The 71060-nt window shown below is 35.6% G+C and overlaps 8 protein-coding genes across 10 annotated transcripts in view; 5 read left to right on the forward strand and 3 right to left on the reverse strand.

Moving 5' to 3' along the window:
• Positions 1–3083: 3083 nt before the first annotated feature.
• On the reverse strand, positions 3084–5060 carry LOC111780519 (isoleucine N-monooxygenase 2-like). The gene is made up of 2 exons (XM_023660944.1): positions 4119–5060; positions 3084–3728 (listed from the first exon to the last, which is right to left on the reverse strand). The coding sequence occupies exons 1-2, from the start codon at positions 5058–5060 to the stop codon at positions 3084–3086; spliced, it is 1587 nt and encodes a 528-aa protein (XP_023516712.1).
• Positions 5061–11314: 6254 nt separating this feature from the next.
• Positions 11315–14120, forward strand: LOC111779650 (mitochondrial fission 1 protein A-like). Its single transcript, XM_023659745.1, has 5 exons — positions 11315–11476; positions 13013–13151; positions 13316–13437; positions 13645–13708; positions 13813–14120. Exons 1-5 carry the CDS (start codon positions 11384–11386, stop codon positions 13896–13898), a joined length of 504 nt encoding a protein of 167 aa, XP_023515513.1. The 5' UTR covers positions 11315–11383; the 3' UTR covers positions 13899–14120.
• Positions 14121–14637: 517 nt separating this feature from the next.
• On the reverse strand, positions 14638–25023 carry LOC111779991 (PH, RCC1 and FYVE domains-containing protein 1-like). Its single transcript, XM_023660219.1, has 9 exons — positions 24337–25023; positions 21562–21648; positions 19899–19988; positions 19231–19311; positions 18910–19104; positions 16693–18831; positions 16110–16256; positions 15366–15745; positions 14638–15119 (listed from the first exon to the last, which is right to left on the reverse strand). Exons 1-9 carry the CDS (start codon positions 24394–24396, stop codon positions 14987–14989), a joined length of 3312 nt encoding a protein of 1103 aa, XP_023515987.1. The 5' UTR covers positions 24397–25023; the 3' UTR covers positions 14638–14986.
• A 7812-nt stretch (positions 25024–32835) lies between these two features.
• LOC111780520 lies at positions 32836–33459 on the forward strand. The gene has a single exon (XM_023660945.1). The coding sequence runs from the start codon at positions 32836–32838 to the stop codon at positions 33457–33459; it is 624 nt and encodes a 207-aa protein (XP_023516713.1).
• A 3534-nt stretch (positions 33460–36993) lies between these two features.
• LOC111780348 (signal recognition particle subunit SRP68-like) lies at positions 36994–46132 on the forward strand. Of its 2 annotated transcripts, none has more exons than XM_023660721.1 (14): positions 36994–37168; positions 37333–37429; positions 37638–37704; positions 37871–37981; positions 38379–38574; positions 38720–38805; positions 39364–39559; positions 41233–41344; positions 43150–43274; positions 43380–43586; positions 43737–43846; positions 44607–44736; positions 45085–45231; positions 45551–46132. In XM_023660721.1, exons 2-14 carry the CDS (start codon positions 37357–37359, stop codon positions 45770–45772), a joined length of 1782 nt encoding a protein of 593 aa, XP_023516489.1. In that variant the 5' UTR covers positions 36994–37168; positions 37333–37356; the 3' UTR covers positions 45773–46132. The 2 variants fall into 2 exon arrangements, with proteins under 2 accessions (XP_023516489.1, XP_023516487.1); XM_023660719.1 differs by having other exon boundaries at positions 36995–37168; positions 45082–45231.
• Positions 46133–49825: 3693 nt separating this feature from the next.
• Positions 49826–51864, forward strand: LOC111780571. Of its 2 annotated transcripts, none has more exons than XM_023661000.1 (2): positions 49826–50106; positions 50268–51864. In XM_023661000.1, the coding sequence occupies exon 2, from the start codon at positions 50295–50297 to the stop codon at positions 51594–51596; it is 1302 nt and encodes a 433-aa protein (XP_023516768.1). In that variant the 5' UTR covers positions 49826–50106; positions 50268–50294; the 3' UTR covers positions 51597–51864. The 2 variants fall into 2 exon arrangements, with proteins under 2 accessions (XP_023516768.1, XP_023516769.1); XM_023661001.1 differs by having other exon boundaries at positions 50473–51864.
• Positions 51865–54378: 2514 nt separating this feature from the next.
• LOC111780622 (AT-hook motif nuclear-localized protein 28-like) lies at positions 54379–55399 on the forward strand. The gene is made up of 2 exons (XM_023661066.1): positions 54379–54887; positions 54998–55399. Exons 1-2 carry the CDS (start codon positions 54381–54383, stop codon positions 55271–55273), a joined length of 783 nt encoding a protein of 260 aa, XP_023516834.1. The 5' UTR covers positions 54379–54380; the 3' UTR covers positions 55274–55399.
• A 14524-nt stretch (positions 55400–69923) lies between these two features.
• LOC111780425 (non-specific phospholipase C2-like) overlaps positions 69924–71060 on the reverse strand; it is a 2207-nt gene continuing 1070 nt past the window's right edge. The window contains exons 2-4 of the mRNA XM_023660825.1: positions 70938–71060; positions 70515–70694; positions 69924–70402 (exon numbers count right to left, since the gene is read on the reverse strand). The exon at positions 70938–71060 is cut by the window's right edge and continues 479 nt beyond it. Coding sequence (XP_023516593.1) covers positions 70092–70402; positions 70515–70694; positions 70938–71060 — 614 coding nt within the window. The 3' untranslated portion in view covers positions 69924–70091. The remainder of the gene's footprint in view (positions 70403–70514; positions 70695–70937) is intronic.

Genomic DNA, 71060 nt, shown 5'->3' on the forward strand with positions numbered 1-71060 from the left:
GAAGTTAGCGATGTGCTGGTCATGCAAGACCTCGATGTTTCTCTCCAAGAGGAGATGCCTGAAGACATGACAGAAGCAGAATGGACGAAATTAAATCGGCAAGCCTGTGGAATTATTCGATCCTGTCTTGGCAAGGATCAGAAATATCCATTTATGAAGGTTACCATGGCGAAAGAATTATGGGACAAGCTTGAAGCGAAATATATGAAGAAGAGTGTGGAAAATAAACTCTATTTGAAGAAGAAACTCTTCCGTTTTGACTACAAGGAAGGTATCTCAATGGCTGAGCATTTGGATGATTTTAACAAAATCATCACTGATTTGCTCAATCTTGATGTTAAGATTGATGACGAGGACAAGGCGTTGTTGTTATTAAACTCTTTGCCGGAATCCTACGAGTTTTTAGTAACAACCCTACTACATGGAATCACTAATATTGATTTTGAAGATGTTTCAAATGCATGAGATGGGAAAGAAGGAAAATGAGACATATCAAGGCTCTAGCTCAAATGTTCTCACTACTCATGGAAGTACTTCTACTTGGAAAAGGAACGAATGTGGAGAGTCCCGATTAAAGTCGAGAGGTAGATATGATAATTGGAGAAAACTTGATAAAAATGAGTGTGCATATTGTCGACAGAAAGACCATTGGAAGAAAGATTGTCCGATCTTAAAAGAGAAGGGGTCGAAGTCCAATGTGGTTAGAGATGACGACACGGATACAGATGATGCCTAGAAAATCTCCCTATCAGTCAGCCAAACCAGTGAATGGATTCTTGATTCTTGGTGCTCCTATCATATGTGTCCCAAGAGAAATGTTTTTGGACTTCAAAAAGTTCAATGGTGGAGTTGTCTATATGGGCAATGATAGTACTTGCAAGATGATGAGAATCGGGGCAGTACAAATCAAGCTATTTGATGGGGTTATACGAAAACTCAATGATGTGAGGTATGTCCTAGAAACTCCTTATGTAGAATAAACCATGCTTGCTTTAATGTGGTTGTTGCTGCAATTGGTGAAAAAAATAGTCTCATGAACGGCTTGCTGAATAATGAATAGAGCCTTGGCATCATTTTTCCTGGTTTCTCTTAGTCTCTCCTTTTCTTATATTGTGGGTTCTAATACATCAATAAACTCGTGCTCCACCAAGTCCCATAGCTCCTGCGATCTGAACAAGGTCTTCATCTTGTGAAAAAAAAATAATCACTCACCCTCATGTTGACATGAACTTGGCTCTGATACCAAATTTTTTCGGGAAAAAGATATTAAAAGAATTTTTCGGGAAAAAGATATTAAAAGAAATAGGAATAGATCGAAGCTGCAGTGCTTTATTATTATTTTCTCACCCAATGATTAAAGAGTTACACAATTCCAATATCTATAGGCTTATACACTAATCCAAAAGAGTAAATTATGAAAATCTAGATAAATTCAAATCTACTAACAATCTTCTAAAACCTCGGTAGTTGGAATACTTTGAATCATATCTCAACTTCTTTAAATCATATCTGAATTTTGAATACTTTGAATCATATCTCAACAAGGAGGAAAGGGTGCCTGGTAACTCACTCGGCACTTAATGATGCTATTTGCAATACTTCTACAAGGGTTTTCATGGACCTTACTACCAGGAATCACAAACATAGACTTCTCTGAAACTGATGAATTCTCTCTCCCAAATCTATTGCATCTGCATGCAAAGCCACGCTTATCTCACATTATGTACCCTAGGCGTATTCATCACCAAGGGTAAGCTCCTTAAAATAATAATGTCCAAACAATAACAATAGCTACTTATATTCCTTCTACAAACATAATACATATGCTTTGTGTGTTTAATGTTTATGTACTTTTGTTTATTGAAAAAATAATTTATCTTATAAAAAGATAATTACTTAGTTTGAAAAATGACCAAATATGGAGAAATATTACTTTTAAAGAAATAGGTCGAAACGAATAAATAACAATGGTTTTGAAGAATTGACAACTACTCACATCCCCTATAGTATATTTTAGTGCATTTTAGTCCTATTGGGTGTAGACATGATTTTGATGACCAGTCATACACTACTATATTGACACAACAAAGATGGTAAATGTCTATCTAACATGAAAGCAAGTAAAAGAGGTTTGGAACTGGCATGTGGCCATGAATGTCTTAGACAAGCATGACTGGAACATCTGACATGCGGCCACAAGCAAAACGCCTTGGACAAGCATGACCATGACACGAGGCAGACGTGCATGACATCTATGTGTGGGTGGTGTGTGAAGCAAGTGTAAGCTCTTTGGCCCGTTTCAACTCCCAATTTTCAATTTTTCGCTCCAATTTCAATATTAACCATAGTCTTGTTGAATTAAGACCTACTAAAAAAAATCATAATTTTGGAGTTCCTAACACGTAAAAAAGCTAGCTTGAAAAGGCGCGTGTCATCCATGTAAGTAACCACATGAACTTTAGCAAGTAATACTTGTACTGATCGCTATGACGTTCTAGCATACGAGTATTTCTTACCATAGGTTGTTAGAAAATGCATGTTAAGGACTTCAGAAAGGCATTTTTAGATGAGTATGCACTCTATGTAAGTTATGGTAAAATTATTATTCTGCCTCTAAGTTGAGATACTCAACTAGTACGGTTTAGGGCATGGCTCTAATACCATGTTAGGAATCACAGATCTCCATAATGGTATAATATTGTCTACTTCGAGCATAAGCTCTCGTGGCTTTGCTTTGGGCTTCTCAAAAGGTCTCATGCCAATAGAAAGAGTATTCCTTAATTATAAATTCAGAATCATTTCCTAAATTAAATGACGCACACATATAACCTAGGCAAAGTTCATTGGGTTATTAATCTCCTCTTTTTGTGATCTCTCTCCAAGATTTCTTTTTAAAAAACAAATCGTTCAAACCGATATTCGTTAAAATATTTTGTTATATTGCTCAAACAATATCTAATTTATATCTACAAATAAGTGGATGAGTACATAGAAATCAAACACACAAGCAAATTTATTATGCAGCAAGCACAAGGAATAGAAGTAGTTGTTTTTATTCGGTACACAATGTCGTCTTAGCTAGGCTATGCATCATGATGAATAAGCCTTGGGTACATGATATGAGATAGACGTGGTTGTGCATGCAGATGCAATGGCTTCGGGAGAGAGAGTTCATGAGCTTGAGATAAGTCTATCTTTGTGATTCCTGGCACTAAGCTCCATGAAAACCCTTGTAGAAGTCTTGCAAATAGCATCATGGTAATGTTTGTGCCGAGTGAGCTACCAGGGCACCCTCTTCTCCCTCTACTGAAGCTCATGAATCGCAGGTTGGGTTCTAATAATCCCAATTTCATTGTCCTATCATTTAGGTGACGCTCTGGATTAAACCTCATTGGATCCTCCCAAATTCTTGGGTTTTGGCCTAGACCTGTACGGCTGAGCAACACTTCACTACCTTTTGGGATGAAGTAACCAGCCACTATGATGTCAGTGTTTGAGACATGAGGAACGTTGAAAGGTGAAAATGGATGAAGTCGAAATGATTCTCTAATACAAGCGGTGAGGTACTTGAGATTTGGGATATCATATTCTTCAACTAACCTTTCTCTTCCAACTACTTTGTCCAATTCTTCAATGGCTTTTTCGAGAAATTTTGGTTGGTTTAGTAACTCCGCCATTGCCCATTCCACTGCGTTTGAAGGATTATCTATCGTTGCAATTTGTAGCTCCTATTATTGGGAACACTTCACTGTCAGTATTAATAATATGATTGATTTCATCGACATTAGATTAAAAGTTTAAGTATGTCTAAAACATGCATAAATTTTAAGTTTTGTGTCTAATGAGAATATTTATAACCATAAACAAATTATAATTGATATGGAAACAACAATTAATAGAAAGAGTAATAAATGATGGGATACTCAGGTAAGCTGTATTGGAAGGTAAATAATTAGATATTTGACTAAAGGGTCAGATATGATATGTATGGTAAACAAGAATCGAACGCTAAATATTCTCAAGCATACAAGATATTTGTCTTTAATAAAGAGTCAAATATGATATATATGATAAACTATAATTCGTCCTGAAATTTAATGTTTAAGAACATTACTTACTGTGATTTGAGCTTTAATCTCAGCGACAGATAGCAATGGTTTTGCATTTTCATCTTTGAGTGAAATGAGGATATCAAGAATGTCGTCTTTCACTCCTTCCAATTTTTCATCTTTCCATTTTTGAACTCTCTCGTCTATAATAGGTTCATCATACTTTTGAACGATATTCAAAGCCTTCTTCATAATTTTCTCGTGTCCATCTAAATCAAATGGCTTCAACCAAGGCATGAAATCCGATATAGAAAATGCGTGAACATGCCTAATAATTGTGAACAATGCTTGATCATGCTCTTCTTCTTCAAAAGTTGGCCCTCCATCTTCTCTCCCTTTGCCATAGTATCTTTGATTGAATAACATTCTTCTCATTATGTTACCACAATAATGTTGCGTTATGCTTCTAACATTAACCACACCTCCACCTCTAGTACTTGTTTGGCTGAAAATATAGCGTAAAAGAGTATCAACCTCGGCGTTTCTATGGCCAAGCATTCGATGGAGAGTTGATGGATTGAGTACTTCTAATGCAAGAATTCTTCTCATCTTCCTCCATTGTTGTCCCAAGGGTGCAAATATGGTGGTGACACATCTACGGTTTAGGATATCGACCGTGTTCGAAACGGAGGAACGTGATGCAAAGATAGAATCATATGTTTTAAGAAACTCAAGAGCGAGCTGTGGAGAAGTCACAGGGATTATGTAAGTACTTCCAAGACGTATGCATGCAATTTCAGTGTTGAATTGCTTCATCACTGCATGGATCCATTTGTAGGTTGGCATGTTGGTGGCTAACATTGTTGGGAGGCAGCCCACGAGAGGCCATGGCTTAGGGCCTGGTGGGAGCTCAGCTGCTTCCCCATTTGAATGCTTTCTTTTGTGGTAATAACAATGAGAGAACATAACAAAAATGAAAGGCATACATAGAAGCACTAAGAAGGCATCCATGGCTCTCTTTCTCTTGCTGCTCTCTCCGTGGATGAATGCATCCAATTTATAGCAAAGTTGCACTTAAATTGACACACAACTTTGGCTATGGTTGCTTTATTAAATACTGAATATATTTTCAACTAAAATGGTCAAATTTTTTAACTCTCCGACCATCTATTATTGTAGAACTATAAAATAAATCCATAGTACATGAATAATAGAGTCCTCATTAAAAACGAATAAAAAAATAGAACCGACAAAAACAACGAAATGATTCAAAATTAAGAGTGAAATATACAAATACAATATACTCTTTCAAAAAAACTTAGGAACGGTACTATCTTTCAATGAAACATACACAAAATACAGACAAATATTACTAGGCTTAAAACTTAGATTATGATCTATTTTTACCTATAACCTTATAACCTTGATGCACTGAACCGAAAACTTGAAAACATATTCATTAATAACGTTTTGAATGAAATTCTATTAGATGGTAAAAATTAAAAATTGCAACATTTTATTTAAATTTAAATTTATGAATGCAACTATTTATCCACGTTTAAAATGTAATATGTAATGTACATTTGAATTTGAGCCAAAATAAATGAAAGAGATAAAAGAATATATATATATATATATATATATATATATATATATGAGTGGCTACCATTGAACTGATATTGTGTGTTAGGGAGCTGTGTACCTTGTGACTGTATTTGTGTGTCCTTTTTTTATTTATTTATTGGTACAGCATTTAATAAAGCACATTTTCTAAATGGAGGGATTTTTTTTGTTTTTTTTTTTTTTTTTCTAACCATCCATGTCTAAGATTCAAAAAGTGATAGTGTCGGGGTCGGGGACAGGTATTGTTGTCTTTTCATAGTTGAGTTAGTAGCTTCTATCTCGTCTTTGACCTTTAATTTGGGTTCTTTTCTTTTAAAATATTTTTAACATTTTATTGGTTCAGCATATTTTTTAAATGGATGGATTTTTTTTTTTTAAGTCACACGTAAAATTCAAAATCTAAATAGAGTATTTCCCTAGGACATAATCACGTTACTCATTTTCCTTTCAGTTTCTTTGATTAAATTAAATTTGATAATATTTGTGTTGAGGACTAAATTAGAAATTAAAATATAATTTAAGAGTTTAAACTATATTTTAAAAAAAGAAATATGAGGAGAGATACATTTAATAATGACCATGTTAGAAAATTACAAATTAAATCAAGACATGTTTTAGTTAGGTTCTGATTTGAATCATACAATATACTTCAATAAATGATAAGATAAGGAATTACTACAAGAGGAATAAGATTCGGATTATCTTGTTGATCGAATATTTCAAGAAATACAACATACATGGCTTTATATATCCTCAAAATGAAACTGTTAGAAGCATTACAAGAGTTATTATTTAGTATGCATTACAAAAATTTCCTATTATAGAGCAAGAATGAATAATTAGACGAAAAACACTATTTAATTTTGGTATCAATCATAAAAGCCAGTTTACAAGTGGATCCGGTAAAATAAGATTCTTTGTATTAAATTCGTTTATTAGGAATCATTAAACATTTTTTTTTTTTTTTTGTTTTTTTTATAGCTATATTAGGAGTATAGTATAATTTATAGAAAAAATGGATAATAAATAGTAAAAAACAATTCCTTTTGAACACTAGACGTCTTTCACATCCAATTATAGTAATGAATAATCAATTCTAATTTTTTAATGGCTTCCAAGAAAGTGAAGTTCTATATCAAAAAAAGTAACATTCATACTTAGTGACCATAATTAACTATTATGTAATTGTAACCGTAAATAAAAAGTCTTAACAAAATACAATAACTCTAAATTACTCTAAATTGTAATCCACCCAAATTTATACCATGAAACTTCATTCTTCTTCAATGTGGCATGAATTGAAATATCTTTTGATAATTTCAACAATATTTTCTTCACATCTTCATTGAAGTATATTGTACGATTGATATCTCTTAGTTCATATCTGTCTTTTGAAAAAATTGAGAAGAAAGAAAAACGAAAAAACAAGAATTGTTAAGACATATGATTACCTTTTTAATTTGATATTTAAATTTTTAGTAGTTAAATGTTCATAAACTTTATGAGAAAAAAAAAAATCTCAGATAAGGAATCACTTCAAGAGAAAGTAAGATTCAGATTATCTTGTTCATATGAACATTTGTTTGAGATTCGAATCACTCAACAAATAAGATCGATACTGTAATAATAGTAATGATAATATGTATTTTTGTATTTATTTCGGGTTGTATTTGTTAGTAATAATAAGAATAATAATAATAATAAAATTTGTAAATAAGGAAATTAAAAAAAAAAAAAAAACAAAAACACGTCAAGCAGCTGTAATGGAGGAAAAAGGGGATTGGACGCGTGGGCTGTAGGTGTTGGGATGATGAAGGGTTTGCTAGTTGGTGTTGGAAGCAAGATAGGGAGTTGATTTGGATTTAAAACGAAGAGCAGCAGAGAAATGAAACCCAGAAAACATAGGAGGAAAAAAATTCTGAGATTTCGAGTTTGGTTTGCTTAAATTTGGTTGTCAATTCGAGCTGTAGAACCGTAATAAGGAGATTTATAAAGTTGTAGAAGAAGTCGGAATGAAATCCGAGCTATAAAGATGGAATATGGCTTCGGGACATAACGGGCATTAATAGGAAAGTTGAAAAATCACCGGAAATCAAAGGAAGAAGAAGAAGAAGCGCGTATGGTACACGCAAGGCGCGTGGGAGGCCGCGAGTGAGGGCACGACTGTGCACGGACCAAACGCGTGAAAAAACCACCCCGAACTTGTGCTGACGCGTGAGGGCGCGCGTGTGAAGCTATTTTGATTCCCGATTTGTCTCGTTCGACTTCTTTTGACCTGTTCTATCAAAATTGGTCTATACTTATCTTGAAAATGGTGAAAAATAGGTCCAATTTGAAGGAATTTAGTTGAAATAACCTATTAAACGTACATCCGAGGAAAAAAGGGATTCGAAACCAAGTAAGTAGCATATCGATCTTTGAATTAGTTCTTAACTTGTTTTACAACATGTGAGTATGATGTTTACCTGATTAAGAGCTTAGTATGTTAATACGTGCTGTGATGAAATTGATTGTCTAATTGTATATTGTGACTGCTTGCCTATGATGTAAGCATGTAATAAATGATTACTAAAATGTTCTATGTGTCGAACGTTATAAACGTATGAAAACATGCATCAGATGTGAGTATGCTAAGCATGTTAATGGAAAGGTTATGACTCAAAGATATGCGTATAGATTGTTGAGCCATGGCTTATTTATACGAGTATGATAGTCTACTAATTTCCGCGGAGTTCCAGACCAACGCACTGTGTGTTAAGTCAGAGAGAATGAGTACTCCTGACTGTTGGTATATGAGATATACAGACCGCCAGAGAAATTAGTAGACGAATCGTATTTGACCGAGAGCGAGTCTTACATACGAGTCCGAAAATTCTAGATAAGCATATTAAGAGAGAGTCAGTAACCTAAGCTGGAGGTAGCTGAGATACCTGATTAATTAACAGATGACTATGATACCTGATTAATGAACAAATGACCCTAGTAGTAAGAGAAACTAGGAGTGAATGGCGAATAAAACTTAAAAACATCTGGAAAGATTAGTTATGAACTCATGAAAGATAAGTTAGCTACTTATTCGGTAATCTAATTACTCATCAAAATTATTATAATTTTTCTTTCCAGATTTAGATGATGCAGGCCAACCGAGGACGAGACCAGCGAGCTAGAGACTATTGGGAATCCATGTTTGGGTCTGTTTATGTAATTATGTTTTCGTTGTTTAAGATTTATGTTGGTTAATAATGTTTTAAACAGAGCTGGTTTTTAAATATTTTACTTAATGTTATGAAAATATTTTAAAATTTATGATTGGTTGTCGGAATGTTATCGATGTCGATGGTAACTCCTGTTAATCGCGTTGTCGAGGAGCGGGTGTTATAGATACTGTCAAGCTTGAATGGTTCTAAACATGCAAACCGCAAATCAAATTAGTCTTTGGCTAAAAAAACACAAATGCTCTTTTTTCTACATTTTCCAATTCTACTTTACGAAAACAACATACATAGCATTGCCTCGAAATGAGAACTCTTATACTCTTTGACCATAATTAAATCACCATAAATCTAATTTTCGATTATCTATCATAAATCTGTAACCATCTAAGAATAAATGAAATCTCACTCGAAGTATTTGAAACCTTTGTTGCATAAATGAAGCTTGATTCTTTTTAATGTAGCATTAATATTATATGATTGAGTGTGATCCCACATTGGTTGGGGAGTAGAACAAACCACCGTTTATAAGAGTGTGAAAACCTTCCCCTAATAGACGCGTTTTAAAACCTTGAGGGGAAGCTCGAAAAGAAAAGCCCAAAAAGGACAATATCTCCTAGCGGTAGATCTGGGGTGGGTCGTTACATTGAGATTTCCCGATTCATATCATCCTCTGTCAAGCTCAAAGATGAAAATGCTACTAATCGACCTAACAATAAAATTATTCGTACATGGGCCCTTGCCTTTATTTAGTGGAACCTACTTTTGTAACTATTCATTGGGGTTTACTTTCTTTTATGAGTAAAATTGGATGCATGGCACTTATTCACACACGATTCACGCATACGAGTATGAACCCATTATGTGGGCTCGTATAGGTACTCCTAGGTCTAACTATGAGGTAGTGGAGCATGTATAATATCATACTTTACACGTTTATTGCAACATATCGGAGAAGTAATTTATGCTTGTGTGACATACAACATACATGAGGTCTCACATTAAAAATTTGGTTCAGTGTAATGATGCATATAGTATTTCCATACTTATCCTGTTTATGGATACCCTATAAGATGTGCTTAAATATTCGTGGTTTTTCATGCATGCTCATCATACCTGATATATTCTAGTATCTAAGAGTTACACATATAATCGTAACAATATAGCAAACATGAATTATTAGTACATGTATCACGAAAATTCACTAGAATATCAGAGTAGCAAATAGTACCGCACGGAGGGCGACATTTACCTGATATTTATGCTTCATTTGATTCATCCAACCTAGTCCACAACTATTCTAATTATAATGACCCTATTTTTCTATTAAAAATAATGCCTTAAAACATGCATGACATGCCTGTTCCGTGCGAAAACATACATTTAGAATATTTCATAAACGATGTCATAGACTTGAACGTTCATAATATAATCTTTAAAACAACTTAAAATAAAGTAAGAATAAAACAATGTATTGATTTAACCTAAGGACTAGAGACGATATGAATGCATCTATCCTAATTTCAGTCTTATAGTCGTCACCGCAATGTCATCATCCGTACAAATGTGTTTTACCTTTACCTGAAAAATGAGAGTAGCACGTAGCTTGCTTGAGTATTTTAAGAAATACTAAGTACCCCACTAAGTTATAACATCATGACATGGTTTTGGTCCCCACTTCTAGTCTCGGGAGAATAAACCATTTTAGTATTGATGCATCATGACTGTCGATTATTGAATTCATCCAAGCCGTTTCATAGAAACCTGACAGGAAACAAAGCAAAAAGATGTTCGATCACACAAATCTTTTCAATATTGTCGGCTTACCTTTGGTTAGTGGAGATGCCAATGATATGCCTCAATGCTAAAATGGTTTATTCTCGGCCAAGTTTTCCTCTCACAATGCTCCCCTCGTAATGATGTCATGACACTCGCAATTAAAACAGTAAACTACCGGGCGATACGTATCCTTTAAAGAGCTAATGATGATGTTAAATTCAATCGGTTTCTCCTCATCCCTCTCCATCTGAAGATCGTTAGCATGCAGCATCTTTGATCCGTGATTAAATTCAAATTTTAAATCTTTTTAGTAAGTGATTTTAAGTCCAAATAAAGTCGAATCTAAGACAACTACTAACATCACCTCAACCTCTCTCGAAAAATGTCAGAGCCGAACCTGAAGAGTTTTTTTTAGTTCAAGAACAAGTAAACTTGAAGGGACTCAAACTCGAACAATGTTCATCAAATTTGAGTAGTCAAAAGTGAAACGGATCCCTCCAAATTTCTAAATATTCTCTTGTATCTCGACTCTTTTCATGATCGTATCGATATTCTTCACCAAAAGATCAAAGGCGGGGTATTACTTAATCTTGAAGCTATAGAAAAAAAAAAAAAAAACCCTCATTTAAGTCTTTTCCTTGTGGCTACCATAAAAGATGAACACAGGGAATCCGTATCACTTGAAATACCCAAAACGCAGAAGAAGATTAGAAGAAAAAGATGGAAGCGAAGGTCAGCAAATTCTTCGGGTCGGTCTCCAATTTCTTTTCCGGCGGCGATCACATACCGTGGTGCGATCGCGATGTCATTGCCGTATGTTCATTTACTTTCTTCTTCTTTCTCTACTCATCTTTTAGTTGCTTGATTTATTTTCTTGTTTAGATTACGAGTTGTTTCTGAAATCAGGTTGCTGGGTTCTTAATGAACCATATTTGTAGTGTTTAAGTGAATTTTTGGTATGAATTCTTCGCGTTTGTACTACAAAACTGTGTTCTAATCGTTAGTGAAATTCTGTTAATTCTTCCAGCTTCCGTATAATCCGACGAATAATTTATGAAGTTATTCAATTTCGTTTTGTGGCTGTGCGGACTTTAAACTTGAAATTTCCCCCTTTCGAATCGTTTATCTGTGCCCTAATATTTCAAATTTTAACGAAAACTGATTCCTCCTTGTGTTTAGGGCTTGTGTTCTTGTTCTTAATCCGCAAGATTGAACATCGTTTACTGGATTTTAATCGTGGGATCCAATGATTCCCGCAGTTCTTTGCGGGTATTACTTAAATTATTGCTTTCACTAATCTTTGCCTTCATTTTCAGCATGTCATCCTTAATGGAACAATCAGTTTTACTTGGTTCTTTAGCTAAGACTATTGGAGACTCATTTGATCTTGTCCATGCGGGGGTAGTTTTAAGGCTAGATTTTTCTATCCCTGCATTTTTCTTCCTTCTTGATAGCTATCTCTTTTCTCTACAAGATGGCAGATGCAGGCATAATATTTGTTATAGTATGAGCAGTCTAACTCATATATCCATAGTCATTAAAGAAGGAAAGAAGAACAAAAAAGTTATCCTGAAAATTCTATGCCCGTTCGTAATCAGATTATAGAATTGTTTTGTGTTTTTGAGTTACAAAAACAGTTCTTTTTATGTAAAATACTTGTTTCTGGCAGAAAACAGGAAGTTGTTTTCACTTTTTGTCATGTTTTCTCTATTAGTTATTATATATTTATCAAGTTTAGCATGATTTGAATGTATATCATTGGAGCCGTAGTTTCTTGTGTTTCTCTATGGCTTTATCATATCTTGTGAGATCTCGTATCGGTTGGAGAAGGGAACAAAGCATTCCTTATATGGGTGTGGAAACCTCTTCCCAACAGACGTGTTTTAAAACTATGAGGCTGACGGCGATATGTAACGGGTCAAAGCGGACAATATGTGCTAGCGGTGGGCTTTGGCTGTTACAAATGGTATCAGAGCCAGATACCGGCGGTGTGCCAGCGACGACGTTGGGCCCCCAAGAGGGGTGGATTGTGAGATCTCACATCAGTTGGAGAGGGAAACGAAACATTCCTTATAAGGGCGTGGAAACCTCTCCCTATCAGACGTGTTTTATAACCGTAAGACTTACGGCGATACGTAACGGGCCAAAGCGGACAATATCTACTAGCGCGGTGGGCTCCGGCTTGGGCTGTTACATATCTTTCCCTCCATTGTATAGTTATGAAGTATAGATGTTCAAACTTTTTGTTGTGACTGCTTTATTTTGTTAATCTTTATTTGAATAATGCCATCTCTCTTATTATTCTTTGAATGACACCCCTTTTTAAGTTGATATGGTGATGCATTGCAGGGTTGCGAAAGAGAGGTTGCTGACGCCGAAAAGGGCTCATCTGATGAGCTGTTGAAGGAAAGCATCATGCGTTTATCTTGGTCACTTGTTCATTCGAGGCAACCCGAAGATGTACAACGCGGGATAGCAATGCTTGAAGGTGAAGTATTTCGAGGAATTGAACATCTTTGTTTCTTTTTATAAGCTTCGAGTTTCCAAAATGTGAGCCTTCAAAGTGCAAACGTTAACGTACAGTTAGCTAGTTACTCGTCTGATACTGTTCGTAAAACTTTCTCCCTTTTCTGTCATTTTTTTACTATGCAGCTGCGCTATCTGGTGATGATAGCCCATTGAAGATGAGAGAGAAGCTTTATCTTCTTTCTGTTGGGTATTTCAGAAGTGGTGACTACTCTAGGAGTAGGGATCTTGTAGAACAATGTCTAACGGTACGATCTCATCCGTGGCATGGATTTCTATGCATAATAATACCTGAGCTTAATACTCGAGCCTATAACTGTAATGCAAAAAGGCGTAAATTCGGTCTTTATACGAATCTGACCCCCTAGCAACTGCCCTTCTTTTCTGTATGAACCATGGATGATTGATTCTTAAAACTTTTGGAGTTCAACCATTTTGGTGTGTTTGATTCTCAGATTGCACCTGACTGGAGACAGGCAAGGACACTGAAGAAGTCGATCGAGGACAAGATCACCAAAGGTATCGATTTCTCCCACACTTCTCATCTTTCCTTATCCAAACGTAACCATAATTCCTCGAAAACTGAACATTTTCATTCGTTATGACTATTGCTTGGAATGTAGATGGTGTGATCGGCATCGGCATTGCAGCAACTGCTGTTGGACTGATTGCTGGTGGCATTGCTGCTGCTGTTTCCAGGAAGAAGTGAGCCAATTACTTGCTTTGAACATTAGAGATCACAGTCTGATTAAATCCTGTTTTAGAATTACTATACTTGAAAGAACTTTGATGTATGATGCTGTTTAGCTATTACTAAGATTTGTTCTGTGATTCTGTTGTATTTTACCTATTTCAATTTGTAAAAACATGATGTTATGAACCTTTTCCTGCGTTGGTAGTTACTTAAGATTATACACATTCTTTCAGCAAATTAGCAAATTTTTAATATGGTTCGATTTTAATATTGTCCTCTTTGGACTTTCTTTTTTCGAGCTTCCCCTCAAGGTTTTTAGAACATATCTACTAGGGAGATATTTTCACACTCTTATAAGGAATGCTTTGTTCTCCTCTCCAACCGATATTAAAAATCTTTTTCTTTGAAAATTGGCTAATGACGATTTGATTACGATAATTGAATTTAAGGAAGAAAAAGATCAAGAAAGGATGAGACTCCGACATGTCAGGTCTGGGGCATCACTTTCACAAAAACCTAAAGATCCTCCCACCTATCAGCCCCTTGTGATCTTCTCAAAGATCATTATGAGCTCTCTCCTTATCGATAAAGCAACTTCGACACTAATTAGTATAAGATATACCAATAGGCATAATTTTTAAAAATAGAAAACTAAAAACAGACCCATTTACAGATGAATCTAAACAAATAACTTCACTCAATAATTATATGTTGGAATAAATGCAAATAATAAAGATTTAGAATAAACTAGAGAGAGGAGAAGATGCTCTTAGAATTTATACAGCAACTGATTTCATCAATAAAAAGCAAGTAGCAGTATTTGTATTTACATTTCTCATAACCCTCACACAACCATGCAGGGGAAGAATGGAAAAAGGAGAACACTAAACCTTAAACACAGAAGAAATCATCAAATCCATCTAATTTTCCTTCTAATTCTCTACTAATTCTTGTCCCTTTCTTAAAACCCCTATCGTCATAGTACTTCCAATCTAAATCTTAATGGTCAATATGATCCAGTTAAGTAGAGAGCTTCGAAATTGAACAAACCTTTTGTTTCCATGTACAAAATGATTTGGTTTCTGTGGCTGTTTGCATATAAGTCAATGAGTCAACTCTTCACCTCCAATGCCTATACTAGACTTATCCATGGCACGTACGTTATATCGTTCGTAAACTCGTGCACGGTTCTCTGCCCACCATTGCTCTGCTTGCTTCTCCGTAAATCGCTTCCGACTGCATTGAACCAATAATGTAAAGTTCAGAGAAAGTTTTGCATGGAGAAAAGATTATAAAGTAGTAGACTGCTTGCATAAAAAACGAAATCATAAGAAATGAAAAGGAAAATTTGTTGGTAAACCATTTCTCTTCAAAAAAAAAATTTATTTTTCTTTCTAGTCTAATGAGATATACTTGAATCATGGATACCTGCAGGCATTAGTTTATGGAAACCGGGTATAGAATTGGCTAAAACATGCTTACCTGAAACGAACTCGCTTAAGATCCTTGACACCTCCTGATTGTGAGGTGAGTGTAATATATACACCCGGCTCGTCTTGCTCGACCCATTCTGCTTCTTGGCGAGATTCAGTTTCTTTAATTCTATTTCCATTCCTTGCTGAATCCAATAGACTCGATTTACTTTGAGTTGAAGACTGGTTATTTGCAGTGCCTGATCCATTAGAAAGCAACTGGACACATGAACCGTTTGAGTCTGTTTCCAAGGATGTTGCTTGACCACTTAATTGGTCCATAGAGGTGTTGATCAAATGATTGAAGGTTGAACCGAAGCTGAAAGAGGCAGGAGTTGATTTCATGTTACGGGCAGCTCCAACTGGCAGCCTTTCAGCCATTTCCTTCAGCTGTTCACCACCCGATTGATAAAAATTTAGTGTTTACTGAAAATTTTCCATTGAATTCTCGTATAACATTAAGGGTAAGACTGAAATGCATCATGTATCTTGAAAACAAATGCTTTGTTGGAATAAAACACACAACACAGGCAAGATAACTCGGATTTTTTAAAGATCGATGAATTAAACTTCCACAAAACGAACTGAAAAAATGACAAATGAAAATAGATGGAACAGAACAAAAAAAACAAGCTCGACATCTTGGAGTTTTTTTAACTAACAATTAAGAAATACAGTTCCTGCACTTTAGCCTCATGGTTATTAGAAACGGAAACCATGAAGTATTAGAATAGCTCATAATAAACCAACTTACTTGCGCAGTTAGTGACTTGATCACTTCTTTGGCTGCATTGCATCTTGCAGCCTCCTCACTTGCAATTGATATTGCTTCCTTCAACTGTTTACTTGTTCTTTCTAGCTCAACTTCTTGAAGTTGTGCCTTGCGTGTAAGGCTTTCAACCTGAGACAATATTCGGTTGAGCAAAGTTGTTCTCCAACATGATATTATTTAGTCTATAGAAGAGGGATAAACCTAATAGTGTCACCTAACATGCCAAAGACAAACGCTATCAGAAGATTACAGGCAACTCCTCCATTGTAACCCATTCATACATAAATTTGTATTATAAAGGAAACACCTTGATTAGAGAAATGAACAATAATAATAAGGAAACACCATGTGAATAAATTTGGGATTTTCTTCTGTTAAATGATAATAACAACGTCATTGCAGTCTTGATTAATCAAATCACATAAATGCCAATAAGGGTCTAAAAGCAGAAAACAATGTGTTAAATTACAATTTTGATCCCTATGATTAGGAGAAAGTTAGAATTTAGTACCTATGAAACGATGGACTAAATTTGTAATTCAACCAAAAAGATGAAAGAAGTTACCTGAGCCCTTAATCTAATAACCTCCTGGCTAAGTCTGTTGTTCGTGCTTTTAGCATCGTTCACAGCAATCCTTGGAGAGGTAAGCCCTCCAAGAGTAGGAGTAGGAGTAGTTGAACGCGGAGGGCTGGGACGCCTAGATATTGGAGATGTAGCTCGAGAAACAATTCTTGATCCAGGAAGAGATGCAGCAAAGAACTTCTTTGAAGTTCCAAAGACGGGGTTAAAAGATTTAGAGATATTAAGAGCTCCCCGCTGGGAACCTCCACTAGGAATTGGCGAGACCCTACTGCTGCTAAATTCCAGTTTCTTGTTTTTCTTTGAAGATTGACTTCCCACTTGCTTAAATGATTCGACTGAAGCAAGCCTAGCAAGTTGAGCCTGTGATTTCACGTGCAACTTATCATTTTTATTCACAAGTTCAGTCGATCCATGATTAATGCTTCCTCTTCTGCTCAGTGAAGATTGAGAAGAAGCGCCCATTTCAATAAAAAAATTTAGCTTATGATAGCAATTATCACAAACACGATAAGCTTTGTTGGGGTTTGGTGCCATTGAAGCCTTTAGAGACTTCTTACTGCTGCAAGAATGACAAAACACAAGACCACAGTTATAACAGTTGTGGCGTTTCCGTTTGAAGTTAAATGGTAGGCGACAACCAGAACACATGGATTGATCAACACCTGAAACCCACTTATGAAGGCAAATAGCTGCGGTAAAATTGGTACCACAAGCAATACTTTTAACTTGCTTATCTTTAAGAGCCTCAACTAATGTCGGAGTATTTCTATCCTCGGTGCTGCCGTGACCTAAACGGCCATTCGCCCCCTTGCCCCATGTGAAAACCTCAGTTCTAGAAGTCAAAACAGCAACATGGTATGCACCACAAGCCAGCTCCTCCACAAAGCTTTTCGAGAGTTTTCCTTCAACTCGTACTGGGAGCTTTCCATCTGCCTGAGGATTCCCTAGCTGACCATAAACAGGGCTTCCCATAGTGTACACATGGCCAGAGTTTGTAAGTGCAACAGTTAAACTATGTCCACAAGCGACTTGACAAAAGTTCGGTTCAACAAGGGCCGCAACACAAGTAGGCACAAGCCTTGCCTCTTTGTCACCATGCCCAAGCCGACCTTTATCTCCATCTCCCCAAGTAAACAGCTTCACTGAAGAGTTGTTATGCGAACCTGGATTTCCAACCATAACTTCTACAATTGCAGCTGTATGCCAAACACCACAAGCAACTCGGACAGTACGTAGACCTTTGAGAGATTCCACTTCTCTAGGTATTGAAATACTTCCTCGATCTCCATGACCAAGAACACCGAATGTGCCATCACCAAAAGTAAATAATTTTCCAGCAGATGTCACCAGTGTTGTATGCCAAGGTCCACAAGAGATAGATGATACATGTAGGCCCTGTAAGGGCCCAGTTACTCGTTTTGGAACCCAGTGGCTTACTTCTTTTCCATGCCCAAGAAGGCCAGAATTATAGGTGCCATCACCCCATGTATACAGATCACCAGAAAGTGTTACAGCACATGTATGATATTCACCACAAGCTACTAGCTCAATGTTTAAATTACTGAGGGCGTCAATAAGCTTTGGATGAGGAGCATCAGAATCTCCTCCATGCCCAAGCCTGCCTCCGTATTCCTCGCCCCAGGAGAAAACTTCACCTTGCTTGGTTACCAAGGCAGCATGACGGTTACCACAGGCAATGTTTTGCACATCAAGTACTACAACAGACTCCAAGGCTTTTGGCAGCAAAGAATCCATTTTGCTATCAAAAGAACTTCCAACTCGACAAGTTCCACCACCAAGGACACCTTCACCAGTTCCTTCCCCCCAAATAAAAACATCCCCCAAGGCATCACAATCATCATGTCCTGAACCTTGGCTTGATGAGCTGACAGCACTAGATAGACTAACCCTAAAAGCATCCATCGGAACTGCTTTCATGTGGCCATGCATGCTATCTGAGCCTCCAGATGATAAAGAATGAACTGAACCACTTGCAGAATCTGAGTGGAAGAAACCTTTAGGAGGAATATTGTACAACATTACATCTGATAATGCCTTATCCAGACCATATTTTGGAGGACTTCCATAAGGACTGTGAAGTCTAATCTGCTCTCCAGCTTCCTGAAAATTTATGTAATGATAGATTGATTTAATTTGATTTGAAAATTCTGAGAAGTGGAATACTAAAGAAATATATACCTTTTGCACGCTGTCATTGCTGCTAAATGGTGAATGCAGGGGAGAACTTCTTTGTGTAAATGTTCTAGGACTGTTTATTTCAGACAGCATCCCATCACTCCGTGATTCAGTTCTCCACTTTCGATTATGGATACGTGAAATTAATGCTTTTAAGCCACTAAACCAGACCTCAGTTTCATCTTTATCCTTGCATATCTAGTACATTATACATAAGAACACAATAGAGTTACTCATGTACCAAATAGCTCTTACAGAACACCAAAGAGCATCAAAAGAAGAAAAAGTTCAGTACTAGTGTAAATAAGTGAAAGAATCGCTCACCAAATCAAGCGATCTATCATTATATATTAGAGAAAATGATTGACATTCCTTCTCCGGCCGTGGATATCTTTGAAAGATAGGCTGAAAAATTAGAACCACAATTAATTAGTGCATGTCAGGAACACAGCTTATTGCTTACCCCATAGAAATCTTCAAATTTATTTTGGACCTAAACAAGGATATTGACTAAGTATGAGAAAAATATCATCATGTTATGCATTCCAAATGGACAAAAATTTTGTAATTTCTTTCGAATGCTTTTGTAGTTTCTTTCCTTTTAATGAAATGGTTTCTTATCTAAGAAAATAAAAAAGTAAATATAAAAGGAAAAGAATGATATGAAAATGACAATCCATTAGCATTGTGAACTTTTAACTATAAAATTGAAACTGAAAAGTTGTCACTACAAGCAACTCTTACAATATCCAAATAATAAAATTCAAAAAGATAATTGGGTTCTAACGCTATCTTACCTTCTTCACTCACATACAATAACATAAACGTTTAGTATTGGACCGTTAAGCAATATCATGAGAAACATCCGCAAATAATAATTATTTGATTTGGAGACCAGCAAATTATTATTATTTTGAATTGGATACTCGCAAATAATAGTTAATTTGAATTGCATACTTGCAACAAATAATTATTTTGAATTGGAGACTTACAGTCCGTTGCCCAGAAATAATTCTAGAGACGTGGCTTAGCTTCAGGTGCTTCTCCTCTTTCCCCGAGAACCATATCAAAATAGACTCATCCTGAACCCATAAAGATATTACTCAGAATCTTTGCAATGGGGGTGCTAGAGAAATTCAGGGACAAGCTGAATAATGGCTAATTCAATATCCACCGATTAAAACAACCACCACACAAAGAAAAGAGATTACAATTACATGCCTTCTGGCATAGAATTATATGAATAAGCATACATACTTATGAAAGGTAGTAATGCATGAAGGTAGATATTGTATGTAAAAGTAGGAAATAGTTCATTTCTTCCTTTTTTTTTTTTTTTTTTTTTTTTTTTTTTTTTTTTTTNTTTCCTTACCTCTTGAGGCCTTTTCTTATCATTTGTGAATGAACGTAACAAATTCCACACACATATATTAAAAAAAGAAAATTTTCAATTAAGTAAAATAAGACCTAGAGAGTAATTAAAAATAAAAAAAAAAATAAATAAATAAAAATAGAAAAAAAAACTTCATCAACAACACCCGCCCGAAGAGAAACATAGAACCTAACGAGGAACCAAACATCACTCGAGTCTTTGTCAAGCCTCTAAAGATCCTATTGTTCCTCATTCCCTTAAAGATTTAGTGCATGAACACCTGATTGCCACAAAAAAAGACTTGCTCTCTTGAAAGTGTAAATGGAGAAAAAGTCGAACGCTTCAAAAAAACACAAAAACATCCTAAAAAAGTCATAACTCCAAAGGATATGATCAAGATCATCATCCACCCTCCAACAAAGAATGCAACAAAATGATCAGGTCAAAGCAGGCATCTTTCTCAATAACTAATCCAAAGTGTTAACTCTTCCGTGAATGACTTGCTAAACGAATAATGTAACCTTCTTTGAAAATTTCACCATTCACGAAGAAGAAAAACATACTCAAAAGAGGGAAAGATTCACCAGAACGTGCAAGAACCAACTACAACAAAAACCCTCAACAAGGTTAGAACTCCAAAAACGAATAAGAGAGCCATAACATCCATCATTTCCTACCGACAATGGACCACGAAATCCCAACATAAAAACGGAGAGCTCCTAGAAAGATAACATACATCTGCCACTAAATGATTTCTCATAAAGGAGAAATGATAGGAACATGTAAACGTAAAGCAAAGAGCTCTTTCCTATAACTACTTATCCAGGAACTTAGCTATGATATTATGCACACTCGTAACAAGACTGATGGGCCTAAACTCCTTAACCCTATTTATAGACTTCAATAAATATAATCTGTAAGATACAGACTTGGCAACGCCAACTCAATATATTGGTCATTAGTGCCTTTGTAATGCCAAGTTCACGATTGGGTTGTATTAAATGCACTCTTTTCGCTCATTTGTTTCTCCTAAATATGAAGAAACAAAGGATAGTTATAACGAGATCAAATCAACTCTGATTGCACAACAAATTATCATATCATGGTTACATCCATCAAATAGGTAGAAAATACACCGGAAGAAAAACCCAAAGGTTTACTACTAATCATAAGCAATAAAAGATCATACAAATAGAAGTAGTTGAAGAGTTATGCACTTAAACAATAAGCTCTTGCACGCTTTTGTATTCCTTTTTCATCTGGAAAAACAAGACTGTACTCACATTGGAAAGGCGGAAAGGACAAAATTTTGGCTTCCCTCTTCTTCCATACTTGAGCAAGTAGGCTCCTTTCTTCAAAGCAGTAATGGCCTTTAAGAATAATAAAGAGGCAAAAATACTGTCTCAGCATCATTACCAAATTAACTTTTGAGTTAAAATATTAACATAAAGCATGGAGAATCTATCATAAAATTCTTGTGTGCTCGTGCATATATAAACTTTACGAAAGGTAAACCAGAGTTAGATTAACCAAGCATAGAAACAAACTCTTGGAATAATATGGAAAATCTATTTTTTAAAAGGAAACAACACTTCTCATTAGATCAGGAAGCTTTGACCTTGATAAGCTTGAAGCCATCTGACCATGAATAAAATCTATCCTAAAAAATTCTTTGGTTATGCTCTAGCCAAGTGTCTGAGAGAATAGCTTTAGAAGCATTTATCCAAAGAAGCTCGACCTTGGTTCAAACCAACTTGATAGCGACTCATGAGATTCTCCCTCTCTAAGTTTCAGCACCGTCTATCCTCTCTGCAGAGGCACTGGAGGGCTGTAAAAGGGAGGATAAGGTGGCCCAATCTGCAATTTCACCCATGAGGTTTCTTCTCAAGTGGAAATTCCAAGATTCAGCGTGAATGTTCCATGAGTTGACAATGGTGGCTTCTTTTCTAAGCGAGAGGCATAATCAGGGATATTGAAGGCTTGTACTACCCAGCCACACATCCTTCCAAAAGAAAGTACCATTACCCACCTTGGTAGATATATGAGCATAAACAACATGTTTCACCCTATCGATGGATTTCCAGGTGTATTAGAAAATCAAAGATTAGAGGTGCGGATCTTAATTTAACCCACATGGAAGTTTCAATAATACTATACTCCACCCTTTTCCCTACAATCAACTAAGATGATCTTCCCTAAAGTATCAAGACTGAGGGCTTATGACACTCCAAACCAATGAAGCCTGATTATCCTTTTCTCTTCCATGTAAAGTTCCCTTTGTTGTAAGTTGTCACGAAGAATAGGTTCATGCATCTCCTATACATGTATTGGCATTTGTTCAGTTCATAACTCTCATTTATTTGATTCATCTCTCATTTATTTGGTTCATAACCCTTTTGGTTCATAACTCTCATTTATTTGGTACATCTCTCATTATTTGGTTCATTTTGATACATGAATTATCTTGATTCATGTATGACATTAATGCTTCTATGCCTATATAAAGGGTTGTTTAGGATGGTTGAGATGTATTGAATTTGAGTGTCATTTTGTATTCGTTGAGTGACATTTGGGAGGAACTTTGTTGAGAGACTTTGTCGTGTGAGAATGTGAAATATACACTTTGTAAACACTTTGATTATTGAGATTGGTTGCTACCCGTGGATGTAGGAGAATTTCATCTCTCCGAACCATGTAAATCTTTGTGTCTCTTTGTTTAATTTCTGTTTGTGAGTGTGTGAGTGGGATCGATCTTGCTTCCACTTCCGTTACAACACCCTTAGTATGTCTACTTTATACCATTGCCACTGGCTAGTGCTGTCAGTGTGTTCAACATTCTCTCTCATAATACCTACTTTTATTTTTAAGAGAGACGAAAAATATTCATCGAGGGGAAAAGGACCCCAAGCTAAAGTATTACAAAAAAATCTTCCACTAGCCCAAAAGAATGCAAAGACTAAAAAATATTTTGGGATAAATCTCAACCGCCTACTTTTTGTAATATTAGCAACTCTCTTCGTTCAAAAATATGTGGGGATGGGAATTTGAACCTCTAATCTTCTGGTCGAAAATGTAATCTTAACCAATGAGGTATGTTCGAGTTGGGTCGAAAATGTAATCTTAACCAATGAGGTATGTTCGAGTTGGGTTTGTAATGTTAGCAATTAACAAAATTACAAAAGTTTAGGACACCCAATTCTTGTGCTTCTTAGATATATAAATGCACACCAAACGAAATCCCTTTATCACGTTGTGATGCAAAAGTATCACTTAACTGAACTAGAGAAAGAGATGAAAGAAGAGAGCAGAGGTAACAAAAGGCAGCAACATGAGGTAAAATCAAAATTGTTTTCACAACGGCCCAAGCCCACCGCTAGCAAATACTGTCCTCTATGAGTTTTCCCTTTCGTGCTTCCCTTTAAGGTTTTTAAAACGCGTCTACTAGGGAGAGGTTTCCACACCCTTATAAAGAATGTTTCGTTCTCCTCCCCAACCGATGTTGGATCTCACAATCCACCCCTTCGGGGCCAGCATCCTCACTAGCACTCATTCCATTCTCCAATCAATATGGAACCCCCCTAATCCACCCTCCTTCGAGTCCCCCAGCATCCTTACTGGCACACCGCTCGTGCCCACCCCCCTTCGAGGTTTAGTCTTCTCGCTAGTACATCGTCCAGTGTCTGGCTCTGATACCATTTGTAACGACTCAAGCCCACCGCTAGCAGATTTTGTCCTCTTTTGGGTTTCCCTTACGGGCTTCCCCTCAAGGTTTTTAAAACGCATCTGCTAGGGAAAGGTTTCCACACCCTTACAAAGAATGCTTCGTTCTCCCCTCCCTAACCGACATGGGATCTCACAACCATGGACATAGGATAACCAAGGGAACCAAAGGTTGACGATTCAACCAAGAGCAAAAATAGGCATAAAATATAAGCTCAACATCACAATTTAAGCAACAAAACAAAAAGATAGGCATTTTCCTGAATCTCGAATAGCTGAATTACACAGATAACTACGTCGAAACATAACAAAAAGGATTGAAGATGTGAAAAAAGCACCTGTTCAACATCTCTCTCGACAGCCCCAGTCCTACTAAGATCCTGAGCCGTCCTCTCCATCCCGGACGAGAAAACGCCGCCTCGTTGCCAATTACAATACCTCCGCCATAATCACCAACAACTCATCCATTTTCAAAGAGAAAACCTTCCATTCATGAACCCGTTCAGACACTGATCACTCTCCGACAAAGCCTCTCAAATCCACAACCTCAGACAAAACCTAAAACTCCATCAATCAATCAATCAATCATCACAACAACCACTCCGTCAGTCCGCGCACAGTTCGTCCAGCAAGAGAAAATAACTAATACCACAAGCTCTCAACAAAGCAAGCTCTAATCGCTCAAGCAAGAACGGAAACTACCAAAGTGAAGACTGTCGAGGCATGCACCCACCTAGACTCCAAAAACCACCAGATTCCTTTTCTTTAATCCATCTGCAAACCCCAATTGATCGAAAAAATGCGGCAAAACTTCAAGCAATCAGATGGTGAAGACATCTTGAAGCTCGGAAATGCTTGTGAGGTAGATAACACGAAGCAATGTGGGGGAAACGAGGAAACGAAACAGATGATCGAACTCCAATTCCATGGAAGCAAAGGTAAAGCAGAAATGGTGGCTGGAGAGAAAGCTGAGATAGAGAGGGTGATTGGGGGCAAAATGGGAAACAGCTGAGCTTTCACTCATACCATCATAGTATGTGTCCTAAACATTTAATTCCATTCCATTTTCACTTTTTTTTTTTTGGAAGAAATTATACAAAATGCTTTTTTAATTTTTATTATGTTTTTTAAATTTTCAAATTTTCGTTTGTATTTTTAAAATTTGAAATAATTATTTTATCCGACGTAAAATGTGATATGTGGATTAAGGACGTTCATTGATCAACATCGATAAGACGATGTAAAAGACTTGACATATCGATTTGGAGAACTCTAACAAAATAATAATAATAATAATAAGAATAAAAGTGTGAGAGCCCACGTCCATTGGAGAGTAAAACGGAACAGTGTAGAAACCTCTTCCTAGTATACGCGTTTTAAAACCATAAGGTAGATTAGGGAATTTAGGGATGATGAAAGTTCCACGTCGGCTAATTTAGGGAATGATCATGGGTTTATAATTAAGTAATACTATCTACATTCGCTTGAGGCTTTTTGAGGAAGCTTAAAGCAAAGCCACGAGAGCTTATACTCAAAGCGGACAATATCATACCATTTTGAAGAGTCGTGATTTCTAACATGGTATTAGACCTATGCCCTAAACTTATCGTGATTTCTAACATGGTATTAGAGCCATGCCCTAAACTTATCGTGATTTCTAACATGGTATTAGAGCCATGCCCTAAACTTATCGTGATTTCTAACATGGTATTCGAGTGATTTCTAACATGGTATTAGTGTCATGTCATAAACTTATCATGATTTCTAACATGATATTAGAGCCATAGTCGTGCCAATAGTTTTTTGGAGTCAAGCCTCCTTGAAGGCATAGTAAAAAATGACTAAGACTCCAAACGAAAAAGGAGTCGAGCCTTGATTAAGGGGAGACGTACTTTGTTCTAGGGGAGATGTTGGATGATGCATAATTAATGTATACTATCTTCATTGCCTTTAGGCCTTTTGGGAAGCCCAAAGCAAAGTCATGAAAGTTTATACTCACAGTGGACAATATCATATCATTGTGGAGAGTCATGATTTCTAACAGAAACCTCTCTCTAGTATACGCGTTTTTAAAACCGTAAGGTATATGATAATACGTAACAGGCCAAAGCAAACAACATCTGTAGTGGTGGGCTTGCGCTCAGGCTGTTACATTTCATAGAAGCATAAGAATGCTTTTTTTTTTCTTTCAATATTTCATGATTTTTCGAAATCCTACATACAAAACATCGTTTTAATAATACGATGCGACATATAGTAAATCTTTTATGCATAACAACATCATCATCTAATAAAACATTTTAACATTTCAATATTTCATAACTTCAAAAACTCACTAAAGAGCTCAATTCTCTCGTTCAACTGTGTTTGTAATAGCTCAAGCCTACCGCTAACATATATTGTCTTCTTTAGGCTTTTCCTTTCGAGTTCCGCTCCAAATTTTTAAAACGCCTATGTAGGAGCTAGAAATAAAGGAGGAAGCCAATCAAATGTGCAAGGTCGGTACTGTGTAACTGTTGGGTTTTATGTCCTAAAACTCATAGTTTGTAAACAAAGATATATTCTATTTTCAATAAAGTTATTATTGATGTTTATTCAGTAAAAATTGTTATTGAATAAAGTGAACTTTACGATCATTAATCTAAAACCAATAAACTAAGAACACTCTGGCTATAGTATGATTACTTGAACTATATGTAGAGACATAAGAGTGGATCAAGTTCAAGTATATAGTCAAAATGATCTATAGTATAAGGATAAGGCTGAGTACCTTATTCTGGGGACACTATGGATGCGGCCCACTTTTGTATATGATATAAACAATGCGATCACTAAATTGTGCATGTGGAGACATGTGAGTGGGGGCGTCCTATGCAATGAGTATTGCATAAGATCGGACCATGAAGAAAACCACTCTCACTTTATAAAGTCGTTTACTGTTGAGACTGATTTTCTTTTCATTCGATAACCTAGGTAACTCGGTTTTAATCCTGAGCTAACCATGAACTCCTGTTTATTCGGAATTATCCTTAGATTTGCATGGGTGAGAGTGGCTCTAGTTCGCCGACTCAACAGGCCTCCCATTTCAGGGGTAAGACTGGGTGAATGGCTGGGGACGTGGGGTGCAAGACGGAATTCACTCCTACCCACTTTTAGGGATAGAAGAAAGGTAGTTCCCTTAAGCACTGACTCCAGGTCTTGAACAAGGGGCCCCACCCTCTCATTGGCCTGAGAGGGATTCGGTTTACTGGTTGGACCACAAACCAATTGTTTATTAGAGGATCAGTGAGACATAAGGAACAAGAAGTAACTTCAGGGGTAAAACGGTAAATTGACCCAGCTCTAGTTACGAACAACCTGTGAAGGATCGACTTACTAATCATGGTTATATCAGATGGACAGAAATATATCTATAGTGAGGGGAGTGCAACTACTAGGCTATAGTGGAGTGTCCTAGTAGTTAACGAATGTTGGTTAACCAGGTTAATGAGTTTAATCGGTTAATCTTGAATCGTTGGAGCCCATGATCTATAGGTCCATTAGGTCCCTCTGCTAGCTCATATCGGACTAAACCATAGAACAGTGTGACGAGTGAGTTCGAAGTGTTCGAATTCAAATTAGGGAATATGCGTTACATATATACGATATATTTAACCGCAATTTTATTTTATTTACGAATTAAACGAAAAGAGAGAATCTGAGATATTTAAATAAGATTTAAATATCTTAATCAATTATGTGTCGGAATTGACTGGGATTGGCATTTGAATTAATATTAAATATTAATTAAATAGTTTAATTAATTATTTAATGTTACTTTAATTTGAAATTCATTATTCAAATTAATTGTTGAATTAAAATGAAGAAAGTCAAAATGTTGACTTTCATCTAATGGAAAAATCATGTTAGTGGAATTTTGAGGTGTCAAAATTTGGTTTAACCAAACTTGCATGTTTGCCAAATAAACCCCACAAGTTTGAGTGGAATTTTGAGTGTCAAAATTTGGTTAACTCAAACATGCATGCTTGCCACATAATCCCAAACATTTGAGTGGAATTTTAAGTGTCAAGATTTGGTGATCTCAAGTTTGCATGAACATGCAAACTTGACTCTTTAAATAGAGTGATCATGATACTTGGAAGGGATTCTTCGTCTTGATGAAAAACCTCTCACAAACACTCTCTTTCACATATCCAAAATCCCTCCCAAGTTTAGTCACTCACCGGATTCCACAATCCCGTTCTAAGGTCGGAGGATAGTGGAGAAGACACTAGTGGTGGTTCGAAACCGGTTCGTGAGGCAAAAGGAGTTTGAACTACAAAAGGTTAGTATTTAAACTCATTAAGTTTTAATACTTAAGAACATGCTAGTCATTTACAATAATTGATGTTCAAAAAGTGCCTAAGATCCAAATTGCTTACGCATGTGTTATATTAACACCATCCGTAACAACCTTATAATAACCTTGGGATGTTGATAAAAAATTTACATGCAAGTCCTTATGACCTCTCAAACATCTAACGATGCAAAACTCTCACTTATACTATGGTAACCTCCTCGAACAACTTCTTCATTTGAGGTTGTTAGACAACTCGTGTTCATTTAAGACTTTCACCTTATAATAACCTTTAGATGTTGCTTCAAAAATCTACATATTTCTAATAATTACGGAATGCAAATTTAAATAATTATTGTCGTTTATTTCATACATCCAACGATACAAAACTGTCAGTCATATTGTCGTAACCTTCTCGAACACTTCTTCATTTGAAGTTGCTAGAGTACTCGTGGTTGACCCTCTGAAAACCATATTGTTCAAATAATATCATTGAATTGAAAAATTTATGGAAGTTTGAAAAAGAAATTCAACACGTGTATTTTCACCACCTTTGTCCAAATATCAAGGTATTGTGGTAATTTAAACCTTTTTTTTTATTATTATTATTAAAAAACGATCTTAAAAAATGAAAACTTTGGACCTTAAACGCCTATTAGAGTGTTCATGAGTTGGGTTGAGTTAGGTCGGGTCAAATTCGAACGTTTTTTAGACCCAATTTAATGGTTCGAATTGTAAATTTTTAGAACTCAAACAACCCTCGTTAACAATGAACCCAACCCAACCTAATCCAACTATAAAATTTAAGAATTTACGTGGTTCCAATCCTTTCTTCCAAATTTATTTTTAATAAAAATTCATAAAACATCTATTTATTTTTTTTAAAACATTTAATTAAAATTTACCACCCAACTTCCATATATATTTTGAAAAATTACCTTCTAAATATTTAAAAATTATTTTTAAAATTAGTCAGAGAATAATTAATTATAAAATTAAATGAAAATAAAAAATATATATTTATATATAATTTTATGGTAACCAAAAAAATTTTTTTAAAAAAATTAACTATAAATTCCGGGAACCCATGAATCAACTTAATCCATAAATTTTGTTTCTATTTGAACCCAATCTAACCCAAACTGTACAGGTTCGATTGCATTGATCGGGTTTTTTCAGCACTCTTAATAGTCTTCCAATCTTATTAATTTGATCTTTTCATACTAAAAATTTTAGAGTTCAAGGGCCCGAGCCCCCTAAGCCCATGATAGATTTGTCACTACGAACTGAAGTTAGGAGATTCAAACATTTGACTTTTTGATCGTGTTTATACCAGTTGAGTTGTGCATATAAAATTAACATATTACGTTTAGTGTATGACCATGTGCTAAAATCATGTCACACCTACCAAGGTTAAAACGTCTCAAAATGTACTATATAATACGTGACTAATTGTCAATTCTTCCTACCTAGGTTATACACGTGGTTGTTACTTATTTGCTTTTAGCCTATAACAGACAGATTTCTAAACTATTTTTTTAGGAATGAGACCAAAGGCTCGAGCATGAGTTGATTTTGCCAACAACAACCCAAATTCTAGTTAGTTGACTTACTCGTGGATGAGAATAAATGACACACAATCACTATTTATCGATTAATTTTAGTTAATATCTTAATTATTTCCTTACGAAAATTTAAGATTTAAATTGATACGAGTATTAGTTAGATATTTTAACGAGGAAATTGAGAAATATGAATTCAGTCAGACGTCAACCATCTTAATATTTATAATATACATTAAATAGTTACTGATGCCTACATATCTCCTATCGTGACGTGGTCTCATTGGTTGAGTTGCACCTTTTTATATTACAAAATTTATATCTTTCATTTAATTTATAATAAAAAAAAATTAATTACATTTTTTTAATTTGGTCAATTTCGAACCTTTTGAATGATAGGAAAAAAACCAAAAATAAAAAATAAATCACTAATAAAATTTTGTTCAATGAAAAATATTGTATTCATAATTATATAATAAGTAAAAATATATTTTTTTAAATTAACAATAAATTCGAGCTCGAGTTAATAAATTCGAGCTCGAGTTAATGTCAGAATTCATGAACTGACCCAATTCATAAAAATTTTATTTATTTAAACCGAACTACATCTAAAATAATTTAGAGACTGAACTGATCCAATTCATAAAATTTTTATTTATTTAAATTGAACTCATTTAATGTATTTTCTACGTATTTATATTTTTTAAAGACCGGATTTCCACACACTACCCTTTCTTTACTTAATTGTGGTTTGACTCCGAAATTTCTAACTTTTATTTACATTTAATTTTAATTAAATTTTGGGGACCACATTTGATTCGAGTCATTTGACTTAGCCACATAAGCACAATACAAGTAATTATATAGTTGCAATAAAAATAAAATAATAGCGTCTACTTCTCAATTAACCCAAGTTCAATGTGTGTGTAAATGTTGAAATTAAAATTATTAAAAATTAGTAGTGTTTTCATATGACTCGATAACTTGACCAACTCGAACAACCCAACTCAATCTAATTTTTGAAAACCAATAATTCGGGTTGGTTCGTGGGTTGACATTTTTTGTTGGGTCAACCAGACCAACTAAAAAACAGTGTTACTTCCAACCTAACCCAGCTTCTAAAATTATTACGAAGATTAAGAATATTTGATATTTGTTAGTGATATGTTGTGACTTATAAATGTTTGGTGTTTGCGCATTATGAGATTTTAGTTATTAACGCAATATACATTTTTTAATAAATAATATTTAAAAAAGTAACTTGAAAGTATATGGTTGAGTTGGACTCTGAGCTGTATTCGAGTTGTTTAGGTCACCAACCTAGCCAACTTGACTCGTATTCAATCAATATTCGAATTATTAATGTAATTTCGAGTTGGTCCAAAAGATTTTCTGAACCCAACTTGCGTACACTCCTAATTAAAATCTTAAGTTTTTAATTTTTTTTTTTTTTTGTCAAATAAAATTATTTATTAGATACAAAATTAAAAGTTTAATAGGCTAAATAAATAAATATATATATATATATATATATGAATATTATAAAAGAAAAAAAAATTGTTTGTTGGAAAGTCAATATTAATGATGGGTATTTTAGGAAATGCAATTTTTATAGCTATTAATTTAAAAATTGCCATATTTATATATATATATATATATATATATATATATATATATAAGGAATAATGATTTAAACCTATGCTCATTGGTGCTAATTTATTCAAATAAAATAAACAATTCTTTAAAAAAAATATGAATTAGAATAATTACAAATTTATTCATAGATTAAATAATTACAATTTTGAATCAAATAATTAAAAAATAAGATTCATATTGCATACCAAACCCTAAACTATTACAAATTTAAAAATAATATCGATTGATCTCTATATTAAATTTAATAAACTAATTCATCATCGTAGGTATATAATTCAACCACGAAATTTGAGTAACGGTTCATATAATTATGTTCAAATTGACGATACTCATTGTAACCCTAAATTGAGCAACAGGGGTCCACACAAATTGGGTTAGGTCGAGTCAGGGAAATCTTTTGGATCAACCTAAAATTTCGGGTTGGTTAGCTTTGGTGACCCAAACAACCCGAACAGAGTTCACAACCCAATCCGACAATCACATTAATAATTAAAATCTTATAAAACTCCAATATTAAATCACAACGCATCCTTATTATCACAACCATAATTTGAGTAACAATTCATATAATTACGTTCAAATTGTAACCCTAAATCGAGTAACAGGGTTGCACACAAATTGGGTTGGGTTGAGTCGAGTCAGAAAAATCTTTTGGATCAATCTAAAATTTCGAGTTGGTTAGGTTGATGACCCAAACAACCCGAACACAATTCATAACCGAATCCGACCGTTACATTAATAATTAAAATATCATAAAACTCCAATATTAAACATTCACAAATCAACGCATCTTTAATATCAATCACAAATGTCAAAAATTATTAATCTTCATAGTAACCTTAAAACTAGAACAGGGTTAGGTTGGGTCGGGTCCTAATCATATTTTGGACGGTTCGAGTTGATCAGGTTGACCAAACTAAAAAAAAATAACTCAGCAAATCGACCCAAATTTTCGATTTTCTAAAAACTCAACCCAATCCAAACCGTAACAAATCTAACCCAACCCAACCCAACGTTTATAATTTGGGTTCAACATAATCAAACTTCGTTAAATTCTCGAGTCATTATATATATATATATGTATATATGTGTATACGTGGATATTCAACGCCGTCATCCCTGACTACCGACCTCTCATGAAAAATCTAAAAACAAACAAATCTCCCAATTGATATAAAATCCCCAAATCTCTCTTCCTCTCTCTCCTCCCTTCAAATCTCTCTCTCTCCTCTCCGTCTCTCTCTCTCCCCTCTCTCTCTCTCTCTCTCTCTCTCCAATTTCAAATGGGGAATGCAATGTCTCCATGTCTTATACCCCCTTCCATTACCAAACGCCACCGCTCCTCCGCCGTGAAGCTCATATTCTCCAGCGGGCCCACCAGAATCCTCGCCGGAAGCCACCACTTCGCCGGAGAGATCATGTTCCAATTTCCCGACATGATAGTCTGCCACGCTGACTCCTTCTTCATCGGCCACCGAATTCCATCCTTAGCCATTGAAGACAAGCTTCTCGCCGGCGAAACCTACTTGGTTCTCCCCATAGACCGATTCTCCTTGAACGATGTTCTCTCAACGTCGTCGCTCGCTGCCATCGGCGCCGGGAATGAGGCGGCGGAGAAATTCTCGAGTTCGTGTCCGTTTGAGTACGTCCGAGGGCGGAATGGGAAAGCGCTGATTAAGGTCATGCCGGAGTTTATTGTTCGGTTGGTTTCTCCTGGCGGCGCGTACGGCGGAGAGGGTGGTGGGTTTTTGTGTAGCACGCCGGAGTTGAAGAAGCATTACGATCAACTCGTCGGAACATCGAAGGGGCAGGTTTGGTCGCCGTCGTTGGAGACTATTTCGGAGTATAAAATTAGGTATTCGCCCTGTAGATTTGTTGGGATTAAAGTTAAACAAAAGGAAGGCTAAATATGTCATTTCACCCTCTTTTTTATTTTTTTATTTATTTTTCATTTTTCCTTTCTTGTGAATTGTACAAAAAAGAAAGCGAAATTTGAGTAATATTATTCTTATTTTTAAATTATATTACCTGGTTTTGTTGAATTCTATTTTAGGGTTTAGTTTTTTTTTAAAAAAATTATTATTAAAAAAAATATATTGGAGTTTAATTATGTGTATAATATAAGGGTAGATACGTAAATTCACTTGTTAATCCCGGGGATATCGGGATTCCACATTTTGAGTTTGTAGTGTACTATTACCCTGCTTGATAAACACTAATTCCGCGTATTTCTAAGAAAAAAAAAAACATAATTTTGAAACAACGAAATAATTATTGAATTGGCTTAACTTTAATAACGTGAGTATAACTTAACTCGTTATAGTCATATATGTTTGACTAAGAGCGAAATGGTATTAATGTCATGAGAGAATTCGAACTAACGACTTATAGAAGAACAAAACCTTTAGATCTAAAATATAAAATAATAATAATAAAACGGAGAGAAAGTATTGAATTGGGTTTACCTTGATGATGAATATCGATAAGAAGAAAACTTGTTTCTAGACTCGAGATTTGAATCTGTAACGGTTCAAACTCACCACTAGTAGATATTGTTCTTTTTTAGTGCTGACGTCAAAATGGACAATATTTACTAGGAGTGAGGTTGAGTTGTTGTAAATGGTATTAGAGCCAGACACGGGGCGAAGTGCCAACGAGGACGTTGGGTTCCCAATGGGTGGATTAGGAGAACGAAACATTTCTTAAACCAAACAATATCTACTAGTGGTAGACTTGTGTTGTTACAAATAGTATTAGAGCCAGACACCATGCGATGTGCCAATGAGAACGCTGGATTCCCAAGGGAGTGGATTAGGAGAACGAAATATTTCTTATATGGGTGTGGAAACTTTTCCCAGGTACATACGTTTTTAAATCGTGAGACTGACGGTGATATATAAGAGGCTAAAACGGACAATATCTACTAGCGGTGAGCTTGGGTTGTTACACATGGTACTAGAGCCAGTGCCAACGAGAACGCTGGGTTCTCAAGGGGGTAGATTAGGAGAGCGAAACATTTCTTAAACCGAACAATATCTACTAATGGTGGGATTGTGCTGTTATAAATGCTATTAGAGCCAGACATCATGCGATGTGCCAACGAGGATGTTGGATTCTCAAGGGGGTGGATTAGGAGAACGAAATATTTCTTATAAGTGTGTGAAAATCTCTCCTTAGTACATACATTTTAAAATCGTGAGACTGACAGAGATATGTAAGAGGCTAAAATAGACAATATCTACTAGCGGTAAGCTCGAAATTTCGGGTTTATTAAGTTGATAACATATCAATTATGAATTATTTAAAAGGGTTTCCAGTCAAATATTTCAACTCATTTTAATTATTTAATGGATTTCCAATCTCAAATTTATCTGTTATTTATGTTCAAAACTCGAAATTTCAGGTTTATTAAGTTGATGACTCGAACAACCTAAATAAAGTTTACAACGCAATCCAATTCAACACTCTATTCTTCCGTTGAGTTGGGTTGTCAGATTATTTTTAATTATTTAAAAAATTTACTTATCTACGATACATGTTACATTAACAATTAAAATTTCATACACGTCACAATACATCATTAACATCAGTCACAAACGTTAAATATTTTTAATATTTATAATAATTCTAAAATAATATAGGGTTGGTTTAGATTGTAACCCTAATTTTAAGTTGGTCGAGTTGACCAGACTAAAAAATGTCGACATGAACTGACCAAATTTATATATTTTCAGGTTGGTCGGGTTGAGTTAGATTTTTTTTAAAAAAATTTGGGTTGGAAATCTAGGTTAGTCGGGTTTTCGGGTCTATGATTATTTAAATTGTAAAAATAATTTATACAATTGATTATTCAAATTTTAGAAAATTACATTAATGACGCAATTGAAATTATAATCATAATATTATATTATGATTTTTATATTATGCAAACCATAAAGTTACCCAATTTTATTTTTATAATATAAAATATTTCTAGATTCTTGCAAACAATAATACTTTTTAAAATTGTATTTAAAAAATTTAAAACTAGTTATAATATACAAATATAATTCATGAAATAAGTAAATTATAAAGCTAAAAACCACCATTATCCCTATTTATACAAAATTACTGACAATTATTATTATTTTTTGGGCTACATTTTTGTTCGGCGAACAGGTCAGTTATGTGAAAATTAAATTTTGTGGATAATCTTGATGTATGATCGAGCTCGGATCACGTTTTATAGAAAATATTTTATGAAACGTGAGCGATGAAATGTGTTAAAACAGTTTGAGAGAAAGTAATATTATAGACTAAAAGCGAATAAGCAACAACCATAGCTTTGATATCATATAATTCGGGTTAGAAGAATTAACGACTAGTCATATCCACTTAGAGTACATTTTGGAGCATTTATCCTAGCGAGTGTAGCTATTAGTTCGGTCCGTATTCACGTAATAATAATAGTAAAGATACGACAAATATGAAAGCAAGTAAGGGGTTTGGACAAGTAACACGCCTTTGACAAGTATTGAAAGTGATCCTCGTCTAAGGGGTTTGCACGCGTCATTAGTAAAATAAAAGAAGTGGAAGCTAAAGCCAAATTTTAGGTCTCGACGTAGTCATGTAGTCTTAGTCATGGTGGCATATGTTTGCCTTTTTCGACCCAAACAGTGGAATCACTTTATGATTAATGTTCAACCGTGAAGCCTTAGAGTCATGTAGTCTTAGTCATGGTGGCATATGTTTGCATTTTTCGACCCAAACAGTGGAATCATTTTATGATTAATGTTCAACAGTGGAGCCTTAGTCACTATTTGACGGTATAAAGCAGTCTAATAAAATTATGCCACGTGAGTTCAAAACCAAACAAGTCGTCCCAAACACAAAGAATTCAAGTTCACTAACCAAGGATTGAGTGAAGACCAACAGTTGGGTCCAAAGTCGAACCAACTTTCATCTCGTACCTTTCAAAAAACTTGAAACTTTAAAACTAAAATAGACTCGAGAAATCAAAAACGCCTCGAATTTTAGTTTCTTACAACTTTGAATATATATTTGAAGGCTTCTGAACTACACAAGACAAGATGCTGATTAAATTTCTAGTCAAAGTTATCGAGACTTTAACAATTTAGAAGTCAAAGATGTTCAACAAATTAAAAACAAGATTATTCAATAAACGAGAAGCCGGAGGCTCTAACGTCATTCACGAGAACAAGCTCATCCGACCTTGAAAGAAGTACATACGTATAATAATAATAATAATAATAATAATAATAATAATAATAATAATAATAATAATAATAAAACGATAAGAATTAGAACAATGGTTAATACAATAGTTATTAGATAGATAATTAAAAATTTTAAAATTAATAATAATAATAATAATAATAATAATTTTTTTTTTAAAATTGGAAAACAACACCTGATAAATTTCGAGACGTTCGAACCCAAATTTCATTGCTTTAATTTTTTTCGGCTTTGGATTTTGTCCTTTCCATTGAAAGAAACCCAATTTTGGCAAGAACACTACCAAATTTGCGAACGGTTCGAGTCACAGAGGCAATCCGAGGATTCGCAGCAGCCGTCGCTACTTCCCACAGATCGCCAGGGCAGTTGTAGAGACCTTAAGTAAGCCTTCTGATTCCCCCGCAAATGAATCTCAGATTCCGATCCCTAGGGCCTGTTTCAGCATTTCTCCGGCCGGTCAAGTCGGAATCCATGGATATCGCTTCATTCATTGGCAATTGTGTAACAATTTTGTAGTCTGATGGTTTCTTTTCGTTTTTTTTAAGGTCCGGATTGCGAAGTAGAGCCAAATGGCGTCCATGGAAGTCGACAGCGCTAACTCCAATGCTTCTGACCCTGATAATCCTAGATTTTCCGTTAACGGTATGCTCTTGTCAATTGCTGTTGTTTCCTTCATTGATCTTGAGAAACTGTTCGAGTTTTTTCGTGTTTTAAACTGCGTCTGGTGTGTTTATTTTGCCCATTTTATCAGTTTTGGCTAATTTCATCACGCTAGACTTTTTTATTTTTATTATTATTATTTTTTTATGCTGACGGTGCATTTCTGTTTGCATTTTATTTGTTTTTGAAGTATTGCAGCTCTTGAAATCTGCTCAGATGCAGCATGGATTGCGTCATGGAGATTATACTCGCTATCGGTTGGTGCAAACGCGTTTTGTATAAATCTGATTTTATTGATAAGTTGTTACGCTGTCTTAGTTTCTTACTTCCAATTATGCTAGCGTTTATAGCGTTCTGGATTTCTCTTGATTGCGTAGGCTGCTGATTGTTGGTAGATTTATTATTATTATTTTTGATGCGTAGGAGGTATTGCACAGCTCGGCTAAGGAGGCTGTATAAATCTCTGAAGTTCACTCATGGTCGTGGAAAGTACACCAAACGAGCCATTACTCAATCAACTGTTAGTGAAGTCAGGTTTGTCCCATTTATAGTGTTTTGCAAGCAGAGAGTAACATTCAATTCTTCACATATTTACATTTTGTATCTTTAATCCCTTCTTGGATTTACACTTCGAATTCGTCTCCTCCTGTTATTGCCTACAAGAATGTTGCACTCTAGAAATTGTTAACAAAGTGGTCAATTATGTTTCCCCTTAATTTACACTGATTTTAATGAAGTGGGGAAGGAAAAGAGGAAGTGAAAGAAGATGATCAAGTGGTAAATAATTTGACGATTGTTAGAATCTTATGATATGAGTTCAGAATGTAGTGGCACGTGTATTTTTAGATTGGAATGTGTCTGTGAAGATAAATACATTGCAAAAATCATTATGAATAAAGCTTTAAACTATCAACTTCTGGATTTAAAATAGGTTTCTCCATGTGGTTCTTTATATGGCGGAGAGAGCATGGAGTCATGCCATGGAGAAAAGGCAATTACCAGCGGGTCCAAATGCACGCCAGCGTATCTATTTGATAGGTAGGCTCAGGAAGGCGGTAAAATGGGCCACTCTCTTTGCACAATTGTGTGCAAGCAAGGGAGATTCAAGAACATCTTTGGAAGCAGAGGTTTGATCCTAGTTTTTTTCCCTTATGAAATATAAATCACATATGATATTCTTTTAACCTTGAAATTTTAAACTTAGTCTTAGTGAAGAGTGATTTTTCATCATCTCTTGCTTCTCAGCTGGTAATTATTTGTTCCTATATGTAGGCTTATGCATCGTATATGACTGGGAACTTGTTGTTTGAACAAGATCAGAATTGGGACACTGCATTACTGAACTTCAAAAGAGCTAGGTGCTTCCTTGTATTTTCCTGATCGTTAATTTAAACTGAACAACTAATTCTTGAATGACCTTGTCTTTTCGGGCTAGGATGCATTATGCAAATAATTCTCTATGGATGCTGTAATAGTTTATTTTTGTTTTTGTATTTCTTTTCCCATACTCTATATAAGAAAGGCCTATAATCCATTAGAGAAACATGGTCACTGCCATTCTAGGAAAGTTTGGAAGACACAGAGTAGATATATTCTTTATAATAATATGGGGCCTTTAGAAGAGATCTGGTATGGAACCAGGTTTATTGCCTCTATTCAAGCTTTCAATTCCCACAAAGTCCTCGTCTTGTCTTGAGGCTTTGAACCCTAAAGGAAAGGAGGATTGAAGGGCTTTGGTGATCCTCAAAGGTTGGGTAAGCCAACACTAAAAGGATCATTAAAGCTTCAGTGTGTAAGTGCAGCTGATGAGAATGTGACTTGCAGGACACTTGATTTCCTAAAGGCCCTGCGTCATTTATCATCTCATTTTGATTTTTTCAGATAACTTATTAGGTAATGTTTTGTTTACCTTTCAGAGCGGTTTATGAAGAACTTGGGAAAGTAGGAGACCTAGAGAATCAAGTTTTGTGTCGTGAACGTGTAGAGGAGCTAGAACCTAGTATACGATACTGCTTGCACAAGATAGGGAAGTCAGATCTACAGGCTTCTGAACTTTTACATATTGGGGAGATGGAAGGCCCTGCTCTAGACCTGTTCAAAGCTAAATTAGAGGTCTGTTTGCTTGCTTTTTACTTTCAAGTTTATGAATTGTCATTTTTGCTCCAATTTTATTTTTATTTATAACTATATCCAATGTATCTATGTAGGAGCATCATAAATTAAAAAAACTTACTGAAAGATATCTGTTCAACTAACAAAAGTCCGACTCAAATTGGTTTTCACAGTTTACAAGAATTCAATTTTCTTGTTGATTTTGGTGTTTCTTTTACTACGAAGTTGTTTTGTTTTCAATGAAGATATGTATAAGTTTTCAGGAAAGCTTTGGAGGCCTTGGTTTAAGTTTACTTGGTTATAGAGTACTGCTTTGGAAAAATTATCTTTTTGGTCCTCAATTTTGTAGAAATAGGTTCATTTGGTCCTCCGAGGTTCCAAAATGTGCATTTTTAGTTCTTGAGTTTTGAGAAATAGGTTTTACAGGTCATTGAATTTTCAAAAATTAGTATAAAAGGTCCCGACGTTACTTTTTCATTTGCTACAGTGACATTTAAAAAAGAAAAGTAAGTTAATTTTTTTAACGTTGATGTGAAATTTGAAATAAAGAATATAAAATAGATCTCTCTCCTCTCTCACTCTTTTCGGCTGGATTAGAGGCATCGTCTCCTTGATCAGGGGCAAAGGCTGGAGCTTGGTGGCGGTGGTGGAGGGTTGCGGGAGTTGACGAGAGCAATGATTCTGAGATGGTGGAGGATAGGAATTATTTTGTTCTTTTCTGAGTTCGGTCTAAAATGGTGAATTTAGCCTCAGCTTCTATATGAAATCGCGACAACCCACAAAACTTAAGGCCAATGGGTCAATGGAAACTAGGGGAAGTAGACGGTTGGCATGCGGGACACTGGATCACCAATGTCAAGTGCTTGTGAAAATAAACCATCAACAGGGACTGCTCCCCTGTGGCAACCCTTTGCAGTTAAGAGAGAGAATTGGAAGATAGAGGATAAAGAAGGGAGGGAGGAGATAGGAGAGAGAATGTGGAGAGAGGGAGAGAGAAATTACTTTATTATTATTATTTTTTTTAATTTCAAATGCCAGGTTAGAATTTAAAATAATAAAAAAATTTGTTCCTTCAGCAAATGGAAAACGTAATGCCCAAAGGTATTTTAAACCTATTTCTTAAAACTTAGGGACTAAACACATTAGAAATTTGGGGCACAACGCAAACGTATTCCTTAAAACTCTGGGACCAAAATGAAAAATTTACTTCTGCTTTTAAAATGTTGTGGCATCAACGAAGTCTTGCTTTTATTTTATTTGGGGAGCTTTTCATCTAAGGACAATTTCTATTACCTAGACAATATTTCTCTTATCTGCCTTCTTTTTGATCTCAGTATAGATATGGATGTTTGGACCTGCGTTTGTATAACCTATGCTTTCATTTTCTCAATGAAAGCTTGACTTTTAGTAGAAAAAAAGGTCTTATAGCCATCATTTATTGTTAGGTAGACCGTAGCCCTGAGAACACTGCCTGTTTTTGAAAGAACCTCAGAAATATTCTTCAACTGCAAACTATTTGACTGCTCAGGTTTTCAGTAAAAAAACTGAACTTTCATAACGGTGGCATTGTTTTTTCTCTTGTTTTGTGTTTGGTTGATCTGATAATGTCATTACTCTTTTAGTCTATTAGCGGTCTTAGTTTATTTTATATTCTTGTACTTTCTTGCTTGTAGGCCGTCATGTCGGAGGCCAGATCTCAGCAGGCTGTTTCCATGACCGAGTTTCACTGGCTTGGTCATAGGTTTCCAATATCCAATGCAAAAACCAGAGTTGCCATATTAAAAGGTTGGTGTTTGTTTTTATACATCATTTAAATATTGAGATTTATGATGATTTTCCTCGGTTAGGAACTTATATGCTAACCACCTAAATTTAAATGGCCTGTTTATATATGTTCCAAAACAAAAAAAATTATTGGTTTCTAAAATTTTTAGATACATTATTGGGTTGTCTAGAACTGAGGGTGTTTGGGGGACAGTTGACGTAGGATAAAGGGGAGATTTTCTAGTTGGAGAAACTTCTACTTATCTGGAACAGGATGACTATAATTCTTTTGGTTTTTGTCTATATCCCTATGGGTTTCATGTCCATATTGGAAACAGTCATGTCTATATCCCTACGGATCTCATGTACATAGAAAAGGGATTGGGGGTGTTGGGAGTGAAGAAATCTTGTTACTTCCATCTATGATGATTGGGACGTTTACCTTATGTTATGAAGATTCTTTCATGGAATGTTAAGTGGCCTTGAGGATATAGAAAGAGGAGTTTGGTACGCAATGCTATTTAGACATTCTGTTTCAAATATGCTTTCTCTCAATAAACTGAAGTTCCCATGGTAGATAGAGCTCATCTTATGACTATTTACTCATCTCAAATGGAGTGGTTTTTTTAGCTTTGAAAGAGCTGCTCTTGGTATTCATGTTCCGTGGAAGAAAATTCTATATTGATTTGCAAAGTCCTCATTTTTGCTTTCCGTAAATGTTTCTTATAATGATAACACTACTACTGTTGGTATGGTTGGAATATTCTTTGAGTTGGAGGAAATCTATGATTTCTATGGTCTTCGTCATAGTTGCTGGTGCATTGGAGGTGGTAATTTTGACGATGTTATGTGGATAAAAGGTGGATTTCTGAAAACCCATCGAGAGGATACTCAAATCATTAAACTTTTTGACATGCTTATTGGTGATCAAGTTCCAAATGATATTTGTCTATTGCGTGGCTTCTTTTCCTGATCTAACGAGGCAAAGACCCATTCTTTCTCTTATCAATTAGTTTCATTGAGAAGTGTCTAGGTGGGCTGAATATGTGGAAAATCTGGATGCAGTCCAACTCTGTAACGGCAAAAGCAGTCTATGGTGGGAGTAAGATCTAAGTGGTTTTTTCTCGGCAATATCCACTTTCTAACAACTTACTAAACCTAAAGCCAAGATGAAAACCCCTGGTGCACTATACTTGGAAATCTAAACCTCCAAAGAAAGTAAAGTTCTTCATTTGATCTCTTTTTCATAGAAACCTGAAGTCCTTAATACTGTGGATAGGTTACCGAGAAAATTTCTAAGTTGAGCTCCATCTTCCTTGGTTATGGGTTGATTTCTTTTCACTCTTTCGAAGTTTACTTGATCTAATGAAAGTTACTCTTGTTTCCTCTCTTACCTAGTTGTCTTTTTGTTTGCTATCCTCCATTCTTTCCTTTTCTATTTTTCTCAACCACGAGTCCTCTTTCTATTTTACTTGGTTATAATGTATTTATGTATAGTATGTGGTTAGCATTTTTTATATGTGCTGGTCTCTAGGCTCTCTGTTAGTTTTATATTGATTACACTTGGAAGAGTTTGGCTTGATAATAAGTTGCAAAACATATTCCTATATAATTCATTATTATGTTGTATTTTCTAGGAATCTCTCGAAGATATGCCCTTGCCATCACGTGCATATTTTCATTTTGCACTTTTTTCATCCAGATTTCCTTATTATGTTGTATTTTCTAGGAATCTGTAGAAGTGTGCCCTTACCATCACGTGCATATTTTCATTTTGCACTTTCTTCATCCAAAATTTCTAATTATGTCTGCATGAAATTATCTAGCTCGGGAATTAGAAAAGGACTTGCAAGGTTCAGCAGATTCACTTCCTGCAGAGAAAAGATTGTCCATTTTTGATAAGATCTTTGCAGCCTACCATGAGGCAAGGAGCTCCATTCGCAGTGATTTGGTATGTGGAAGATTGACAGTAGGCTTTCTTTGGATTCTTTAGTGTGTTTGTGTCTCTTCTAATTTGATCTTCCAGGCTTAAACGTTTCTGATTCTGTTTGTTTAGGTCAGTGCTGGAAATGCTGAAAATGTTAAAGATGATTTAAGTGGGCTTGATAAAGCTGTTAGTGCAGTGTTGGGTCAAAGGACAATAGAACGCAACCAGTTATTGGTAAAAATTGCAAAAAGTAAGCTTGTTAGGCGTCATGATGAAAAAAATGAGAAAGTTACCAAGCCGGAGGAACTTGTTCGCTTGTATGATCTCTTATTACAAGTAAGCATCTTTGTGCATTCTTGTATCCTTTTCATTATTTGAAAATGATCCAACTGTTCTGCTCGACTAAAAACAGAGGTTTTTCTGGAGGGGTTAGCAATACTATATATAACTTTTGTTCTTAACATTTTTTTTTTATTTTTTTTGCAGAATATTGCTGATCTTTCTGATTTAGTCAGTTCTGGAAGAGATAGGAGGCAGGAAGAAGTAGCGTTTGCTGAGGAGTGCTCGCTTAAAAGCATAGCTTTTCGTGGAGAAAGGTTTCTGCCCTTGAGTTCCTAATCTTTCTTGCTGATCAGAAAAACCTCCATATTTACATTGATAAACCCAATTTGCATTCTGGATTACCTGTTCTCTTTTCGAGCATAAAAATCTTTTTGTTCTTTTAATCCTTGTAAATTTGCTCATAATGCGTTAGATTCCCCGCCATTTTCCTTGACCTTATTATAACTCATTGCTTTTAGCTGTACCCTGCACCTTGTTTGCTTTGCATTCTCTTGTTCTATTTAACCTGTCGAAGTGATATTATGCCAGCGTTGACATTCATTCTCAGGCGCATCTCTTTGGAGTATCATATGGACATATCATTTTGTGTATAGATTTTTTAGTTTTTATAATTATCATCAGTGTTATTAGTGTTGAAGATGATGCGATTTTCAGAACTTACTGATAAGAGACAAAAATAGAAAAGTTAGCAAAATATCCCTGTAATAGTGTCTAAAACTTATTCAACCCTTGGAAACCATGTAGCACGTGTGAGTGGTGAAGATGTTCATGCCATCTATACAGTTAGTCTCACCTCCCTCCCCCCCCCCCCCCCNTAATTCACTCCTCATTTCCAAAAGTGTGTAAGAATAACTGGTGTCTGGGTTGAGAACATTCTTTCCTTGGCCCCTGCACATCTTGTCATTACATTTGATCTTCCCTCTTGTTTATATGTCATTACTCAAGTGTAGATCAATTGATGTTTGCTGGCACTAGGTTGCTGTAAATGATAGATCCTCCTCTGTATATTTTCAGGTGCTTTTACTTGGCAAAATCATACAGTTTGGCTGGAAAAAGAGCCGAAGCTTATGTACTTTATTGCCATGCTCGCTCCCTTGTTGAAGATGCCATACAAAAATTCCGTACAGAAAATATCAGTGATCCGGTATGTGTATCATGTAGAACACTCTGGTAGCATACTAGGCAGAACATCCAACCACTTGTCTTAAGGGTTGTTACATTATTCTATTATCTTCGGTAGTTTTCACTGCTGTATCTTGTTGCATTGCAATAGTCTGCTGGTGGATCTTCACTTCCCTTTGAGGAATATTTTCTGATCTTGTTGAGGTCTATAAACTTTAAGATTACGTTTTCAAAGCGAGCAAAAATTCAGAGAAAACGCCTCCTCTTTGTTTCTTTTAGTTTGTTTTCACCAACAGTAGTTCTTCAGAACAATTGAAATTGTTTTTTTTACTTTTTTAAAGAACCTCTGCTTTATTTCTTTCGACAGAAGATAATCGAAGAGTTGAAAACATTGATCGAGGAATGCAGAGCCAACAGTTGTATAGAGCATGCAACTGGAATTATTGAGGAGGTGAAGGCTCCAGAGAATCTGTCGAAGAAGATCTCTAACATATCATTGACTGGAGCAGAGAAGAAGGTACTTATAACATTCGTTCTGTCTGTATTTTCCTTTTTAAGCTGGAACAAAACCGAATGAACTTGAATTACTTAGTCCTGGATGCAATAATACTCACTGGACAATGAAAATCGAGCGACAGTCTTAAATGACGATTAACCGAAAGAATTGACCTGAGTAAATCACGAGCATGTTTTTGATCGCTTTCCTGTTGAATAGATACACCTTGTTCTTATTTCTTCCTTAGCCAAGCCATGTTTTTGGGAGCACACGTTCTTATTTTAGTTTATAGCTTGCTTGGATGTTAACATCTATCAAATCCATCTTCAATATGTTACAGTCGGTCAAATACCTCCTTCAGAGCCTCGATAACTATGAGTCTGCAGTTGGCGATTCGAACATCAAGACTGCTCCATGCATTGAAGCCTTTCCCCCCGCGTTTCGAGCAATCCCTCGGAATCCCATTGTTCTGGACCTTGCTTTTAACTACATTGACTTCCCATCTCTTGAGAATAGAATGAAAAAGGACAGAAAGGGCTTTATCAGTAGGCTATGGGGATGAGTTTTCCTTTGCCAAGATTTTGTTTTCACTTACGGTCTCTTAAACAACTTCCCAGCCCTCATGCATGAATTTTGGGTCACAATGAGAAAGGAATGACCGTTTGTCTCTTGGGTTTCTCTCAGATGAACAACAAAGATATAGGACCAATTTTCCAGGACTTTTTTTTTGGAGGGCTGCGTGACTGTTGCAGAATACACATTATTTATCTTCTGATTTTGGCTATTAACTTTGAATTTATTGTGGATATTTTAGAAGTTTATTTGCAGATTGTCACAAAATAACTATTTAACACACCTTATGGATGATTGTATTGATTTGGCCTATGTTGTTAAGCTACAATTAGAGACACGGGTTTTATGAGATCCCACGTCGGTTGGAGAGAGGAATAAAAGTGTACAAACCTCTTCCTAACCGATGTGTTTTAAATCTATGAGGTTGATGACGATATGTAACAGGCTAAAACGGACAATATCTGTAAGTGGTGGGCTTGAGCGGTTATAGGCTTGCTAATTAGCTTATTTGTGATGCAATTGAATTGATATCAATATTGGGGTGATATCTAGATATGATTATTTGTAATATTTGTCATATATTCGAGCAAAAAAAAAAAAAAACTAGAGATCGATATCTATATCGGGATGGATATATCAATATATTGGTGTCTAGTTATTTATTTTTCTTTTTCATGTCGTTTTAGAGAGAGAATTAAGTTATTATTTTCACATGCATGACCACGGTTTAGTCTATTACAAAAATATCATTTTGAATTATATTATCTTATTAAATTAAATATTTGTAGATCTATTGTATTCTTCTATTTATTTTAAAGGTTCTTCTATTTATTTTAAAGGTATTTATATCAAGATTTGAATGGAAGGAGTGAAATTTAAGATCATTACTATTTTATTTTTTTTGAATCGTACATAAAAAAAAAGAAAAAAAATCGTTTAGATATTAATTTTGTTTCATGTATAAAATTTTTAGTGAGTAAATAAAAAAAAAAAAAATGATATTTTAATATTTGAATTACTAGAAATAAAATAATAAAAAAAAAAGGTAATTTTGGTAATCATACCTATTTCATCCCAATTCAATAATGAAATTCTTATTACGAGTCCTAATCTCGAGCCTATTTTCATTATGAGTCATAAACATTGCTTTAATTCATAAGAGATTATAAAATTTAGAACATTTAATTATATTCATAAAATGACAAACAAATCTTGGATGCTAAAGTGTAATGATTTTCTCAAGATCCTTTGGGTTTTTTTTTATAAATATTTTAAATGACTTTTTGACTGAAAAAAAAAAAAAAAAAGAAGATAGTTTATTATTAGGGTTTGACTTCAAACATCTCTATAATCATTTGGGAAGGAGAAAATGGTTTAATTTTGACCATTTTTTTTAATTTAATGAGATTAATAATTTTCTTAACTACAAAATAATATTGATAGGTTAAATCATAACTAAATTTATTTTTCAATGCTTTCCCATTTTAATTTTAACCTTTTATTCTCATTTCTATCATTTCATTTCAAACTTACCAAACACTCCAATTATTAGTGGGGAGAAAGTGACATTATTTGTGATTAAAAGGAGCATTATTTTTTGTTTTACTCTAATTTTAATTGATTTAGGGCCATTCTCGAGCTTTTAACAAAGCTGGACGTTGAAGCAAGTGAAAAGACGTTTAGGTAAGAGCTGACTTGAGTAATATGTTAACCCGTTAATTATTAGTTATGTTGTAGGATTTGGACTAGAGTTCGTGTAAGCCAAACAAAAAAATTTGTTGTTATTAGAAAACAAACAAGGTAAGACATTTTCTTATTTGAATGTCTATTATTTTAAGTGTTTTAAAATCATTACGCCTATACGCTACACTTCAAGGTAAATGGTGGATATCATATTTAGCACATTGGATATAAGTGTTTATAATACTCTGTGTTCAGGATTTAAAACCCCTGAGAGTTGGCCACGAGGCAACAGTCTCTAATGCCCTACACCATTGCGGTTGGAGGGGTCTTGCCCATCATCTTACTTTGCCAAGAGATGGGGCAGGAGTGCAACGATCTAACCCAAACCCACTTAGATGATTTGAAATTTGAATTTAATAATTGATGGTCTCGACATTTTCCGCAACAAAAACACTTTATTTGCTCGTGTTGAATCGTTTTCTTTTATACTTTTTTTTAACTCCATATAAATTTTGATAATATCCAAGTGGGCTCATATACAACCCTCTTGGGCCTGCCCTTCGATTAGTGCACATTCACAATGTCGGAGTTACGGAAGGAAAAGAACTCGCATAATATCGTGACGTACATAGATATCATAATGTACGCATCTGTACTAACTATACCGAAAAAGTATCTCGATGCACATGACATACAAAATGCATGAGTTCCCCAAAGTTTTAAATCATAGCATATACTTATGATGCAAGTCATACCTCTATTTTTTTTTCATGACATAGTGTTCGTATGAGACATACATACATAATACTTGTCGCATCTTTCATGATTGACATACATGACTTTCTAATATCTCATAGATATAGAGTGTACATGTTAACATAGTTTACACAGTGTGACATATGGAGGTTCATACATCATACAACATCGATATCTGTTCTATAACGAAGCATAATTACATCATAAATATAACTTATGATATAGCATAATTCATATCATGACATAACTTATATGATAACTTAGACATAACATATCACACGTCAAACAATCACAAATCATCAAACGTGTAAGGCCAGAGAGCATGCGTCATTCATACATCATACAAGTCATCGAACCAAGCCAACAATAACACCACCTACCTGACTGGCGTAAGGCGAAATCACTAAATTTTTTGAGTTAATGTTTGTTCGATCCTACCCGTTGAAGGCTAGTTCCAAAGCTAACTCCAATCGCAAGTCCTAATCCCTAATTTCCAAGTTCTAGTCGTCGGTGTCTATCTTTGGTTAAGGTCTCTGTTCTCTGGTGCTAATTGTTGGGATTGGGAAAGAGTGACTAGCAACTAGGACCGAATGACAATGGTCAAAGATCAAGATCGATCGAGGATTGATAACTGAGATAGGGACTAGCAAAACGCAATGGATTGAGATCAATGACCAATGATCACCGATCATCACTAGAACAATCCGTCCCTGATCCTGATTGTTGACCACCAAAATAAAGAACTAAAAAGACACATTTAGAAACAAGACCTAATAACTAATCCACAATTGGGACATTTTTTATGGGTTTAATTAGGATGACATTGTAGACCGAAAACAACAATGTTCGGAGAAATCCAAGTGGTTAGATTTACTATATTTTTTTGTGTCAAAATGCTATTGGCCACTCTCCAAAACCTTACCTTTTCTCATTATTATATGCTAATGCTTGTCCACCAATCATAATAATAATAATAATAACAATGAAACATTTTGTTTTATTCTATAGTTTGCCTTTTTTTAAAAAAAAAAAATATATTTTAACACGTTTCTAATTCTCTCTTCTAGATTTGTCGTCCGGGCACGAGAGGTTGCCACGGTCGATTGGTTTGAATAAAGTTAAATTACAAATTTGACCCTTATACTTCTAAGAAAGTTAAAATTTAGTCTTTGGGTTTGTTGTAGTTTGGACCGTTCACACTAGTTCGGCCTATAGAAAAGATCATGGAAGAGATTTACGATCCTGAGTTTCTAGACACATTGCACTTGCACTTGGGACGAGGTTACCACTTGACCCTAAGACGGGTCAAAGAAGAGTTAATAAAACCTTTTAAATAGTCCTCTCTACGAGAATCTTATCAAACTAATTAACTCGTCTTTTTTTAAGTTTAAAAGTATTATTAAAACTTTTTCGGGATGAATGGCTAAAGAGATAGTAAGTGTTAGACGAATACAACTCTACACAATAGTGTGATATTGTCAGCTTTGAATATAAACTTTCATGTGTTTTGCTGGGCTTCCAAAAAGGTCTCATAGTATTCCTTACTTATAAATCCATAATCAGCTTAGGCGTACCTCGTACTTTCATCTGGGGCAATGCGATGGATGAGAAGCTTTGAGAGAATGGCGATGGGGTCGAGTGGGGGGCCGAGTGGGGCGCCTCCAATTGCTTCAGTGGAACCAATTATCGCCGGAAGTGGAAGCTGCAATGTCAAGCAAAAGTAAACCCCAAAAGCCAAACCCAAAAATCCCCATCGCTCACCCACCCCCGACCCTTCTTCCTTTCACCAAAAACCTTCAAAACTTCTTCACAGCAACAACCCCCAATCATCAGTTTTCCCTTTAATTCCACGAATACCTAACAATCCCACCTCATTCTTCCCTTGTAAGTTCTTCCCTCTCTCTGTTTTCATGATTCCTTTGCTGGGTTTTCGAGATTTTGATCGAAATCAAATGGGTTCTGTTTGTTTTCTTGAGTTTATCGAGTTTTAATTGGTTTGTCTGTGATGGGTTCGTTTGTAATCGATCTGTTGTTTTGTTGATTAGAGTGGGGGAGGAGACCGTGATTTTCTGATGGATTCTTTTGATGAGATTTCTGTGTTTGGATACGATATGAACTCGAGCAACATAAACGATCCGGACTCTTCCGGTGTTCTTGAAATTTATGTTCATCATGCTAGAAACATTCATAATATATGCATATATGAAAATCAAGATGTTTATGCAAAGTTTTCTCTAACTTATAATCCAGACCAGACCTTGTCCACTAGAGTCATTCATGGCGGTGGGAAGAATCCTGATTTCGATGAAAATTTGAGTATGAACATTACTCATCTTGATTCTGTGCTCAAATGTGAGATTTGGATGCTTAGTAGAGCTAGAAACTATTTGGAAGATCAGCTTCTGGGGTTTGCTTTAGTCCCACTTTCACAAATTGTTGGTAAAGGGAAAATGACTGAGAATTATAGCCTCTCTTCTACTGATCTCTTCCATTCCCCGGCGGGAACGGTCCGTTTGAGTCTGTCGTTCGATAAATCGTTGCCTGTCGATGCCTTGAATTCGATATCAGATCTGCCAATAAGTTCATCAATATCTTCAGAAGTTGTGTTGTTAGACAGGAAAGTATCAGATTCAGATGAGTTTTCCAGGATTGAGTTCCCTGATGTTAATGTGGTGATGGAGAATCAACAAATGGTGTCTGAATACTTTGATTTGGCTTCGAGGCCGGGAATTGCCACGTTTCTTCGTCTCGGTGCATCACCTCCCGAACCACCATCATATGACTTAGAAATGACTGCTAATTCATCTGAAGAACACCAGGGGGGATCAGTTTCCCCAAATGACAGCAGCATTCAAAACTCCACAACGACGAGTTTGAGCGATGATCGAAACTCGATCGATTCAGTTGAAAAGAAAATCCGTTTCGCGGGCGAGTCCTCAAATTCTGTCAATGCTTCAATCGCTACAACTGAAGCTAGAAATCAAATCACTTGTCCTTGCCCAGATACTCCAACTTCAAGGAAGAACATAGGAGCTGAAGAGGATAAGGAATCAAAAATTTCAAACAATGAAGATAAGATTAGCATAAAAAAAGAAGGAAACATCCCTTTTGGTCAGCTGTTTTCAGCTCCTTTAGGGAACATTAATCTTGATGCAGAGCAGTCTGCAATGCAGCAGCAAATTGTGGACATGTACATGAAGAGTATGCAGCAATTTACGGAGTCTTTGGCGAAGATGAAGCTTCCAATGGATCTCGACGCGCCCGAGCATGAACACCGAGGCGTCGTGATTCAAACCCATGATACCAAACCAGAAATCACCCCAAAGAAAAACGACGGATCTCGAGTTTTTTATGGTAGCAGGGCGTTCTTCTGATAATTGCCTGGCTGGCTTCATAATCAAATGGTATTTATGACTAATCTTTGATACTATTTTTTGATCTTTTTAGCTTGCAACTCTTCTTAAACAGAGTTCTTGATATCTATATATACTAAATCATCTGTTATAGTCATGGCAACATGACATTCTTTGTGTTGTGATTAGAGCTCGTTTTTTATTCGCACAATGTATAGAGAGGATTTCATGGTGAATGTATCCAAGCAAGCTGTGCTAAATAACACTAGTTTTTCTACTCATTTACTCACATGATTGTCTCTTGATTCAACATCTGTTCTTGCAAACTTGACTGTAAATTCATCATATCACAATCGTGGGTTAGCCCGTGAACGTAAATATTTCAAAATTTTCAAGAACGTATTTTAGAAATGACATGAAAGTTAACGGACTAAACTTGTAATAAACGTGTAATGATGGATGAGTTTTAATAGCTTTTGTGTTTGTGTGTTGTGTTTCTTTGGTTGGTTAGTGGTTTCTTCATCCCCTCCCACTAGCCTCAGTGTCATTGAGTGGCCCATAGCCTCAGTGTCATTGAGTGGCCCATAGCTGGTTTGACTATGCCAATTCTTTGAATTTGATATGATTCACTTTGTTTTTGGGATTAGAATCAGTCCCATTTGTAGTCGGATCGGTACTAACCGCTCAAGCCCACCACTAATTGATATTGTCTTTATTAGACTTTTTCTTTCGGAATTCATCTCAAGGTTTTAAAACGCGTTTACTGGGGATAGGTTTCCACAACCTTATAAAAAATGCTTAGTTCCCCTCTCCAACCAATGTGGGACCTCACAATCCACCCCTCTTGGGGCCCAGTGTCCTTGCTGGCATTAAGGTGTCTGGCTCTAATACCATTTGTAGTGTCTTTGCTGGCATTAATGTGTGGCTCTAATACCATTGTAACGGCCTAGGGAACAAAACATTGTGTGGCTCTAATACCATTGTAACGGCCTAGGGAACAAAACATTCTTTATAAGGGTGTGAAAATCTCTCCCCAGAAGATGGGCTGGAAGTCCGAAAGGGAAACCGCGAATAGGACAATATCTACTACCAGTTTGGGCAGTTACAATCTATTACTATTCAAAACATTTTAGTTTGACTCACAATTTTAGTAAGTTAGGAAATTGTAACGGCCCAAGCTCACTACCAACATATATCACTTTGGCCTGTTACGTATCGTCGTCAGCTTCACGGTTTTAAAACGTGTTTGTTAGGAGAGGTTTTCACACCCTTATAAGGAATGTTTTTCACACTTTTATAAGGAATTATACTCCTTAAACTTCCTACTTGCTTAAAAATATTTATAAACTTTCAAAAGTTTCTGACTTTAGAAAAAAAAAAAAAAAAGTTAAAAAATGCTTTTTTTCATTAATTTTTTTTATGGAAATTATTAGTACTTCGTTTTTTTTAAAAAAAAAAAAAAAAAAAAAAAAAAAAAAAAAAAAAAAAACATGCCCTTACTAGTTTCATTAATTTTCTTAAAATTTTAAAAAGTTAAAAAAATACTTTGATCATCAATACACAGACAGTAATTATATATAGACAAAAACGGTTTACTTTATACCCCATCATCTCTTTCTTCGAGATTTTGAAATAGAAAACATGAGTATCGAGTTGTTTTAAAACGGGCTATTTCCTAATTTCCTAACTTAAACGTAACTTCAAAAGGATTCACCGTTTAGATACTGAAGTCTTTTACATTTTTGTTTGAGCATACTAAAATATGTATATGATCGTCCCCAAAGGAAAACATTTAATATCTACGTGGGACTCGTGAAGTTAAAAAATAATATATCATTTAATGATGTGTCAAATATTAGACATAAGAAGTAAGTACCACCGTAGTACTCCAAATCGTATCACAAATACTAACAATTTTCATTCATATACTAACGTTAAGATATTTTTTTTTATTTTTTCGACGAACTCTGAATGAAAATTTTAAAAGTTTTTAAACCGAGTACCAACACCAACACCTATATCCAAAAACCAATCAATTTAGATTTTTTTTTAAAAAATTAATACTAATAAAACTTTTGAATGTTTGAATTGTCTGTAAACAAAGAAAGACGAAAGAGAAACCCTCTCCTCCCTTTTCTTTTCTCGTGTCGCGTCTTCAAGCACTCACCTCGTAACCTCGGTTTTCCAATTTCATTGCCTGCCCCTCGTAAACTCGGTTTCACAATTTCATTGCCTGAACCTCTCCAACTCGGTTTCATGTCTTCGACTCTTTTCCTGATTGAACGAGGTAAAGCAGCTGGCTTCTCTCCTACACCTATTTATTCAGGAACTTATCTTTCTCCTTGGTTGCTTTCACTCTTGAACAGTAAAGACTCCTTATTCATTCTTGATCTGATCCTGAACTACTCAACCAGAACTAGAACGAGGATTTGTTATGTCCATAGATACATCAACAGACTTTATCTCCATCTCCATGGGTACAAATCTTTTTTTTTTTTATTAGAAACTAAAAATAAAATCAGGAGACGATAAAAATATTTATAAATATTTATAAAAAGATTTTTTTTAAATAAAAAGAAGTGGGTCCCACTAAATTTATTTATTTTTTATTTCCTCTCGATGTTTATCTTCAAAATGATTATTATTATTGTAGTGTTTATCAAAGTATAACCAAAAGNAAATGGTTCCAAATCCAAAAGGGAAAAAGCAGACCTCCTTCTATATGTAAACAAATTTGCTCTGTTTCTAAAACCCCAAAAAAACACTCCAATTCCCAATTCTCCATTTTCCAACAATTCTAACCCCATGGCGGACTACGGCGGCGCAATCTCTCTCTCCCACCAACCTCTCACCTCCTCCTCCTCCTCCTCCTCCTCCTCTTCCGACCACCGACCCCTCTCCGCCGCAAAACCCAAAAACCTCCTCTCCTCCTCGGTGGAAAGCGTCGGCAAAAAGCCACGTGGAAGGCCACCAGGATCAAAGAACAAACCAAAGCCTCCAATCGTTATAACCAAAGAGAATGAATCAGCCATGAAGGCAGTAGTAATCGAGATCTCAGCCGGAAACGACGTCGTGGAATCCCTCCTCCACTTCGCCCGTAAACGACATGTCGGCTTCACCATTCTCAGCGGCTCTGGTTCTGTTTCCAACGTTACGTTACGACACCCAATGTCGCATTCCACTTCTCTATCTCTCCATGGTCCTTTCAGCCTCGTTTCTCTCTCCGGCTCTTTCCTCTGTAATAATACGACGCCGTTTTCCTCTCCTTCCTCTTCTTCCTTCGGGATCTGCCTCGCCGGCGCTCAAGGTCAGGTGAGAGCTTAACCCAACCACTAAATCAATCAATCAATCAATTAAATTAATTAAATTAATTTTTATGAAATACCCATTTTCTTTTTTAAATTAATCAAATTCTTAACAAGGTATTCGGAGGCATTGTTGGCGGGAAAGTGACGGCGGCGAGTCTGGTGGTGGTGGTTGCAGCGACGTTTATAAACCCAGTGTTCCACCGGCTGCCAAGCGAAACAGAGGAGGAAGGGGAGGATGTCAAACCCAGCAACAACGGTGCTGATGGGTCTCCGGCCGCCGCGGCTGCCACCGTAACGACAACTCCGATGGGTGGGTGCGTGTATAATGCTCCTCCATCTCCGGCGGATCATGGGATGCCGTGGGGGCAGAGCTCCAGATCATCTTACTGAAATTTGCATGAAATTAGAAAGTGATTTAATTGCTTTTGGGAAATAGAAATGATTTTAATGTAAGAAAAAAGTGGTGTGGAGGGTTTAGGGTTTAGGGTTTTATCCACTGGTTATTAACTTATGAATACATGGACATATTCTTTTTCTTTCACTTTTTTATTTTTTTTATTTTATTATTTTTTTTTTATATATATATTCAACTTTAAATATTTTGCTTTTTCAAAATAAAGTTTCAATTTTTTTTATATTAAATTATCATATTTTTAAAATATTTATGAATTATTTATATGTAAAGATAAGATTATTTTTAATTCTTTTAAAATTTTAAACATATTTTTAAGATAATAATATTTTAAAAATTGTATTTAGGATGAAAGCATCTAAAAAGGGTTTAGAATGTGCATGTAACCATGGACAACACGTCCTGGACAAGCAAGATCGGGATATCGGTCATGCGGCCTGCATGATCGTGACATCCTCCGCCCACTTAATTGGTTGACCATGATATGTTAGGAATCACGACTCTCCACAATGGTTTGATATTGTCCACTTTGAGCAATTCTCAACAATTCTCCCCTCGAACAAAGTACACTATAAACCTCTCCTGAGGCTTATGGAGCACTCAAATAGCCTCCCCTTAATCGAGGCTTGAACAAAGTACACTATAAACCTCCCATGAGGCTTATAGAGCACTCGAATAGCCTCCCCTTAATCGAGGCTCGACTCTTTTCTCTAGAACCCTCGAACAAAGTACACCTTTTGTTTGACACTTTAGTCACTTTTGACTACACCTTCGAGGGGTTATGGAGCACTCGAATAGCCTCCCCTTAATCGAGGCTTGACTCCTTTCTCTAGAGCCCTCGAACAAAGTACATCCTTTGTTCAACACTTTAGTCACTTTTAACTATACCTTCGAGGCTCACAATTGTTTGTTCGATATTTGAGGATTCTATTGACATAGTTAAGTTTAGGGCATGACTCTAATACCATGTTAGGAATCACGACTCTCCATAATGGTATGATATTGTTCACTTTGAGCATAAGCTCTCATGACTTTGCTTTAGCCTTTGAGATAATATTCCCCACTTATAAACCCATGATCTTCCATTAAATTAACCAACGTGGGACTCAATCCCGATAATCCTCAACGTGATATCTGTCATGCGTAATAAATTTTATAAATAAGAATTAAAAAATATATATAATTTATGGGAATTTAAAATTTGTATTGGATAAGAAGTCAAATACTTAAAAATAAAATTAAATGGTATTGAATATTTGAGTTCAATTGTACTTGAGGACAGCTTCTTTGTACTACGTTTGACTGTGAGTCAATGTGTTTGAATTATAAAGTGCAATGGAAAATTTTAATATATTAAAAAGATTATTTTTTTTTAACAACTAAAATAAAGTTGGGAAATGAAAAGACTACTCATAATTCATCTAAATCCATGTGTAAAAAATGTTTTTTTTTTCCTTTTTAAAATTTAAAATTTTAAAAATAGGTAGCAAATTTGACACCGAGTAAAAGATTGATACATGAATTAACAAGACCCCGGGAAAAGCATAAAAAAAAGGCTCGAATGGTACGATCTCGTAGTTCTTGATCTTTGAAAATACGTTGTTAGGTGTTTCGTTTTATTTTCCCATTAAGGCCGAACCTAAACATGTGCTCGAGAGATAACTGTCCATATACTGATAAGAGATGGATTCTTGAGAAGAGAGGAGTCGAGGTGGTCCCCCTCGAACCGCCCGAATCCCACGAGTGAATAGACAGTTGGATCTACATTGGATCTCACCTGAATCGACCCATCTATCCCCGTGAGGGGAGAAGTTTGGTTTCAAACCCCGGTTCAAACAGGAGAAGTGTTACTACCTGTACCAACAAGATGCATCTTTCTTTTTGATGGGTCAAATGAAAGAACTCCAAAGTTAAGCGTGTTTTGCTTGGATCAATCATACTTTTGATGACCTTCTTAGGAAATTTTCTTTGAAAGCATGAGAGCGAGCAATCATTATTTTTTTGTGCTCTTTTTTCCTCTTATTTTTTAAATTTAATACAAACCCGACATAGGCATATCTTTCGTTCGTTTATCTGATTACTAGATATCTCTAACAGTAGGTCTTTCAAATCACACGTTGTATGTTACATGTTCCAGTCCTTAAAATGTTTTGAAAGCCCAAACCCACTGCTAGTAGATATTGTCCGCTTTGACCCATTACGTATTGTCATTAGCTTCACAATTTTTAATACGCGTCTGTTAGTGAGAAGTTTCCACACCCTTATAAGATATGTTTCGTTCCTCTCTCCAACCGATGTGAGATTTCACTTCTACCATTTTATGAATCAATCCTAAGCTCGACTTCTTGAACCTAGAATTAGAAAGATATTTAATCCGAGAGTCGAACAAAGTAGGTAGTAACCCTAGAAGAAAGAGGTCATAAAAGAGGTGGGAGAAGGGTAGGTTTAGAAGAGTAAAAGAAGGATAAGATTTAGTGGTTAAATTGATGTTTGGAAGGGAGTGAGATGTCCCTATTTAGTGGACAAAACTAGAAAATGGGGAATTCAAGAACTCATACTTTCCACTCAACTACTCCCCCTTTTCTATTTACTCCCCCTTCATTCATATTTATATCGTCCCGTACCGGTGTACATAGGTTGGGTTGGATTAAGTTAGTTAGGTGGATGACTCGAACAACTCGAATAGAATTCACAACTCAAACCAACTCTCAATGATGAGGTTAGGTTGGGTTGTCGATATAACGCCCTAGATCCACTGCTACCAGATATTGTACTCTTTGGGCTTTCTCTTTCGGACTTCTCCTCAAGGCTTTAAAACGCGTCTGCTAGGTGAAGATTTCCACACTCGTATGTGGTTTGTTCTCCTCCCCAACTAATGTGGGACATCACAGTCGGAATATTTTTTTTTCAATTAATAAAATAATTTTACTTATTTTCAATACATGTTATGTTAATAACTAAAATTTCATAAAGTTCATACAATGTTTACAAGTCAGAACGCATCACTAACCTTGGTTATAAACGCTAAATATTCTTAATCTTTTAAAGGTAGGATATGATTGGATTGGATTGTAACTTTATTTTTCGAATTTATCGGGTTGACCCTTCGAAAAAAATGTGAAGTTTCAACTCCTATGAAATTTAGGCACTAAAAGAACATCATTTCAATGTGCAGAGATATCAGAGGGGACAATGATGTGTTTGTTTTATTTTTTAGGTTAAAAAACAAAGCTTCTTTTTAATGTTTGGAAATTATTAATTTTTTGTGTATTGAAAAATAAATATAATAATTTCTTTTAAAATTAAAAATTGATAAAACATATTAAATTGCTTAAGGTGGTAAATAAAAAAAAAAATGTATATTTTAAAAATGATGGGTGAGTTCGGTTCAACTTAATTTAGTTTTAAAAGATCTCGAATCGATCGAGTTTTTTGAACGTTTCTATTATCAAATAATATACTACTCATTAGAAATTCAATTTTTTTTTTTGGAACCTATTAATTTTTTTTTTTAATTTACAAGAACAAGATAGATAAAGCTAAGACGTTATATTTTGATGATTGACATATGTGAGATTCCACATCAGTTGGGGAGAAGATCGAAGCATTTTTATAAGAGTGTTGAAACATCTCACTAGTAGACACATTTTAAAAATCTTGAGGATGTGGCAACGAGGGGAAGTCTGAAAAGTAAAATCAAAAAAAGACAATATCGACTCACGGTGGGTTTGTGCTGTTATAAATGATATTAAAGCCATATATTGGATGATGTGGCAACGAGGAGGCTGAGTCTCGAAGGGAGGTGGACACGAGGTGGTGTGCCAGCAAAGACGAGATGGATTGAAGGGTGCTAGCAATGGACTTGGGCTGTTACAAATAGTATCATAGATGTTGGACCCTTCGAAACATTCATATAAGAGTGTGAAAATCTCTCCCTTACAGAGTGAATTAGGGGGTTCCACATCGATTAGAGAAGGAACCGAGTGTCAGCGAGAACTAGACGGAAAAACTCAAAAAGGGATGGATTAGAGGGTCCCACGTCGATCGGAGGAGTGAACATATTAAAAGGAGAAAGGGTAAGTGAATGAATGAGTTTGCATGAGAAGAATGATAAAAAGTGAGAGAGAGTGAAAGGCTTTAGGTGGACATGAAATTGCATGCCGCTGATGGATGATGGTCCTTTAGGGAAGGAGGAGGGTAGGCTACCCTGCAAAGCCTGAGCCCTCTCCCTCCAAAGGGGCTTATAGACCTCCCAAACAACGTCGCATGCTACCCACCTCTGACCCCACCCATCCACTTGTCACAACCCCATTGGCTACATCTCTAGGGCTGTAGGCCCCACTATGCCCTAAACTTCAATTGGTCAAAAAGGGTCTGTACAACTTCCCCCTGCCAATTGGCCATTATCTTCTCTTAAAACACTCTCTTCACTCATCGCCCTACTTGGGACTGGAACTATCCTTTTTTGTTGGAAATTGTAGCATTTTGGAGTGCCCCCTTATCATTTTTTCTCTCTCTATCTCTACATTTATACAAGTTCTTTGTTACTCCAACTTTCACGTTGGTTGGTATGGTGACTCGAGCAACTCGAGCAACTCGAACAGAGTTACAACTTAATCCAACTAAAAAATTGTGAGATCCCACATCGATCGGAGATGAGAACGAAACATTATTTATAAAGATGTAGAAACCTGTTCCTAATACACTGTTGTAAAAACCTTGAGAGGAACCTAAAAAAGAAAGTTCACACAAGACAATATTTACTAGTGGTGCACTTAAGTCGTTAAAAAGAAGGTTGGGTTAGATTGGTTGTCCGAATAGTTTCAAATTTTTTTAATGTTATTTTTGAAAGTTTATGAGTATTTAAAACACAGTACTAAAGGTATTTTTTAATTTTTTTTAAAAGGTTGAACTGAAATTTTTAAAAAATATTTTTTTTTTATTTTTTAAAAAAATTTAGAAATATTTTTGAACTTTTTTTAAAATTTATTATTAGGTTGTGTTGGGAAGGGAATGAACCCTAGTGGGCTTCGGTGCTAGGACTTTGATTGTCTTTTTGGGCCGTCGCTTGCACGTTTGAGGCCCATTTTGATATATATATCAAAACTTTTTTTTTTCTTTTTCTTTTTGCAATTTCCCTTTTTTTAACGGAAAAAATTAAATTGTACGCCTAGATAATATATATATATATATATATATATATATATATGGTTCAATTTAACTATCGACTATTTATAATTTTTAAAAATCATGTTGAAAGAGGTTGTGTTAGTACGTAGAGATAGTTTTCACTTTTAGAAGCGAAGAGTAGGTAACGTGACTATGCTGTAGGAGATGTAAGAGAATATCGAGGCTATCAAGTGTTGATCTAAATTTTGAATCGTGGGCATGCATCATTACATCATATCTACTTATAAAACAACAATTAAAAAGACGTCAAACTCGATAAAAAGTATTGAGTTCAAACTTCATGAGTTATAAAATCGTAAATTTAGCGTAGCTGAACTAAATACACACCTAAATAATTTAGTTTCTCACTGAAACGATTGATCGAGATTGAGGCTAGATTATCACACTCAGAATTGGCATGTGTACCTTGTATGCATCTGAACCAAACAAGATTGTCGCTCGAAAGGACAAATTCACGAACACAAACACCCACACAATGAATATTAACCAAAAATGAATGTGGCCAAAAAATCTTGCCCAGGACAAGGAAAAGACTTCTGAATATATATATATATATATCATGACTCCTAATTTCTGCAACTCGTGCATGCACTTAACTCAGCTGCGTAAGCTCGTTCTAGGAATTTTAACTACTTTGAGTTCATCATTACTCATAGCCTCTCCTTAGGACTTATCGTTTCTCATCATCTAATTCCTAGGAGCTCATTGTTTCTCGTAATCAAGGCGCTCATCGTTCTTCACATCTAGCTTATTCCATTCCTCGGTTCTAACCATCCAACTCCTTGGAGCTTATTCTCATTAAGGTTACTCGGAGTTTTAGGAAAATCTAGTTAGCCTTAACATACACACACAAAACATCGATGACACAACCCTTTTAAAATGTGAACCATGTCTTTAGAGTTTACTATTAAAGGTTAACTCACGACTCTTTAATAGTCCCCACACTGCATTATTGTAGACAAAGTGACTCCACGTATCTATCAGCTACTAAAAGACTACGTGGGACCGTCTTAACGACTCATATTAAGGATAAGCTAGCAAATCTCTAATCAACCGAACATAGTCACGTAAATCATTAATCTTATGTCACAAATCACAAAAATACTATGTGGGTTCTGTCTTGACAGTCCGTAATTAAGAATACACTAGCAAATCCCTAATCGTGTCTACGTAATCACGTAGTAATTTAATTTCAAAATCCGAGGGCAAAATAAAAAAGAAAATTCAAATAATTGAAATGTACTTTAAAAAAAAAAAGGAATTATAAATGCAAAAGGAATAGGATGAAGCATGTGGTCCATGTGTGTTTGATGGGTGTTTTGTCTGTTAGTGGTCCCTAATTTATTGAAATCTTGGTGACTCAGCACCAACATTATTGGAGCAGCAATCCTCCAACATCTGAGGGGCCTTATCCACACGTGGCACTGTTCCTCCATTTCTTCTCTCTTTTTTTAATTCTAGATTTGACCGTTAGAATCTTTATCTCCTTTTTCTTTGGATATGCTTTATATGGTTGTCGTAAAATATGTGTGGCTTTCCCATCTCTTCGACCACTACCATGCTTCACAATTCTAAAAACATAAGATAACATAGTACGAACACAGACTTAATCTTTTTGTCTCGATTTAAAAGTTCTCATTCCGTTCACAAGGTCTGCATTTAACTTTTTAACTTTAGTTTACATGCTGGGTCAAATTTACCCATCAATTTAATCGTTATCACGTTATGCTAAATTAAACTTATGTTCATATAGGACAAGTTCGAATGAATGTTCGAGTTTAGCTCTTGGTTTTTAGTACAATTATGAAGTTGGGCGTTTGAGTCTTCAACCGACAATCCAAAAAGAGATACTATACTCATATTGGGTCGACACACCGAAGATGCAGGGACATGTTGGAGTTATCAGGTATCGCATCTGAATTTTAAATCGTTGTCTAAATCATGGACATGAGACGTTACACTTTGATTTAGAAAAGAGTTCCGAGATTAAATTACCTGGATTTTTTTAAAGTCTTTACTAAATCCTATTGTACGATATATCCTGACTGTTTTTTTAGTTCAAGAATTAACGTGTGATTGACATTTGAGATGAGTATTAACATTTTTATCCCTGAAATTATGTTCGAGTGTTGTTATATTTTGAAAAAAAACACACAAATATTACCCTCTACTAAGTTTTTTTTTTTTTTTTTTTTTTCAATAATTGAGATAAAGCTTTCTTTTTATGATGCAATGAATGTGAAAAAAAAAAAAAAAAAAAAATTCTAAAATTGGTGTAAAAATGGTGAGATTAATTTTTTTTTATTAAAAATATATATATAATTATGGAATCTTGTCACATCTTTCCTATATAAAACTGTCCACAAAATTACAAAGATCGTACATTAAATTATTTTTTTGCTTTTTTAACAACTTTTTAAATTACTTTCGAAAGTAATATTAATACGGCCGGAAAAAAAAAAAAACCCGTTGCCGGACAAGATGCAAGAATTCCGGTGAGGCGCTAGAATCACCGTGCCCTCCTCGATGCCAAGAGAGTAAGGCGTGAGATACAGAGAGAGAATGGAGAAGATTGAACCATTTTTAGGTCTCCCTTTCGACGAACACCAACCCCGTCGACGATCGTAGGTTCCCTAGCACGCTGCCCAACACGCTTCTCCTCCCCCACAACGACATATGTTGTGCATGTGAATGCCGACTCCTTCAGCTCAATGTGGCTCGACTTGGGTTCCACTATTTTATATCGTTCCTTACGTTTTCGACCCTCCCAAAGCTAAATTTAACCTTAATCAAGGAAATTATGGTCAGCATAGTGCCGTATTTCCAAATTCAAGATAATTTAAGCTAGAAATGTGAGTTGTTAACGTAAATAAATAGAAAACAACTCTCGACTATATGTGAAGCAGTGTAAAGAGAATGCTGACTAAGACCAACCAAATAAGTAGTCTTACTATCAGCATGATTATATTTGATGGTGTGTATTGACACGTGTTCGGTGGTTCTACATGTGTCGTATATTTTATACTGTGTATTGGATGGGACAGTGAAGTCACGCGCGCACGTTATGGGTTTACCCTCTGAACCCGCAGCTTCTTAAATTCGTGAAAATCCAAACCATTCTCATCCCTCTCCGCCTTCATCTCTCTCTCTCTCTCTCTCTCTCTCTCTCTCTGAAACTATGCCTCGGCCGCGACACCAACGTCAGCCGTCACAAGTTCTTCCGCCGGAGCTGATCTCCGGTGTGGATCCGTCTCAGATCTTGGACTTCGGCCAGGCAGTTGCCAGAACAGTTTCCGGCCAACCCCACAAGGCAACTGAAGCTGCTACGAATGTGGCCACCGCCGCTGCGGTCCTTCAGCGGTCCAAGACTTCCGGTGGTCAGGAGGGCTCCGGGTCCGGGTCCGGCCATTTCCCTCAGCTCCCGAAAACGCCGCCGTCTACTTAACCCAACTGTCTCGGTCTCTGTCTCTATGTTCAAACTTGTTTATTTTCTCTCTCTAGATTTCATGTGCTTTCTCTCTCTAGATTTCCATTTCAGAGACTCTTTCTCTCTGTTTTCTGTTAAACCCAAAAATAAATTGGATGAAATGGAAGAAGAGTTCTTTGTTGTTCATATTGCCCTTCTTTTTTATTTATTTATTTATATATATATATATATATATATATATATATATATATATATATATATATATATATAATATTTTATTCATGAGAAAGTTTTTTAATATATCATACCTAAATGATGTGAAAGTTATCTATTTATAATCAAACAAATGAAAGATATTAGAATAAAAAGTAAATATCTAGATATTTACTTTATAATAAAATATTAAATATGATATATATGGTAAACTATAATTTAGTATAATTTAGTGCTAGAATATGATATTAATTATTATTACAAAAAGATTAATACTTTTGAAAAATAAAATAATATTTATTATTATTTTGTATAGTAATGAATATCTTACCTACTTGTTCGGGATCTTAAAATATCTCTCTATTATTTACAATTTAGTTTAATGTTTTTTTTGAAAGGTTGTGATTGAGTGAGAATAAAGAGACAAATTTTTGTACGAGTTTTAGTTGTCTTTTATGGATATAAAAGACATATTTGAAATTAGAGGTGTTCGGTGAAAATTTGTTTCGAATGAGGTATAGAATGGAGAGAGAGAGTAAAGAGAGGTTTGTCTCGATAATTAAATGGGTCGAGGATAGATATTATATTCTTTGTCTCTGTCTTCACTCCTACCCAAATCACTGTCTGATCCACTTCTCCCTGACTCGGTAAATTTATTGTCTTTTGAAATGATAATTGGTACATTATCCACATAACTATATTCGGACATGTTGAAATAGAGGTTAGAATCATCAAATCATGTCTACACCCGTCATGACTAAAATGCTCTAAGATGTATTGTTGAGGATGCTATTAGTTGATAATTCTATTTAAGTTGTGATGTTCTTTCTTCGCTGATAGCCATATAACGTTGCTTTTTTCAATTCTTTCAAATTGTTTTCAAATGTATTTCTTCGCTCACGTTTTCTAAAACATTTCTCACAAACGTGACTCGAGGTTCGAGCATACGTTGACATTGACTACGAAGTCCAGATTTCTCATGGTTGACTTGTTTGCTAGGTTAAAACAAGTGCTACACAATCGTTGTTCCGCTGCCGCAAGAGTCCAAATATAACGCTTAGTTTCATTTAGATAACAAAGAGAAATCTTTTTCCGTTCTCTCTCGAGTATTTGAAAGAGGTTAAATGAGACACTAACAAACAAACCACCAACTTATTTCAAAAGGGTAAGCTACTTCTCTCTCATTTATTCATCTTTAGAGTGTTTGTGTTGACTTGTCTACTCATTTATGGTTCGTGTTGGCTTGTGAATGCATCATACATACCACCAACCATTGTTACCATTATGATCGTTCCCTGCATTGAGAGGCCTTTGCTGTATCCCCCATAGCATGTCACTCAAACGGATAGATACTCCTTAACTCATTTCATATTATTTCTTATATCATATAACAATCAAATAAACGAAATGGGCTCTCAACTTAAGTTCGTAATAAACGAAATGGGCCTAGGATAACTTTAAAGCTAAGTTCGCAACGAAGGTAAAAGACGTTGAGATCCCATATTGGTTGAAGAGGAGAACAAAACATTCCTTATAATGGTATGAAAACCTCTCCTAAACAAATACGTTTTAAAATCGTGAGTCTAACGGCAGTATGTAACGGACCAAAACGAATAATATCTGATAGCAGTGGATTTGGGCTCTTACAAAAACGATTCTGTAAAATCAATCTCAAATCAATCCTTATTAGATATTTGAGAGAATGATTGTGACATTTAGGTGGAAGGTAGATTTATACAACGTTCATATATTATTATGTGTATTGATAACATAAACTAACCTTCTCAATTCTAAAATATACCAACCTATTCTCCGACGTCGAGTCTTATTTTGAATCGTCTCGGGTTTTCTTATCATTTTTTGACATCTATTAAGGCAATTGTGTAGGTGTTGGTGAGGATCTTGTAGAAAGAGATGGTTTCATTTGGACAATTTGGTCTTCACTAACTCCCATTTTCTTAGCTAAACACCCCGCCTCAAAGAATCTCTTTACAGCCTCCCTTATATATCCCCTACCTTCCTTCACAGTCATATCATTTCCAAAGGGTTTAGGGTAACTACTGAGGATATGCTCTCCTTTCAACGCTGCAGCCAACTGCATCATCTCCTGCTGAAACTCGGTGAGCATGGCTGATTCGTTCGCCGGGCTGTTCCTGATGTTCACTGACGATGGAAGTTGTTTTATATTGAAATTGATAGATAGATTTGTAAGTTCAAATAGATCATAAAAAATGATACGTTTGGTTTGGTTTATAGTAAGGTTGATGTTTTGGACTCACCGGGACAGTCGGTTCTCGAGGAGGTGAGGTTTTGGACGATGAACTCGAAGGATTCGGCCGACTCGTCCCTCTTGGTGAGGAAGGGAGATGGGAGGTTGAAGATGTTCTTGACGGTGGCAGGAATGGAGGAGTGTTCATACTCAAATGTTGGAGAGGGTGATCCATTAGGGCCATGAGTTCTTTTAGCATGTTTTATTCTTGTTCACATGGATCTTATGAAAATTTCAAAAGGCCACTCAACAGCTCAAACCCGTGTAGATATTGTTTTCTTTAGGTTTTCTCTTTCGGGCTTCCTCTCAAGATTTTAAAACGCATTTTCTAGGGAGAGGTTTTCACACCCTTATAAAGAATGTTTCGTCCCCCCTCCAACCGATATGGGGTCCCACAATTGGACAAAATATCGGTGGGCTTGAGTTGTTACTAATGGTATCAGAAACAGACACTGGACGGTGTGCCAGCAAGGACGCTGGACCTTGAAGGGGTGGATTGTGAGATCCCACCTCGGAGAGGGGAACAAAACATTCTTTATAAAGGTGTGGAAACATCTCCCTAACAACTCATTTTAAAAACCTTAAGACGAAGCACAAAAAGCAAAGCTCAAAGGACAATATCCGCTAGGGCACCTAAAAAGGAGATTTTCTTAGTAATCCTATCCCACAATTGTTCTCGATCTGTCGCAATTTTCTTTTTTCTTTAGACCAAAATCTATATTTTTCTAAGTTATATGTTCCTAATTTTTCTATTGCACGGAGAGATGTACAAAGAAAAATATAGAATTATAGATATAACAATAAAATACAATGAATATTATAAGATTTATTGAAATTATGGAAATTAAATTTATAATTATTAATATTATTAGATAAAATTTAAAAATACAATGAATGTCCTAATTGAAAAAAATTATAAACAATAGTTTGTTTGAAAACTAGTTTTGAAATAGTTTTAAAAAAATTAAATAGGAAATTTGATTAAAAAAAAAAAGTGATTATAAAAGGAACTAATAAAGAATTCATATCAGTGTCCTTCTCTATCTACCGTGAGATTATGATGGTCGGAACTCGAACTTCGGGCCGATCAAAACGGAATAGAAACCATGTCGGGACTATTAGAGGATCGGGACTAGGGTTGTTGCCGAAAATAGGCTTACAGACTCCCGTCATTTTCAAATTTGAAAAGAGATTTTATATCTAAATAAAAACAATAACATTTTCAAACGAAATAAAACAGAGTTTGTTTGTAGTTTGATTGTAGCACCGTTTTACAACTAACAACACGCCTCCAAAAGGAAACCCATGACACAGTCGACGGTATTCCTCATCACGCCCCTGATTGCACTATTGACTTTACCTGGATTACTAGGTTGGTAGGATTCATACATAGTATCCTAATCATAAACATGAGGTGGACTGACCTCATTCTTGAGTCAACCACTATGATATAATGTGAACAGTGAGTCTAGATAGTTCAGAGGTCAACATGAGGTGGACTAACTTCATTCTTGAGCCAACTACTGTGATACAATGTAAACCCGTGAGTCTAAATAGTTCACTATTAGAGGTCAACAAGAGGTGGACTAACTTCATTCTTGAGCCAACTACTATGATATAATGTGAATCTGTGAGTCTAGAAGGTTCACTATTAGAGGTCAACGGGGGCGACTTCCAGGTAGGCTCGACATAGTATTCTAATAAAATGGCACATGATAAGCGTCAATAATTACTGGATTTGCAAAGCTAGAGGTCTTTCTAGGATCCTTGCAAATGTTGACAAATAAAACTAACTTAACGATCAACACATTATTAGGATGGGACCGTGTAGTTGAACCAACTACTAAGATACCCCTCTCAATTTAGACGATTCACTAGGTGAGGTTAGTTGGCGATCCTCTAAAAGTACTCACATAGTAACCTGATAACATAAATATGAAGGAAGCCACTCTCGGTCTCAACCAATATTGAGATACATATTAAGATCCTATCAATCTACGCAACTCAATACTAGAAGCTAGTTGACTGTCCTTTAATAGTCTTTACATATATGATAATACAAGCTACTAACATATGTGAATTTATCAATCCAAAGAGTTTACACCCGAGCCGACTTTACTTGAAAGCTCAACTTGGCTTTCTCTCTTACATAATGGTATCGCAAGCAGGCCAAGAGAGAATTCTCCTTTGGTTTTAGCAACTCTCGCACTCAATGCCACTAACTTTTTTTCTAATGCATTGCTCTTGGCTCGTCATGTGACAGGAATCATTTGAGTTTGGAGCCCTAGTATACGCAATCGAGTTGTCCTCATATAATATCCTACTCATGTGTACGAGGGTCCATGACTCTAGATTGTCAGAGTCAGTCTATACATATCTCATAAAATTTAAATATGGTGCGTAATTTTATTTTGATCCATCAACTCTAACATATTTATTTTAATTTTAAAAAATGAGCATCTAATTCCTACAAAATATTAACAAATAATAATTTTTCTAAAAAAAATGGCTTATACAGTAACATGAAATAAGTTTGTACTATTTTTTTTTTTTTTTTGGGTTGGTTGAGTTAGTGACTAGAGTAACTCAAATAAAGTTCATAACTTGACGTAGTCCAACCGGTTGTTAGTTTTTTTTTTTTTTTTAAAATTATATTTATCCACAATACGTGTTACATTGATAACTAAAATCTCAAGAAACTCAAATATCAAATATTGGTTACAAACGTAAAATATTCTTAATCTTCATAATAATCTTAAAAGTAGAGTAGGGTCAATTAGATTGTAACTCTATTTTCGGCCCAATCAGAAAAAATCCAAAATTTTTATTTTACAAAATTTTCAACCTAACTGTAACAGCTCAAGCTCATTGTAGCGGGTATTGTACTTTTTGGGCTTTCCCTTCTGGGCTTCCCCTCAAGGTTATATAACATGTATGCTAGGGAGAGGTTCCACACACTTATAAACAACGTTTCGTTTCCCTCTCAAACCGATGCGGGATCTCACAATCTACCCTCTTTCAGGGCACAGCATCCTCGTTGGCACTTGTTCTCTTCTATAATCGATGTGAGACCCCCAATCCACCATCCTTCGGGAACCAACGTCCTTACTGACACACCGCCAAGTGTCCACCCCCTTTGGGACTCGGCCTCCTCGTTGGCACATTGCTTGGAATCTGACTCTAATACCATTTGTAACGGTCCAAGCCCACAACTAGCTGATATTGTTCTCTTTAGATTTTCCTTTCCGTGCTTTCTCTCAAGGTTTTAAAGCACGTCGGCTATGGAGAGGTTTCACAACCTTATAAAGAATATTTTGTTCCCCTCTCCTACCGAGGTAAGATCTCACACTAACAACGCAAACCAAAAATAAATCTAACCCAACCCAATTTTATGGCTTGGGTTGGGTAGTTCAAGCTGTCTGGTTCTTAAGTCACATGAAGAAACATCCAAATCACTTGCCTTCCTCGACCTTAGGGATGAAAATCATTTATGTATAATAATCTATATTGTAAGTTGAGTGAATTCACATACGAAACATAACCTCACTTTCTCATTTCTAAAATACATGAACTTTTACTATGAGACAAACACGTCGTAAAGAGTTACATGACTGTGTCTTTACACGACTATTCTTTTACTTCGAGTTTTATTTTCAATGTTCTCTAGTTCTTTTTGTATCATTTTTGACATCTATTATTAAGGCAATTGTGTAGGTGTTGATGAGGATCTCGTAGAAAGAGATGGTTTCATTTGGACAATTTGGTCTTCATCAACTCCCATTTCCTTAGCTAAACGCCCAGCCTCAAAGAATCTCTTTACGGCCTCCCTTATATACTCCCTACCTTCCTTCACCGTCATATCCTTTCCAAAGGTCTCTGAGTAACTACTCAGGATATGCTCTCCTTTCAAAACTGCAGCCAACTGCATGAGCTCCTGCTGAAACTCCGTAAGCTTGGCTGATTCGTTTGCAGGGCTATCCCTGATTTTCACCGGTGTTGGAAGTTGTTCTATATCGAAATTGATAGATAGATTTGTAAGTTCAAATAGATCATCATCTATCTAACGTAAAAAAATGATACGTTTGTTTGGTTCGTAGTAAGGTTGATGTTTTGGACTCACCGGGACAGTCGGATCTTGGGGAGGTTAGTTTTTGAACGATGGACTCAAACGATCCGGCCCACTCGTCCCTCTTGGTGAGGAAGGGAGATGGGAGGTTGAAAATGTTCTTGACGGTGGCGGGAATGGAGGAGTGTTCATACTCAGATGATGGAGAGGGTGATCCATTAGGGCCATGAACAACTGCATCACCATCATTAAAACATGATTGATTAAATGTTTTTAAAATTCCTTCTATTTTGTTGTTATAAATTATGAACAAAAAATGACAAAATTAACTAATAAAGAGGTGAAAGTAGAGGAAAGGATACGTACCNGATTGATTAAATGTTTTTAAAATTCCTTCTATTTTGTTGTTATAAATTATGAACAAAAAATGACAAAATTAACTAATAAAGAGGTGAAAGTAGAGGAAAGGATACGTACCCATTCCCTTCTCTATCCACGGCGAGATCATGATGGTAGGAACTCGAACTCCGAGCCGATCAAAATGGAAAAGAAATGGCTCCGGTCCGACGATTCCATCTGGGCTAGGGACGTTGACCGGCG

The sequence above is a fragment of the Cucurbita pepo genome, chromosome LG18, assembly GCF_002806865.2.
Source record: "Cucurbita pepo subsp. pepo cultivar mu-cu-16 chromosome LG18, ASM280686v2, whole genome shotgun sequence".
NCBI lineage: Eukaryota > Viridiplantae > Streptophyta > Magnoliopsida > Cucurbitales > Cucurbitaceae > Cucurbita > Cucurbita pepo.

Coding starts and splice junctions, on each gene's coding strand:
- LOC111780519 (XM_023660944.1), bottom strand. CDS start 5,060: ATGGATGCCTTCTTAGTGCTTCTATGTATGCCTTTCATTTTTGTTATG. Junction 3,729..4,118: donor AGATTAAAGCTCAAATCACA/GTAAGTAATGTT, acceptor TCCCAATAATAG/GAGCTACAAATTGCAACGAT.
- LOC111779650 (XM_023659745.1), top strand. CDS start 11,384: ATGGAAGCGAAGGTCAGCAAATTCTTCGGGTCGGTCTCCAATTTCTTT. Junction 11,477..13,012: donor GCGATCGCGATGTCATTGCC/GTATGTTCATTT, acceptor GATGCATTGCAG/GGTTGCGAAAGAGAGGTTGC. Junction 13,709..13,812: donor CGAGGACAAGATCACCAAAG/GTATCGATTTCT, acceptor CTTGGAATGTAG/ATGGTGTGATCGGCATCGGC.
- LOC111779991 (XM_023660219.1), bottom strand. CDS start 24,396: ATGGAGAGGACGGCTCAGGATCTTAGTAGGACTGGGGCTGTCGAGAGA. Junction 19,105..19,230: donor ATGATAGATCGCTTGATTTG/GTGAGCGATTCT, acceptor ATAATGTACTAG/ATATGCAAGGATAAAGATGA. Junction 15,746..16,109: donor TCAAGTCACTAACTGCGCAA/GTAAGTTGGTTT, acceptor GGTGGTGAACAG/CTGAAGGAAATGGCTGAAAG.
- LOC111780520 (XM_023660945.1), top strand. CDS start 32,836: ATGGGGAATGCAATGTCTCCATGTCTTATACCCCCTTCCATTACCAAA.
- LOC111780348 (XM_023660719.1), top strand. CDS start 37,357: ATGGCGTCCATGGAAGTCGACAGCGCTAACTCCAATGCTTCTGACCCT. Junction 37,982..38,378: donor TCAACTGTTAGTGAAGTCAG/GTTTGTCCCATT, acceptor GATTTAAAATAG/GTTTCTCCATGTGGTTCTTT. Junction 45,232..45,550: donor TGACTGGAGCAGAGAAGAAG/GTACTTATAACA, acceptor AATATGTTACAG/TCGGTCAAATACCTCCTTCA.
- LOC111780571 (XM_023661000.1), top strand. CDS start 50,295: ATGGATTCTTTTGATGAGATTTCTGTGTTTGGATACGATATGAACTCG.
- LOC111780622 (XM_023661066.1), top strand. CDS start 54,381: ATGGCGGACTACGGCGGCGCAATCTCTCTCTCCCACCAACCTCTCACC. Junction 54,888..54,997: donor TCGCCGGCGCTCAAGGTCAG/GTGAGAGCTTAA, acceptor ATTCTTAACAAG/GTATTCGGAGGCATTGTTGG.